Source organism: Balaenoptera borealis (assembly GCF_965194805.1).
Source record: "Balaenoptera borealis genome assembly, chromosome: 2".
Classification (NCBI taxonomy): domain Eukaryota; kingdom Metazoa; phylum Chordata; class Mammalia; order Artiodactyla; family Balaenopteridae; genus Balaenoptera; species Balaenoptera borealis.
Genome location: NC_138867.1, coordinates 185226209 through 185294292, shown reverse-complemented (window position 1 = coordinate 185294292; position 68084 = coordinate 185226209). Strand labels below are relative to the sequence as shown.

General features: G+C 57.4%; 3 protein-coding genes and 1 long non-coding RNA gene across 10 annotated transcripts in view; all 4 read right to left on the bottom strand.

Annotated features, from left to right (window-relative positions):
- Window positions 1–3501, bottom strand: part of LOC309624210 — a 6996-nt gene extending 3495 nt beyond the window's left edge. Inside the window, exon 1 of the long non-coding RNA XR_014241815.1 lies at window positions 1–3501. This exon is cut by the window's left edge and continues 86 nt beyond it. This is a non-coding gene — a long non-coding RNA (uncharacterized lncRNA).
- A 10780-nt stretch (window positions 3502–14281) lies between these two features.
- On the bottom strand, window positions 14282–20552 carry C2CD4C (C2 calcium dependent domain containing 4C). The gene is made up of 2 exons (XM_082379875.1): window positions 20203–20552; window positions 14282–19601 (listed from the first exon to the last, which is right to left on the bottom strand). The coding sequence occupies exon 2, from the start codon at window positions 19562–19564 to the stop codon at window positions 18302–18304; it is 1263 nt and encodes a 420-aa protein (XP_082236001.1). The 5' UTR covers window positions 19565–19601; window positions 20203–20552; the 3' UTR covers window positions 14282–18301.
- Window positions 20553–25391: 4839 nt separating this feature from the next.
- SHC2 (SHC adaptor protein 2) lies at window positions 25392–55188 on the bottom strand. Of its 7 annotated transcripts, none has more exons than XM_082379870.1 (13): window positions 54663–55168; window positions 40319–40389; window positions 38554–38614; window positions 38312–38431; window positions 37747–37800; window positions 37567–37618; window positions 37353–37479; window positions 35911–36067; window positions 35205–35262; window positions 32305–32448; window positions 30145–30497; window positions 27322–27455; window positions 25392–26101 (listed from the first exon to the last, which is right to left on the bottom strand). In XM_082379870.1, the coding sequence occupies exons 1-12, from the start codon at window positions 55134–55136 to the stop codon at window positions 27327–27329; spliced, it is 1800 nt and encodes a 599-aa protein (XP_082235996.1). In that variant the 5' UTR covers window positions 55137–55168; the 3' UTR covers window positions 25392–26101; window positions 27322–27326. The 7 variants fall into 7 exon arrangements, 6 of the variants coding, with proteins under 6 accessions (XP_082235996.1, XP_082235999.1, XP_082236000.1 ...); XM_082379873.1 differs by having other exon boundaries at window positions 30145–30455; window positions 54663–55163; XM_082379874.1 differs by adding an exon at window positions 42089–42202 and having other exon boundaries at window positions 37353–37618; window positions 37747–37836; window positions 54663–54774.
- A 2075-nt stretch (window positions 55189–57263) lies between these two features.
- CIMAP1D (CIMAP1 family member D) overlaps window positions 57264–68084 on the bottom strand; it is a 13119-nt gene continuing 2298 nt past the window's right edge. Inside the window, exons 1-6 of the mRNA XM_082379876.1 lie at window positions 68005–68084; window positions 67248–67714; window positions 63277–67105; window positions 62263–62412; window positions 59586–59699; window positions 57264–58269 (exon numbers count right to left, since the gene is read on the bottom strand). The exon at window positions 68005–68084 is cut by the window's right edge and continues 2298 nt beyond it. Coding sequence (XP_082236002.1) covers window positions 57785–58269; window positions 59586–59699; window positions 62263–62412; window positions 63277–63403 — 876 coding nt within the window. The 5' untranslated portion in view covers window positions 63404–67105; window positions 67248–67714; window positions 68005–68084 and the 3' untranslated portion in view covers window positions 57264–57784. The remainder of the gene's footprint in view (window positions 58270–59585; window positions 59700–62262; window positions 62413–63276; window positions 67106–67247; window positions 67715–68004) is intronic.

Genomic DNA, 68084 nt, shown 5'->3' with positions numbered 1-68084 from the left:
TTGGGACACATCGAGTCGTTGGGACGAGGAACAGCGACTTGATCTGGAGAAGACAGTGGACTTGCGTCCCAAAGAACCACCTTCCCTGAGAGAGCGCGCAGGATTCTTCCGTACTGAAAGGGGCGGGACTAAAGCCAAGCACTTCCTGGTTCCCGTCAGCCTCCGGAGGGGAGGTGTTGATGTCTTCCTCCTGCAGCGCTCTCAGGTGGGCCTGGTCAGGAGGTTTCCTGGGAGCTGAACAGAGGTGTTTTAGTGTCATGCTCATTACCTGGGAGGCAGGGTTCCCGGAGATGGGCCATTGTGTTTAATTTAAGCTGATAGGCAACATCCCGGGAGGGACTAGCTTGTAATAGAATACAAGGTTTCTTCCCTATTACACCAATCTGTGCACTTACCCTTCCCTTGATTTTCATGTGAATGAGTTCTCCAAGAGGCACCTTACATTTCACCTCCTCCAAGAAGCCTTCCCTGACCACCCATCTGAAGTAGAGCTTCCTTGTTTTCCTACCTAAATCTACGGGAATTTTGTTGCTGTTGCATAGCTTTTATCACGATCTCACGTATTGCATTTTTAACATATCTGTTGTCTTGTTAGCCCATTAGAATACGGGCTCTGCTGCAGCGGGAAGGTGCCTGGACTCCCGGGACCTGGAACAGAGCTCCGCGGGCGCAGGGAGGAGGCTGCAGTACCAGTGGTGGACACAAGATGCCGCTGCTCTCAAGGGCATGTTGGTCCCTCCGCCGGGGCGTTAATATTGGACCAAGGTCTTCGCGCAGCATCTCCTTAAAGCCCCGCCAGCACCCCCGCCCCCGCGCCCCCTGCAAACACACACAGTCCCTCCTGCGAGGTGGATTTTATCATCATCATCCCCGTTTCGCTTTCACCCAGGAGGAAACAGGCTCAAAGAGGCAGTCATTGCCCAAGATTGCACAGGACTCGTACCCACAGCATACAGTGCTAAGCTGCCTGCGGTGGTGCCTCCAGCTGGGGCTGCATCTGCAAACTTCAGTGGTGATGGGAAATGCCCTTGACCAAAGATCAAGGATGCACTGGGCCTTCCTGAGTCTAAATTATTCTCCCTGGAGACCAGCCACAACTCTTCCCTCACTCAGCAGCCTTCCGTGGCTCCCACCTTCTACAAGAATGTTTCCCAAAGCAAGGACACACGGATTGGTGTCTTCAAGGTGCCATTAAGTGGGATACAGTCCCACGATAAATAACATCAAATAAGGGGATGAGACATTACTCCCCTCTCCCTTCTACAGTCCTTCTGGGAATCTCAAGGAGAAAGTCTCAGCAAAAGTTTAACCTCCCCCAGTTTTGTTCATCCCTTTTAACCAAGGGAGAGCAGACCCAAGCCCGGGGCAGGTCGTGAAAGCTAGAATTTAATAACCTCATTTTGTTCTCATTGGTGTTTGTTTGCACACCTCATTTCTGGTTGTCCTGTAGTTGTTTTGAAATAATCACAAACTTCCTAGAAAAGTTGCAAGAGTTTCCTGAGAATTCCCAGGGACCTTCACCCAGACCCGCCAGCTGTGACATTTTGCAGGTAGCTTCATCTTCTGTCTGCACTCCTGCACGTTTGAGGACAAGCTGCAGGCAGCACACCCCTTTACCCCTAAATACCCCAGTGTGTTTCTAAGAACAAGGATGTTCCCTTCTGTCACCTCAGCATGATTGTCAAAAATCAGAAAAAAGTAGCACTGATACAATACCTTATCTAATCAAGAATTCTTGTTCAGATTTCACAGGTTGTCCCAGTAACGTCCTTTACAGCTTTTTTTTTTTTTTTCCTGGCCCGGGAGCCAGTCCCAGTGCAGCAGGATGTTTGTCTCCTTTGTCTCCTCTAATCTAACAACGCTTCACTCTGTCTTTCATGACCTGAATGATTTTGAGGAGTTCTGGTCAGTTATTTTATAGGCGGTCCTTCATCCTGGGCTTCTTTCATATTGTCTCATGATCACTGAGAGGTTGTATGTGTTGGCAGGAATCCTGCAGCTGTGGTGCTGTGCCCTCCTGGGAAGGTGGTGTCCAGAGCACAGGTGTCCCGTTGCTGGTGACGTGACCTCCATCCTCTGACTCAGGGCGTCACTCCGTGCTTCTCCACAGTCAAGTAAAGGCGTTCCCCTTGAAATTAATAAGTCATCTTGAGGGAGCTACTTTGATACCAGGCAAACCCTCTGTTTTCCCTCATCAAATTTCATCCACTAGTTTTTACACCTTCTTTCTTTTTTTTTTTTTTTTTTAATGTTTTCCTTTCTTTATGGCAAGTTGTATTGGTTTTCCATTTACAGAGACAATACACCTCTTTTTGCTCACATGTATTCAGTTAAAAGAAATGGGTCAATGTTCTGATTTGAAGAAATACGTCAGGCCATAAGAGTACAGGTGAATACGGCCAAAATGGTGACAGGGATTCAGAATTCAAAGGCTGTGTGTTCCCCTCTCCCGACATTCCTCCTGCTCAGTGGCGACATCTCTCCCCAGACGTGGGCCTCCCGGCAGCAGTTCCCTTGCTGGGTTTGGAGATTTGAGCTGCGTGAGGGGAGTGATGGGTCCCCGCTGGGGCCCGGCGTCCCCACAGAGCCTGGCACTTGGTGGCATTGTATGAGCCTCCTGCGGCTGCTGTAAAAAATCGCCCCAAATGTAGTGGTTTCAAACCAGACACATTTATTCTCTTACAGGTCTGGGGTCAGAAGTCTGCCTTGGGTCTCACTGGGCTAAAGCCAAGGTGTGGGCAGTGTTGGTTCCCTCAGGAGGATGCAGGGGAGAATCCGTTCCCATAGATCTGAGAAGTGAAATGGGGTGAGCAGACAACTCAGAGATTAGCCGCATTGAGAAGTACGACCACGGGGAGTGGTGTTGAAAGGGCTGGAGCAGGGGCCGCATGGTGGGACCTGGAGCCGCAGGGTGACACCATCTAAAGCAAGGAGAAAGGGAGAGGGAGAAGCTGAAGGAAAATCTGAGCTACATTAAAACCCTCAACGCTTTGGCATGTGGCAAGATTGCATTTTGCTGTAATAATTAAATTCATCTACCACCGTGGCATCTTTTACAAAACTTTATGACCGCGGGAGATGGACGGCACAAAGGCCCCAGTTCTTAACCCTTCCCTGTCCCCATGCCCTGTCACATGACTTTGGGGTCTTTCTCTAAAGCACAATACAATTCTCCAGCCCAGGACGAGCTCTGACAAACAGAATGAGGTGGAAGGGACAGCCCTGCCTGGTGTGTTTCCTTTGCCATCGCCGTGGAAATGTGTCTGGTGAGGCTGCTGGAGGATGAGACGAGGACCACGGCGAGGCAGGCGGCCGGCCAGGCCCAGGCATGTGGCCCGGGCCCAGCCCAGACCGGCCCAGCCCAGGTGACGCTGAGTCGTGGGTGCCCGTTCTGAAGGCAACACCCTAGGGAGGGGGGCTGTTTGCCTCACGCAGTTTTGTGACAGAAGCCAAGGGACCCGCTGCCCTTCCCACCTCTGGGTGGTTCGACCGTGCAATGTCCATCACCTCGGGCAAAGGATGAGCCAGAGGAAGCAGAAATGAGGCTTCAGGGTCCCAAACCCTCTGTCTCTGGATTTCAAAGTGCGCTCCAGTTCCTATGGAGACGTAGGGAGGGAAAATCATAAGACCAGCAAAGCTCCCTGCATGCCCCCCTCCACTGAGACTAAATTAGTTCCTCCTGAGTCGGAAGGTCCATAAGCTAGGCGAGAGTCCACCCTGGGGGCCCTGGGAAAGGCAGCCCGGCCCACCTACCCGCACTCAGGCAGTGAAGACGACAGGGGGACCCGGCGAGGCTGGGGGGTCTGAGGGTGGCCCAGACGGTGACCGGCATCTGAGAAGAGCCCAAGGAGGTGGCGTGGGGCCTCTGCATCTGCGGCGTGTTTTATTCACACATAATAGCGTCTCCACTCAGCACTGTGGACATTGGATCATCCTCTGTGGGACCATCCTGGGCCCTGTGGGTGTTGAACAGCATCCCTGGCCCCCACCCCCTCAATGCCAGGAGCACACCCCCCCCCCAGTCGTGACGACCACAGATGTCCCCAGACACGGCCCAGCCTCCCCTGGGGGCAGGACCACCCCCGAGAGAGAATGACTGATGTGTAGGTGAGGCTCGGTATGGTTATGTCCACGTGGCAGGACAGGAGGATGGGATGCTTGCCATCTGCTCTTGCCTCAAATAGCAAACGTCCTCCACTCATATTTAAGAAACTTCGTCCTTCCTGAAAACGATACTGCTCTTGGCCTTGACTTCTCTGGCCCTGATGAGAAGAGTCTCTTTTTCTCCCACAGTGGAAGACCCCAGAAAGGAGGTTTGGCTGAGGGTCTAGGCAGAGAGCTCAAACCAGGGCCCACAGATCCCTTGCACACCAGCTGGTGACGGGGTGAGATGCATGCTTCCTGAGCATCTGGAAAGGGTGCTGGCATCGGCAGGGAGAAAGCCAGGCCTCAGCAGACAACATTTGGAGTCTGGTTTCATGGGTGCAGGCACGACCCAGAAGGTGCTGGCTTATTAAAATAGAAGCTTGTTTCTTCCCACAGACATCTGGGTGTGTGCAGTCCATGCCCAGCTCGAGATGAGGCTGTGCCCCTCCCTCTTGGTACTTTTTCTACTTTTTAGTGTTGAAGAGCATCTCTCCTAAGTGTGCAGCTTGACGAACTTTCACAACAGGCCACACCCAAGTGACAGCCCCCAGGACCCCCTCGAACCCCCTCCATCTCTTCCCTCTTTCCTACTCCCCTCCCCACCCTCCACTCACATCTCATTGGTGGAACTTAGTCACATGGCCACACCTGGCTGCAAGGGCAGCTGGGAAATGTAGTCTTTTTGAGACACACACCTAGATGGGTTTGAGCAATGAGGCAACCTGTTCTCTCCTCCAAAAAGAGGCTCCTGGACTGCTCCCAGCAGGACTCCCTCCTCATAGCCTCCCAGCTCTGCTGCTCTGTGGTTCCCTTGGCTCTGCCTCCTTTTGCATTGTATTCATCATCAGATGGCACCAGGGCTGCGGCTGCTCCAGACATCTTATCATGAAGCTGCAGTGGCCACAGGCAGAAAGGGACCATTTTTCCGGGCCTCCCTCTTAGGAGCAAGGAAACTTTCTGTGGTCAGCAGAATAACACCCCCCAAAAATGTCCACGTCCAAGTCCCCAGAGCCTGTGACTATGTCATGTTGCACGACAAGGGGGAATCAAGGTTGCAGATGGAATTAAGCTTCTAATCGTCTGGCTTTGAAGTGGGGAGGTTATCCTGGATTATCTTCGTGGGCCCAGAGTAATCACAAGGGCCCTTCTAAGTGGAAGAAGGAGGCAGAAGAGAGAGAACCGGAGAGAGGGCAGCAGGAGGGATCAGTCCATGTCGCTGGGGGGGTCACAAACTGAGGAATGTGGTGGCTCCACAAGCTGGCCCCCCCACCTCCCTCACATCTCATTGGCCAGAAGGGGGTCACACGTCCACACACAAGCCAATCCCCAGCAAAGGGGTGGGGCACCATGAGGATTCATGCCAGCACCCAGGCAGGGTAGGGAGTGGGCATCAAACAGTAGCCAGGCTCCTCCACAAGGAAGCAAGAGTCTGGCAGTCAGTGTCTGCCCCGGGAGCATGAGGGGTTGGCACGAGGGGGGGACATCGTGTGCACGGGGCAATAGCAGGGGACCTGCAGGGCCAGGGACAGCTCGGAGATGCCCAATGTGAACGCCTGCCCACCGCCTTGCCCAGCAATGCCTAACCTCTAAAGCCCATGCCACCAGGAATTTAGGCTCTCCTTGTCCTACTGAATTGTGTCTCCCCAAAAAGACATGTTCAAGTCTTAACACCGCCCAGTGATCTGAGAGGACCAAGAGGAAGCTCGCTCTGTGTGGTCCCCAAGGCTCTATAAACTCTGACCCCAGGGCCAGTACCATCTCCAAGCTTGGGGAAGGGGGTGCTCTCCCCTTTCCCTCTCCGCCAAGGCTGGCTCCCTAGGAGGTCCAGCCCAGGCTCCTCTAAGCTGTCACCTGCTGACCTGGCTGCCAGCATCAGCTGCCATGGCAACCTGCTCGGGTACCAAGGCCCTCCCCAGTGGGGCATCATTGGAGCAGCTGGTGACATTTGAATACGGACAGTGGGCTGGATACGAGTATTGTATCGATGTGAAATTTCCCCATCTTGAGAACTGCACCGGGTTATAAAAGAGAATCCTGGGTTTTAGAAAATATACAGTGATGTGTTTATGGATGAAGGGGCAACACAGTTCTAACGTAGTCGTAAGTGGTTCAGAAAAATGTGTATAAATATCTATATATGCATATAGGTAATAGATGTAGACACAGGTACAGATAGTTACGGACACAGAATGTGACAAATCAAATGGGGCAAAATGCAACCAATTGGTGAATCTGGGCAGAGTCTATAGGAGTTTCTGGCACTAATCTTGAAATTTTCTGTAAGTTTGAAATTATATCAAAATTAAATGTTATGAAAACAATATCCAAAATGCAGCATTCTGGACCCCCAGAGACTTGACTCTGCAGGTCTAGGTGGGCTCAGAATCCGATTTAACCGGCAGCCAAGGACCAGAAGGGTCGTGGTTGAATTGTGTCACCCAAACCGACAGGTTCAAATCCCAACTCCCAGCTCCTGTGAATGGGACCTAATTTGAAAACAGGGAGTTTAACCATAAACAAAACGAAAAGACAACCTATGGACTGGGAGTAAATAGTTGCAAATGATGCGACAGATGAAGGCTTAATTTGCAAAATATACAAACAGCTCATACAACTCAATAACAAAAAAACAAACAACCCAATAGAAAAATGGGCAGAAGACCTAAATAGACATTTCTCTGAAGAAGACATACAGGTGGCCAATAGGCACATGAAAAGATGCTCCATATGGCTAATTATTAGAGAAATGCAAATTGAAACCACAATGAGGTACCACCTCACACCGGTCAGAATGGCCATCATTAAAAAGTCTACAAAGGATGTGAGGCCGATGTGGCCAGCTAGGCGGGTATCCCCTTCCGCTCCATGTGTGTCCCTCCGAAAGCTGTGAGCCCGGTGGAAGAGGACGACCTTCCCCGATAGAGGAGGACAGTTCTTCGGTCAAGGGTATACAAGTAGCTGCGCTCCCCTGCTAGAACCTCCAAACAAGCTCTCAAGGTCCATTTTGTAGGAGAATGTAGGGTAGTCAAGTTTCCAAGACTCCAGACACATGCAAATGAAGCACTGCATGTGGCAGTCTGCCTTTCAGAAAAAAAAAAAAAGTCTACAAATAACAAATGCTGGAGAGGGTGTGAAGAAAAGGGAACCCTCCTACACTGTTGGTGGGAATGTAAATTGGTGCAGCCACTATGAAGAACAGTATGGAGGGTCCTCAAAAAACTAAAAATAGAGTTACTATATGATCCCATAATCCCACTCCTGGGCATACATCCAGAGAAAACCAAATTTCAAATAGACCCATGCAGCCCAATATTCACATCAGCACTATTTACAATAGCCAAACCCTGGAAACAACCTAAATGTCCATCGACAGAGGAATGGATAAGGAAGATGTGGTATATATACACAATGGAATATTACTCAGTCGTGAAAAGGAATGAAATAATGCCATTTGCAGCAACATGGATGGACCTAGAGATTATCATACTAAGTGAAGTAAGTCAGAAAGAGAAAGACAAATACCATATGATATCACTTATATGTGGAATTTAAAATATGACACAAATGAACTTATCTATGAGACAGAAATAGACTCACAGACATAGAGAACAGACGTGTGGTTGCCAAGGGGGAGGGAATGTGGGAGAGAGAAGGACTGGGAGTTTGGGATTAGCAGATGCAAACTATTATATATAGGATGGATAAACAAGGTCCTCCCGTATAGCACAGGGAACTATATTCAATATCCTGTGATAAGCCATAATAGAAAAGAATACGAAAAAGAATATTTAAAAAATAGGGAGTTTGATGGGGACTTCTCTGGTGGTCCAGTAGCTAAGACTCCGCGCTCCCAATGCAGGGGGCCTGGGTTCAATCCTTGGTCAGGAAACTGAGCTCCCACAAGCTGAGAGACGTGGCCAGGAAAAAAAAAAAAAAAAAAAAAGACAGAAATGTGGACACAGACACCCAGAGGAGAAGGTCGTGGAGGACAGAGGTGGGATTGGGATGATGTGTCCACAAGCCAAGGAACCCCAAGAATGCCAGCACCACCAGAATCTGGGAGAGAGCCTGGAACAGAACCCAGAGCGCCAGGAAGGAACCAGCCCGGCTGACACCTTGATCTTGGACATGTGACCTCCAAAACGTGAGAGTGAGTTTCTGTTATTTGAGCCCCCAGTGTGTGGTCATCTGGCACGGCAGCCCAAGAGATGAGCGCAGAGGGCATCTTGGGCAGGAAGGCGGTGCCGGGGGTCCCTCACCCCGTTGGGGGCACTGGATCCGTATCCAGACACTTCCAGGAAGAGCTGGCCACGGGCCTGGATGTCAGATATTCATCCACATACACCTTCAGCATACATTGGGCACCTACTCTGCGCATACCTGTATGTACAAAGTGCTAGGAGGGGAGAAAACCAGTAGGGGTGTGAGGTGGCATGGGGGGCTGGTTCAGTAAGGCGATATCAGGAAGCCCCACCAGGAAGGGATGCTTGAACAAAGTCTGACGGAGCTGAGGGGGCGGTTTTGTGGTGTGGAGGGGCGGTGCCTGGCCGGGGCACAGCCAGGTAAAGGCCCAGCAAAGGGCAGGGATGCTGGCGTGCGGAGGCCATCGGAGTGGAGTGAGGGGGCAGCGGGAGGCCGGAGGAGAACCCCTGCCCTGGGGCTGTGGCTCTACAGGGCCGCCGGCCCCCTGCACGGCCTGACCCACCCTTCTGCCCTCACCTCCTGCCCCTCCCCCTAGCTCCCTCCGCTCCAACCAGCCCAGGTCTCTCCCCGCCGTGCTGGGCACAGGGCTGTCCCAGGCTCCCCCCCAAGCCCCTGCCAGGTGCGCCCTCGCCCCGTGTCTCCACAGGGCCCTCATCGCAGAAAGGCCTTCCCTGGCCATCCATCTAACAGGTCCCTCTTCTCCCCCCACTTCTTTATTTTCTCCCTAGCGCCCCCGGAGGGCCAGGCTGCCCCTCTGCGGTTTGTCCCCGCCTGGAACAGCGCCTGCCCCCGCCCACAGGCAGCCCGCCCCGCGACAGGCTCCTGGATCAAGGGTCTGGGAAGGCTTCCCCGGCGGCGGCGGCGGCGTCAAGGGCGGACGCGTGAAGGACCACGAGGGCCGGGGGGCCCCCACAGATGGGCTGCGCGTGCCGGTGTAATTTTAGGTTTCCTCGCCCATGGCCCGCCCTTATTATTGTGCAATTAAAGCACTCGAGGCAGCCGATCAGGCAGTAAAAAATAGCGCATCCCTGTCAGCCACAGAGGTGGGGGGCGGGGTGTGCTGCGGTCTCCGAAGGCGGGAGGAGGCCTGGCCCCGCCCCCTGCTCGCTGACTTCTCCAAGAAGTGCAGCATCGTGGCATCTGGGTGGTCACTCGCCGGGTCGTGAGTTCAGCAGATACTTGTGGGGCACCTGTGCCCAACAGGCCTGGACAGATGGCAGGGGGACAGCCTGGCCCTCCTGGGGGGCTAGGAAGAAAATAAAGAGGGGCGGAAGATGGGGGCGTACATCTTAGATGGTTGGCCAGGGAAGGCCTTTCTGCGGTGAGGGCCCTGTGGAGACCCGGGGCGAGGGCGCACCTGGCCGGGGGGTTGCGGGGGTTTGGTGGGGGCGGCCGTGGGACAGCCCTGTGCCCGGCAGGTGGGAGGGACCGCGGGGAGGCCCGTGGCGGTTGGAACGGAATGAGCGAGGGGAGAGGGAGGAGGTGAGGGCAGGAGGGGACGGGGTGGGTCAGGCCGTGCAGGGCCTTGGGGCGCGGAGGGCTCGGCTCTCACCCGGAGGGACGCGGGACCCCCCAGGGCGGCGGGCAGAGCAGGGACGCGCCCCGCTCGCTGCTCACATGCGCCCTCTGGCGGCTTCGGGGAGAACAGGCCGTGGGTGGCGTCGGGAGACGGGGCGGAGGGGACGGCGGAGGTCCGGGAGGGCTGGCGGGGGCTGGCGGGGGCTGGCGGGGACTGGGGAGGGATGGTGGAGAAGGAGGATAGGAGGGGACGGTGGGAGAATGGGGGGGATGGGGGAGGAAAATGGAAAGGGCTGATGGGGTGGATGTGGGAGCAACAGTTGGGGTTAGGGTGGGGAGGTATGGGGGTTATGATGGTGCCATGGTGGGCGTGGATAGTGGGGCCTGACTTGGGCAGGGGCCGAAGAGGGGGCAAGAAATGGGCAGGTTCTGGGAAATGCTTTTTTCATGTCCTTTCTAATGAAATATAGCTTATATGCGGTAAATGTAAGTACATCAAGTTCAGTGAACTTTTTTAAAAATTGAAGTCACATAAAATAAAACCATTCTAACGTGAACAATTCGGTGTCATTTAGTACAGACACAACGTGCAACCATCACCTCTAACTCCAGAACATTCCATCTCCCTGAAAAGAAGCCCCGTCCTCATTAGCAATCACTCCCCATAACCCTCCCCAGCCCCTGACAACCACGAATCCACTCTCTGTGTCTGTGGATCTGCCTGTTCTGGACGTTTCCCATCAATGGAATCACACCCTGTGTGTCCTGTGTCTGGCTTCTCTCACTGAGCATCGTGTTGTCAAGGTCCATCCATGTGGTAGCGAGTGTCAGGGCTTCTGTCCTTTTCCCGGCTGAGTGATGTTCCCGTGTGTAGAGGGACACATTTTGTTTATCCATCATCTGTTGATGGACATTTGGGCTGTTTCCACCTTTTGGCTGCTGTGAATAATGCTGTTATGAACATTGATGCACAAGTTTTGGTTTGAGGAACAGTTTTCAATTCTTCTGAGTATATCTAGGCATGGAATTGCGGGTCATATGGTAATTTTATGTGTATCTTTTTGAGGAAATGCCAGTCTGTTTTCCGTAGCAGCTGCACAATCTCACATTCCCTGGGCAGCTGGAAGGTTCTAATTTCTCTACATCCTCTCCAACCCTGCTTATCTTCCGTTTTCCTGATCACAGCCATCTTTTGGGTGTGAAGTGGTATTGCTGTGGTTTTGATTTTCATTTCCCTGACGACTAATGATGTTGAGCATCTTTTTATGGGGTATTAGCCATTTGTGTATCCTCTTTGGAGAAGTGTCAATTTGGGTCATTTGCCCATTTTTTAATTGAGTCATGTGTCTTTTTGTTGTTGAGTTGTAGGAATTTTGTAAATGTATTCTGGATGCTTGGCCCTTATGAGCCTAGTGAACATTTATAAATAAACTCACCGAGCAACTGTCACCCAGATGAAAATGCCGACAGTGAGAGCTCCCCAGAGACCATCCTCACCTCTCCTGGCCACTACCCCCAGGTGGCCTGACTTCTGTCTCCAAAGACTCATGTTGCCTGTTCTTGAACTTCTTACCTGGGGAATTGCACAGAGTGTCCTTCACTGGACAACATTCAGTGCTGAGGTCCACCCGGCTGTCACATGCAGTGGTCCCCTCTCTGCAGGGTCGATTCTGGGTATTTGGAAGGCAGAGCTGGGTTTGCTAGCGGGCAGGACTGAATGGGGCCGAGAGAGAGAGGATCTCGCGGATCCCCCACCACACAGCCCTCACATCCAAGCCAGCACATCCCGGACGCTGTGCATCCTTGGTCTCTGTCAAATGTGTCCTGTCCACCTCTGCCCAGCCCAGTCCCAACGCCCTCCCACCTCCTCTGGAATCAGCAGCAGCCCCAGCCCGGTCTCCTTGCTACCCAACAGTGCCCCTTCCTCCCAGATGCTGCAGGGTCTAAAACATTAACCAGAGCCCCTCGCTCCCCGAGGCTCCCCATTGTCCTCAAGACAAAGTCCACCCTCCCTGCTGGGTCCAGCCTCCAACTACCAGCCTCCTCCATGTTCCCGGGGGTTAAGAACTTCCTGACCTCGGATCCACGCAGCTCTTCTTCTCCCACTCTGTGTCCTGCGCCTCCTCCTCCAAGAAGCAGGTAGGGGTTCTGGCGACAGACCCCAAAACACGTGTGAAACAACCATTTTGTGGATTCCGAGGGTCAGGAAGAGGTCGGGGATGCTGGCTGGAGACTGGAAGGCAGGCCAGGCACGCGCTTGAAGACTCGACGGTGCCGTCAGCCCAGCCCCCAGAGTCGAGCTTAGCAGCCGCTTTTGCACGTGGGGATACTGAAGCTCAGGGAGGGGAGGGGCTTGCCCAGGAGTCTCCATAGGGAGCGTGGGGAGCCAGGGGGGCAACCAGGATCCTAGGTGCCTCCCCGACTTCAAGGAACAAGGAAGGAGTTTCTGTGGCTTGGCTGTGGGAGCTGAGGAAATGTTGGGGGGCAGAGTGGGCTGTGGGGGGCTGGGCACCTCTGGCTGAGAAGCAGGGGTGACTGAGCATAAGTCAGGTGGCTGCAGGAGGGGGGCTTTCTGCGTCACCATAGCAACACAGGCCCTGAGCTCCTAGGAAGGGCTTGGGGCGGGGGTGGGGAGTTAGCCAAGCTGGAAGGTCAGAGGGCACAGTCTCCACTTCTGACACCAACTGCAAGTTCGGGGGGTCCTCCAAACCACCCTCGGGTTTGATCATTCTCTGGAAGGGATTCGCACACCTCACTGAAGGCACCTGAGAAGCTGCACAGGTTACCAAGGGAGGAGCGTGGCGGGGGGGGGGGGGGGGTCTCGCCATCACCATCATCCACTTATGCCCTTCCCGGCACCACGGGTCCCACACGGGGGGCCAGTGCCAGTGTGATGCCTGCATCGCCCACCAGCTGACCTCAATCTCCAGGCTCACTGATGCCATCACCCAAGGCCACCCTAAAACGCAAGGTTGGTCTTCCTGGCATGGCCAGTCCAGTCAGGCGGGACACGGATCACCTCGCAGACCCCTCTGGGCAAGGCTAAAGCCTCTACCGCCCGAGGGCATGAGGCAGAGCCTCACCGCCCAGCCCTGGGCCGGGCCCGCGGTGCCCCTGGACCAGGTTTGGGCGCCGTGCCTGTGCTGCGTCTGCCCTCGTCTCCGCCCCCACCACCACCAGGGGCAGGAGACAGGGTTCTGGAGTGGCAACCGCGTCACAGAGAGGACGGTGACTTGTCAGGATTCAAACCCAGGCGGCGTGGTCCAGGCGGGCCGGGGGCCTCTCACGGGGAGGAGGAGACTTCCAGTAGTGGGAAGGCAGCCTGGGCGGGGTTGAGGGCTCGGGGTCTGCACCCGGCGCTGCTTCGAATTGCGTCCTGTACAGGGTGGGGGGGGGGGGCGGGTAAACTGAGGCCCCAGAGCCAGGCCAGCTTGTGCGCAGTGGAGCCGGGACTCCGGCCTCGGCCAGGCGGCTCCGCGGGGGAGGGGTGCCCATCCCGGGTCCGCTCCCCACGCCGCGGCTCCTTTTTATTGAAGTCATTTTTCTCCTCGCGTCAGCAGAGCCGGCTGCGGGCAGCCCCTCCCTCCCACCCGCGGAGGAGCTGAGAAGAAAACAAAGGCTTAATTGAATCCCACACTGGGGTGGGGGAGGGGGGGGAGAGGCCCTCGGCACTCGGAGGCCAGGGGAGCCCGGGCCTCAGTGGGTCTGACGGGGCCTGTAATTAAAATCCTGATGTGATTACATTAATATCATCGCTGCCCTGCGCCTGCGGCCGCGCCTGGACCCATCACAGCGACCGCGTGGGGAGCCTGAGACCCAGACAAGCCACGTGACTTGCCCAAGAACACAGGGCGAGTGAAAAATCGGGGGCTTGAATTCCGCCGTGGAACGCTCCCCTCGCTTGTCATGGTTCAGATTCCCAGACCCCAGACATGGGGTGCCAGTGAGGGGGGCGCACCAGGCCGGGGGAGGTGCATGCACAACGCAAGCTGCCGGGCCCTGGGAACCATGGAAGGTTTCAGAGCAGCAGGTGAAGGCAGGGGGCAGACTAGGGTGGGCAGTGCATCAGGGCTGTGGTGGGGTGGGATGGAGGCCTCCTGCAGGCTGGATTCCCAAGCCCCCTGGAATGTCTCTGCTGCCCCAGCGCTCCTTCCCTGTTTCAGATTCTGCTCCTTCTGCAAAGCCTTTCTTGATGAATGCCCTTATGGAAGCTCACCCCCTCACTCCAGGGCCACCTTCTCCAGCTCTGTGGGATATACAAATCCCAGGCCTTCCCCATGCTGCCTTCCTTCTCTGCTCCGCTTTCCCGTGTCAGACTGGGGCACCCTAGGTCAGTGCTGTTTCTCCTTCTTCAGACTGGAGATGCTGTATCAGTGATCTTTGGCTACAAATGAAAAAAAAAAGTCAAACTGGCTTAAGCAAAGAAGGGAATTTATTGGCCCTCTGAACTGAAATGGTGAAATGGACTTCAGGCATAGCTGGATCCAGGTGCCCACCATGTTGCCAGGCATTTGACTCCTCATCTTTTGCTCTTCTGTCTCCTGTACTGGTCCCACTCTGAGAAAGGGGCATGGTTTTGCGATCTTCACCAAATCAGGTGCCTACTGCTAGTGGTGGACCTGGATGACCACAGCCCCCCCTGAGAGTAGGAAGATGTTGGATGGTAGCCGGGCTGGAAGGAGAGAGTGCTGACACCACCTTCATTTGCACCCTGGGCTGAGCCCTGGGATGCTCCAGGTGCAACAACAGACTATTCTGATAGGATCAATATTACAAGGCCGAGTATGACACTAACAAGGAATATAAAAGGGGTGTCTGACCTCACTGGGGTGGGGGCTGCCCTGGGGAAGAGGCAGTGGTTTGAGACCTCAAGGTAGAGGGAGAGGACGTGGGAGAGGGGGTTCCCAGAGGGGAACCAGCATGGAGAGGGGAGGGAGGGGGTCTTCTTGAGTCCATTTATGTCTTTGGGGGCATCCTTTTGGGGGCTGCACAGGGCAGGCACAGCGCAAGCGCACATGAACAAACACATGTACGTGTGCACAGCCACACGTTACACAGCAACATTTGTGCACACACGGTTACATACATGCACAGGGTGCACACACAGAAACATGTGCACAATCCACACATGTGCGAGCACACACGTGCACTCACGTGTTTATGCCCACACTGTCACACATGTGCAAACACGGCTGCACTCTCACACTCACGTGGCTACACTAACATTCACACACACGTGCATACGGCCTACAGCACAGTTACACATGTGCACAGAGGCGCGTGGATGTGTGCATGCACACATACATCACACACACACGCGCACACACCGGTTGCCCATCCATGAGTGGCTGGTGGGGAAGAGGCAAGAAGGCACCCGGTTGCCCTGGCAACACATCCTGGAACCCGACCAGGCCTGGTTAGTGCAGCTCATCTGGCGGGCTGTCAGCAGGTGGGGGCTGCTCAGGACCCCAACCCGCACAAAGTTGGTGAGGGAACAGCTGGTCTGATTCCACACCCTGGGGCTCAGTTTCCCCACCTGTCAAATGGAGCAAACGCAGCCCACACCAGCTGCAACTCCCACGCTCGCGAAGGCTGCGCAGTCCCGGGCTGCACAGACGCCCTCCTGTCCCTGGGCACTGCCTGACCCCCAGGCTTCCGTGATGGGAGGCCTGCCCCCCAGCCCGGGTCCCTGAGTGAAAGGACGCCACTTCCCAGGGGACAGGGGAAGGCAGGGTCGGACCCAAGCTAGAAAGAGCGGGCAGTTCCTTAAGAGGGAGCAAGGGGGGAGGGCTGGGACCCTTGCCCTCCACTGCCAGCTCCCCTGTTCCCCAGTAACCTTGCAGGAACCCAGAGACAGGGTCAGGCCACGGCTTTCCACAGATTCACACACCGTCAGGAGCCTCCCTGGGGCCCAGCGCAGTGTTGGGGCTGGAGATGGCCTTTCATTGAGATAAACCTGCCGGCCCTGGGGTTGGAGACAGACACGACCCCAGACAGCCTGGGAGCTGAGATGGGACAGGGAACACACAGCAGAGAGGGCCAGGAAGGCTTCCTCTACGAGGTGCCATCTCAGCTAGAGCCTGAGAGCAGGGAAGTTGAGGGGCAGGAGGCATTCCAAGCAGAGAGAACAAGCTGTGCGAAGGCACAGATGTGAATGGCCCAGAGCCGGCTCCCATGCCCCCAACCCACTGCCCCTGGCAGGGGGTCTCCAGGGTGTGTGACAAGGGTGGGGGCTGCCCTCCTGTCTGACTGCAGGGGCTGAGGCAGACCAGACGGGAGCGAGGGGCAGGTCAGCGGCGGCGCTCCCGCTTTGGCAGCCGATGGCATCTGAGGGGGTCCCCCTCGACGACGGCCCTGCACGTCCAGTCTCTGTCCCCAGAAGGTCAGAGCGCGGAAGGGGCCGATCCTGGCATGGCTCTCCCCAGTGGCTGCAGTGAGGGCGCGGATTCATATCCTGGCTCTGGGCTAGGCTGCCTCGAGACGGTGACTGATAGACTGGGTCTCCGCACCTATGAGGTGGGATGCTGGCGGCCCTGGCGGGGCGAGAGCAGCGCTCTCACGCAGACCTGCGGGATGAACGTCACATGTCCTCGTAACAGGGCCTGGGGGTCCCCACCCAGCTGCAGTCTCGCTTCCCTGCCTCCACCCCAAGCAGGAGAGGCCCAGAGGCTCTAAAAGGCTGGGGAGGGCTTCACTCATCCTGAAGGCTCCCGCCACCCTCCCTGGAATTCAAGACAAAACTCCTCTCTTGTTATTAAACAGCAAAGCCAGCAGATCTCCACCCCCGCATCCCTGAAACACCTTTATTGCACTAAAAACAGCAGTTATAAACAAACACTTGGGGGAGGATGTCTTAAAGATGTACCCACAGTCAATTTCAAACACAGATGTCAAAGAGTGCAGGGGCCTATAAAATGGGGGCCCCCAGAAGGAAAGCAGGGGATGTGAGCAGTCAGGGTCAGAGCAGGGGGCTGAAAGTCTGAGCATCTCACTCCATGCAGGGCTGTCTGCCTCCTCCACCCACAGGCCTGGCCCGGTGGTCCCCCGGAGCAGAGGGCCTAAGGGAGCAGGCCCAGGACAGAGGCTGGAGGGGGCACAGCAAGGGACCCCAGTGCCAAGGGCTTTCGTCCTCAGCCTCAAGGGTGCACAGGTATGTCTCACCACATGTGCAGAAGGGAACACATGCTCCTCCCCACCCCCCCGGGGCTCTGGAGGGAAACATGCTCCTTCACCCCTCCCCCAGGATGATCTGGAGACCCAGAGCCAGGAGGGACAACGTTTGGACTGGGAGGGGCACCCCAGGATCCCCACAGACTGGCCGCGTCCATCCTCGCCCAGCAGGCAGCCCAGGAGAGGCGAAGGGTCAGAGCTGGCCTTGCCTGGCCCCTGCTTCAAACTGTATCATTTCTGTTTCGTTGAGCAGGAAACCTCCACAAAAATCATTCAAGGACCCACATACTGACACAATTAAACCCATGCAGCTGTCTTAGCAGCACGAAAAGCCACAACCAGGGTCTCCCCAGCCTCCCCTTTGTCCCACCCACCCTAACCAAAACCTATGTACACGAGTGGAGTAAAAGTCAAGGCCATCAGTCACTGGGCATCACTTCCTGGGTAATGCACAGGAGGGGGCAGGGGCAGCAGCCCCCAACCGCAGAGGCCAGGGAGGAACGGGGGGGCCCCCAGGCTGGCGCTGCTCTCTGGGCACGTTCTGAGCAACCCCTCCAGGGGAGGGAAGTTCCCGACGCCCAGCAGGGCCGCAGGGGCCCGAGCAGAGAAGGCAATGGAGGAAAACAGCTGACAGGAGGGCTGTCTCGCTCGAGGGGCAGGAGGGGAGCAATTGCCCCCATTTTCATCTTCTGGGACTTCCTCCACGGCTGCCTGTCTTTGCCAAGCAGTGGCTCTCAGACGTGGATCTCGCCTCCGGAGCCTGGGAGGACCGAGGACTGCCCAGAGCCAGCCCACCCCAGGAGGGGATTCTCCCACAGCCCCGAGTGGCACCGTGGGCAGAACTTGGGCCTGGCCCTGATCTCTGGGGGGGTGAGGGGGGGCATCTGGCGGGCCGGGGGCAGGAGGACACTCATGCAGCAGAGGAGAAGATATGACTGGGCCTCTGGACCAGCGGCCTCCGAGTCTGTGATCGGCCTTAGCTGCCTCCTGGCCCAGGTTCCAGAACTCCGGAAGGGGTGAGGCAGGGGCATGGAACTTGGGGCACAGGGGGACTCAGCCCTGCAAGCTGACCCTTTCTTTTACCCGGCAGCCCCCTCTCTTCTCCTCTGGAAAAATTAACCCCTGGAAAACAGCATGACCCAGGACACCCCCAACATGGGCTGCAGCATCAGGGCCGGGCCCAGCCTGAGCGGAAACCACCTCCCCTGCCGGATCCGGGTGGGGGTGGGGTCTCCTCTGCCGGCGGGAGGGGGCGTGGAGGCCTTTACAAGAAGGGAAGCAGAGAGGTCAGGGGCAGCTCCTTCTCCCCGAGCAGGGTGTCCCGCTTGAGGCTGCTGCCCTTGTTCACCACCTTGATCCTGAGCGCCAGCTTCCGCACGCTGGCCGGCCCCAGGCCGTCGAAGAAGAAGTCCTCGTTGAAGACGGGGTGGCGGCTGTTCTTGACGATGGTGCTGCGCTGCTTCTGCAGCTTGCCGGGCACCAAGCACAGGCCCACACAGCAGTTGATGCTGCGGGCGTCGCACAGCCGGTCGTAGAGGCCCTCGGCCGCCAGCAGGCGCACGCGCAGGCGGGCCTGGGCCGCCTCATACTCCGCCAGCAGCCGCACGCTGCCCCGCGGGCCCATGCGCACAGCGTGCTCCGCGCGGGGCGCCGCGCCGGGCTCGGGGCCGGGCTGCGGGGTGCTCCTGCGGGCAAGGCGGCGCCGGGCCCCAGGGCTGGTGTCCGGCGTGCTGTCGTCGGCCGACAGGGAGCCGTGGCGGCCCACCGAGTGCTTCAGCTGGCTCACCTTGGCCTGGCTGTCCTGGGCGAAGCCTTTGAGCAGCGACACGGAGCGCGAGAGCAGGGGGGACCCGAACGGCGAGGACTCGGCCGAGGACCCCGTGTCGCTCTCCCCGCCACTGACGCAGCGGCCGGGGCTCATGAGGGCACCGCCGGCCTCCCTGGGCGCCCCATCGCCCCCGTTGGTCTTGACGCCCCCCCGACGGCGCCGGGTGCCCGGGGAGCCCACCTGGGCCAGAGCCCCGTGCTCGCTGTGGAACAGAGACTCCTTGCGCCGTGTGTGGGGGCTCTCGGCCAGTGTGGCGAAGCCATAGGACGTCTGGGCCTTGGGCACCGAAGGCAGCGACATGGCCCCCTGGGCCTGGGGGTCGGCGTTGGTGGCGGCCTCCTCGGCGGTCCAGTCCTCCGCGCTCTCGATCTGGATCACATGCCTGGTGGCCGCCTTCAGCAGGCTCTTGCTCTCGGCGGCCAGCTTGGCGGGCAGCCGGGGGCTCCGGGGGGAGCGGCGGGGCGCGGCAGAGGCCAGGTTCTGCTCCGAGGTCGAGGGCCCCAGCTCAGCCTGAGCCTCCGGCTCCGTGGGGCCGGCGGGCAGCTTGGGGGGGATGAAGAAGTCCGGGATCTTGTCGGGCGTGAGCACGTTGCTGTATAGGGGCCCCTTGGCGGCCCTGTCCCCACCCTCGCCCCCCGTAGCTCCATTCTCCCCTGACCCACGAAGCCGCTCCAAGAACCACAAGTTGGTTTTCTTCATCGGGGCGGAGGCAGGAGCCTGGAGGGATCTGCGGAGCCTGGGAAGAGAAGCGGGGGTCGGGAGCTGCAGGCACCCCTGCACGCGGGGGCTGGAAGAGGGGTTCCCGGCACCCGTTGTGGGGAGCCCTGCAGGGGGCCAGCGGCGTCAGAAGGCGCTGAGGCCCAGGACAGCGGCGGGGTGGGCTCGCCCCTCCTCGCCCCTCCTCTCCCCTCCCCGGAGGAATCGCGCTTAACTTCCAAGTGCTGAAGCCCGGCCCGGGAGGTGGGGGCGGCGCTGACTCTCGGGAAGCTCCCAGGGGACTGCGGCTCCACTCTCGCCCCCACCCCCGTTCTGAGGCTCTCAAAGCGCTTTCTAAAGGGGTCCGCACTCAGTCCAGGGGGAAGACACCCCAGGGCGTACGGTGGACCCCGGGGTGTCCCAGCTCCGCCCCCCCAAGCTCCCACCCACCTGTGGCTTCTCCCGGGCCGAGGGTCCGGGCATCCGGGGTGAGGGAAGGGAGAGGAGGTGAGTCTGGGGGCTGGCAGCGCGGCGAACCGACCCCTCCCCTCCTCCCCCCCACCCCGCCCCGCGGGACTCGACTGGGGGTGGGGGTGGGGTCCTAGCAGCCCCCGCGGAGCGTGGCGGGGCCCCGAACTCACCTGCCCGGGGACGGTGGCCGAGGCTGGCTGGCCCGCGGACACGCCGGGGTCTCGGCGCGAAGGCTAGGGGCGCGGGGACGCGGGCGCAGCCTCGGTCGGGCGGCAGCGGCAGCGCAGTCGGACTCATTCACCGGCGGCGGCGGCGGCGGGAAACCGCCCAGCTGGCCGCCGCGCCGCCGTATTCCTCCTAGTACGGCCGCCGTCCTCCCCCGCCTCGCTTGCCCCGGGGAACGGGCGGGCGGTCTGCGCAGCCCCCGGCGGGCAGAACCGAGGAGCCTCGCCGGGACTCGGGGACTGAGGGGGTGGGGGGAAGGAGGAAGGTGGTGGCGGTTTGCTGACGCCCCTAGAAACCCCAGGCCCCTGCCTCAGTTCGTCTGCGGGCCATTTCCCGACTTACGCTGACGAGTAAAAGAACAGCAATAATAATAACGGCAGCTGAATTTATTACTCAGCACTTTCTCAGTTCCAGGTTCTTAGCGTCCTCCCCCCAACTCATTCCACAAAAACCGGTGGGTACGTCCTATGGCTGTCTCCAGTTTGCACATGAGGAAGGTGAAGGTTTCTTTCTAGAAACAAGGAGCTAGCCGCTGAGACGCGGCTCAGTGCAGACACCCGAGAAGCCGGCCAGGGCGCTGCTCCTTCATGGAGAGATGTTTATCGAGCACCTACCGGACGCTGGGGACATGGCTGTGACTGGCCTGCAGCTGCCAGCTTTGTGATGCGTCCTGGTCGGAAGGACGCCAATGCAGAAATACACAGGTAAATACTAACCGTAGGTTTGGTGGCTCCCATGACAAAATGTAACAGGAAAAATGTGATTCGGGGAGAAAGGAGAGAGTACCCCCCTGCAGTTCACAGATGGATAAACCAGCAAGGGTAAGACCAGGAGACTCAGGCCTGGCAGCTCTGAGACCACAGCGTGTCTTGGGATTCCACCCTCCACCCTTGTGATCTGCTGGCCCCAACCCCTATCTTCCTCACTCTTTCCTCCCTCCCAGCCTCAGTTTCCTCTTCTGGAATCCAAGGCCGAGTGACCAGTCCCAAGTCCAGCAAGATAATGTATTGCCAAGACTGATGCAGAGAAGGGGATGCCTAGACCTTATTTAATTATCATATTCCAGGAGCCTCCTCTCTTCCAGAAATGTCCCCGAGCGGCGTCGTGGCTGGAGCTGGGATGGGGGCTCGTCTGGAGTGACTGCTTGTTCAACAGCAGAAGGGGGGATGGGGGGCAGACTGAGCTGGAGCTGTACAGAGGCCCCTCCAACGCTTCCACTTGACCTTGCAGTGAGGTGGGGCTTAGAGTCCCATTGTCCAGATGGGGAAAGTGAGGCTCCCTCAAGAGGCCTTTCTCAACTTTGCTCACCCAACAAACATTGAGCCCCCCTTTGTTCTGGGGGCAACACTGGCGTGGCCACACAGTCTGACAAAGGAGGCAGATACCAATGAATGCATCACTTCACTGCCGCCTCCAGGAAGCCTGCCCTGCCTGCCCCGCATCACAGCCCAACAGAACCCTAACTTCAGCTCGCATGAAAAATACCCTCGAGCAATTACTCGGTTGATGTCAGTCACCCCTGCTGGGCCTGGAGTGCCAGTAGGAAGGGTGACCCTAGAACAATGCTCTTCCCTGCAGGGGCCTCGAGCCACCGCCCAGGATGGCGAGGTGACCGGCTCAGGCGTCCTGATGACAGGCTGGCCTGGGTACTGGGGCTTCGCTCCCCACACACCCTTGCCTCGCTGGGAGCGGGGTCTTCCTCCCAGCTGGGTTGGGGGAGGAGGGCAGTGAGTTTATTCTGTGCCGGTCTCTGCGCTGAGTAGCTCAGGACGCTAGTCTGGAGCCTTGTATCCGGGTTCAAATCCTGGTGCCAACTATTCCTGCTGTGTGACTTCCGGCAAGCGTCCAAATCTCTGTGCCTCTGTGTCCTCAGCAGTCCATGGGCATAACACCTGCCCCTGAATTGCAGCGTCAGAGTGAAGATTCCACAGGGTGAGGTACTATTTGCAAAACGCTTAGTACGGGGCCCAGAAACGTGTGAGTTAAGTGTTGGTTCCGCGGTGCTGCTACCGGCGAGCAAGGGGACTCAGTGGGGGAGGAGCCCCAGGACCTGACCCCACCATGGCCCCGCTCAGCCGGAAGCCCCACTCCTATCTCCACCCCATCACATTTGGGGAAACTGAGGCACGGCAGGGGGGTGGGGGAAGGCACCTGGGGAAGGTCCCGAAGGTCTGCCCTGTGGGGCTGGGGACCTCACCCTGGGAGGGGCCCTTCCAGCTGGTCAGCTCAGCTCCGAGCCCAGCTCCATGTCCCTTTCTGTAAACAGGAACCTCTCCCGGTCCACAGAACCCTCGGCTGATGGGCGTGGCAGCCCCCCCAGGACTCCCCCCTCAGCAGCAGCCTTCTTGGAATCAGAGATGGGGAGACTGCAGGCTGCAGGCTGAAGCTGGAGAGAGGGCGCCTCTGCCCTGAGACCTCCACCTCATGCTGGGTGGCCTTTACCCTCAACACCCTGCCAGGGACCCACTGAATGCGGAGGGGGATGTGGCAGACCTAAGGGGGGCTGGGAGGAAGCACCAGGACGTGGCTTGAAAGAGATCTGAGCTCCCGTCCAGAGGGGCCACCTGGTGCCCATTTGGCTCCGGGCAGCGGCCTCCCCTCTGAGTTCTGCCTCCTTCCCTAGAAAAGGGAGCGCAGGCCTGTCTGCAAGCTCCCAGGAGGGTCCCGGGCCCAACAAGGCACAGGGTAGCCCGCGTCTGGGGAGGGCCATCATCCCCAGTTTACAGAGCAGGACACTGAGGCACAAGGGGGGCCCAAGCCACAGGGCACCCAGTTCAGAGAAGGGAAGCTACTCGCCAAGGCGGCACGGTGGAGTTTGAACCCCTGTCTCTACTGCCTCCCTCCCCAAGTCTCCCTGAGGGTAAAGCTGGGGCAAGCAGCGTTTGTTGACTGAATAACTGAAGGTAGAATGGGGCAGGAGCCAGCTGTGCGGGACCCAGGCGCCCAGCCCCCGTCACCGTGGGGCACCCCAGGCCTGGCTTTCCCGACTCAGGGAGCAGGATGAGGGAGGTGATGGGGTTGGAATCCAGGCTCTGCCACCTCCCAGTGGTGTGGCCTTGGCAGTGACCTCATTCCTCAGAGCCTCTGTTTCCTCATCTGTAAAGTGGGGAGAAGTTCAGGACTCCAAGTCTGTGCAGTTCTTAGCACATGCCCGGGGTGGGGTGCTAGATAGAGACTGAAGGGAAGCCTGGGCCTCAGAGGACCCAGAGCTAGGAATGAATGGCCTACAAATCTCCAGAATCTGACACTCCCCACCCCCACCCCCCACCCAGTCCTTTCTGCCCGCCACCTCCTAGTCCCATCCTGTCCCCCACAGCTTAATTCCCACTTGGGAGTCTTATCACCTCTGTGCTCAAAAGGCCCCAAGCGGCTCTCTCTGGCACCAAGCTTTGCCCAGCTGTGCCCCTCACTCCACCGCCCCTCTGATCTCCCTTCCAGCCGCTCTGGCCATCCTTCTGTCTCCTGAAGAAGCTGTGCTCCACACACCCAGGGCCTTTGCACACACCATCCCTTCCGCCCAGATCTCTCTCCTCCTCTCTCGGGGCCTCCCTGCTCATCCTCCGGATCATTCCCACAGAGAAACCCTCCTGGATTTCCTGGGGCCCCTAAGCTCCAGGGCACTTTCCTTCCCATGGTTGTCATCATACACTTAGCAGTGACCTGCTGATTAATGTCATTTGACAAACTCCACAAGAGCGGGTCTGTCTTGGTCACGTTGCATCCCCATTACCCACCAGGGGTCCTGGCAGGTGGACAAGAGGAGGTCATGAAGGCAGATTAAAGGATATTAGGATGGGGGTGTGGATGGATGGACAAATGAATGGTGAATGGGAAGTTAGATGGAAGGATGTGTGATGGATAGGTGGGTAGACTGATGGACGATGGATGGACAGATGGATGGGTGGGTGAGTGGATGGATGGATGGGTAGATGGATGGGTGGGTGGGTAGGTGAGTGGGTGGATGGATGGATGGATGGATGGGTGGATGGATGAATGGGTGGGTGGGTAGGTGAGTGGGTGGATGGATGGATGGATGGGTGGGTGGATGGATGAATGGGTGGGTGGGTGGGTGGATAGGTGGATGGATGGGTGGGTGGGTGGATGGATGAATGGGTGGGGTGGGTGGGTGGATGGGTGGATGGATGGATGGATGGGTGGGTGGGTGGATGGATGGATGGGTGGATGGATGAATGGGTGGGTGGGTGGATGGGTGGATGGATGGACGGATGGGTGGGTGGATGGATGGATGGATTGGTGGCTCTGTCTCCAGGTCTCTGAAGTAAGAGACATGGCATCAGAGTCCCCTTCTGGCTCTGCCTTTTTATGGCTTCCCCCCTAGTTACAGGCAGACTAGAGTGGCTTTCACTGCCCACACCCTTACCAGGTCCCCCCACAGCCTGGGACAGAGCCTGCTGACAGCAGAGAAAGCACAACCCCTCCCCAGAGCCAGATCCTGGGTAGGGGTGTGGCCCAGCCTGGCAGGGATGTGGTGAGGCTTGGGGTGCCTCCTTGGGAGGGATGCCTCCGTGTTTGTGGGAGGAGTTGAAGGAGGGTCCTGGGGAGAGATGGGGGTCTCCCTGGGAAGTGGAAATCATGTGAGGGAAGGTCAGGAGAAGAGAGTCGGGTGCCAGAGCAGGGAGCTGGGCATGCGGGAGAAGTAGGTGCTTTGAGGTCGATAAAGGGGCCTGAGAGAGAACTGGGGTCTTCTCAGGAAAATGAGGACGAGAGACGTTGGGAGACCGAGAAGTCAGGCCATTTTTCGGGACAGGTTAGGAGCTATTTGGAGAAGAAAACAAAGAGCTTTTTGCCAGATATCTGGGGGTATCTCGAAGGACAGAAGTTTGTGGCATTTGGGAGATAGAGTGTTTCCAAAGAGAAGCTGGGGGTATGTTTAACAGAGGAGCTGGAGTGTGCTTTATCTCAGGATAAGATTGAGGTTCTGGGAAGTGTCAGGGGATTCGGCCCCCCCACACCCCCTCCCCCCAACAGGGGCACAGCCAGGGCCTGGCTCCCTCTTCCTCCGGCCCCCGGGGAGGCCAAATCCGGTGCTGCCTTGGCTTCGCCCCCAGGAGACTGAACCCAGACCCCCACCCTGAGAGGGCCTTCTAAGGCACAGGAGGGCTCACGCTCCCCGTGGTCATTCCCAGGTTTAATTACAAACAGAGTCCAAGTGTCCAGTGCAGGTTGACAGCTGGGAGGGCGGGGGCCTCACAACCACCCCCACCAGGGTCAGTTGTCTTGGGGTTGCCTGGATACCCCCCATCATCCCAAGGCTGCCCCCCACTTCAACATCAGCATTTGCCCTGGCCTGAGGGCCCAAAGCACCTCGATTCTCCCCCCAAAAGACAACTGTGCACTAATTTTTCAGGTGGAAAATCTGAGCCCGGCCAGGACAGCAATCCATCTCCATGCCAGGGAACTGGGGACCCGCTGGTTCCAGGGAGGTGAGCTGACGTCCAGCCGGGAAAGGAAACGGTGCCTCCTTGCCCCATCAGGAACCTGGGCCAGGGCTCCGAGATAGATGGCTGCTTTTTGATATATTTTCTTTAAAGGCGAGAAAAGGCTCTGTCTTTGGTATGTGTGCCCTCACTCCAGGTGAAGGCTGGCGGCAGGCAGAGGGCTCGGTGGGAGAAAGGGGTCGTGGGCCCCGTCTCCTGGCGGGGTTGACCCAGCCCAGCCCAGGGCTAGCTGGAGAAGGAAGATTCCAGAGACCCACGCGGAGGAAGGAGAGACAGCGGCGATTCCGGCCCGACCAGGGTCCAGAGAAAGGCTGAGGGCCCCTTAGGCCACAACAGGGCCATCCGGGGGGAGCGGGGACAGGAGCCACAGGCTGAGAACCACAACCTGGGGGAGAAAGAGAAGGCGAGGTCAAGGCTCAGCAGAGACAGCAACCGGAGACCCGGCTTCAGGTGTCAGAGACCTCAGTTACAAGGCAGCAAAGTGAGCCAGCGTCAAGCCTCAGGCTGAGGGCCAGGGTTCGAGTCCCAGCTCCTCCATGGTCTTGCTGTGTGACCTAGGGTAATCCCTTAACCTCTCTGTGCGGCTGCTCCTGCCCCAAAACGAGAACTCCACTAACAGTGCCTTTGTCAGCGGTGCATGGGAGTCAGTGAAGATGTGGAGAAGGGCCGAGCTCAGGGCCTGGACGCAACAGCTGCTGCGTTAGCAGCTGTTATTACTGCCATCGGTGTTGCTTCTCAGGTCACAAACAACTTAGGGAGCAGAAGGGAAGCAGGTCAGACCCTGGCATGTGCACACACATGGCCCCACGGTGCTGCAGATCGTTTCAGGTGTTCCACAGGCCACCCCCATCCCTGGAGCCCTGCCCCAGATTGGGAATCCTGTCTCTGCCTGCAGTGGTGGCCGAGGCCTGGCTGGGGGCAGGGAGCAGGCCAGCGCTGAGTGGGGAAGGAGGCAGGAAGAGACTGTTGTCATGGGGACGGGAGAGCAGCCCAACCTGGCCCAGAAGCGCCTCTCAGCCTTTGGGGAAATTCCACCACCCCCTTCCCTCTGCGAGCTGAGCCCCCGGCTCCCAGCTTCCCTGTATCCCCGGGTCCTGCCTCTGTCTGCTCCCCAAAGAGTGTGGCTGCCACCCAGGCCCGTCTGCGCTCCAGCTCGGCCGCATCCTCCCCTGCCTAGCCAGGCCCCCACCTCACCCCAGCCCCTCCACCCCCAACCAGAGAAGCCCTGGAATCACCCAGACCTGCCTGTCCCTCACCCACTCAAGACTTCCCGAGGCTCCAGAAGTGACAGGTACAGGTGGACTTTCTCACCCACCCACCTCGCCTCACACTCCAGCCCCGCCAGACCCACCTCCTCCGGGGGATTTTTACCCCCAGTTAAACACAGAGTTACCCTAAACAACTCAGGGCGTGACTGCTGATGGGGACAGGTTTCCTTTGGGGGTGATGGAATGTTCTGGAATTAGATGGAGGAAGGTGGCACAGCTCTGTGAAGACACTGAAACCCACTGAGTTGTGGGTGAATTATGTGGCATGTGCATCTCAGTGTTTAAGATGAGAAAAATCTGGTAAATGGGGGCTGGGAGCCCACGGGGCCAGACGCACCTGGCTCAGGGTTCCCGCTTGACGACACCACGCAGGTGGAGCTCGCTCTCGGCGGCCACGATGGGCTGCCCGTTCTGCAGGTGGTAGTCGATCAGGTGGCTGATGCTCTCGAAGAGCACGTCCTTCGTCCGCACCTGTGGGGCCACAGGCCTCAGCATCAGCACCATCGGGAGCTTGTCGGAGAGGCAAACTCTCGGGCCAGCCCCAGACCTGCTGATGGGAGGCTGCGTCTTCACGAGCCCTCCGACAGCTCGCACTCAAGGCTGAGAACCACTGGGTCAGAGACTTCAGCCACAGAATCAGCCTCAGGATTCCAGAACTACGTGTGGACACAGGCTCCAAAAACACCAGCACTCTGGGGCCACGCTTCCTGTAGCGGGTTGAATGGTGCCCCCCCAAAAAAGATATGTCCACATCTTAACCCCTGAAACCTGTGAATGGGCTCTTGTTTGGAAAAGGCCTCTTTGCAGATGTAATTAAGATGAGTTCACCTTGATGGATAAGGAAGATGTGGTACACAGGTACAACGGAATACTACTCAGCCATAAAATAGAATGAAATAACGCCACTTGCGGCAACGTGAATGAACCTAGAGATTATCATACTAAGTGGAGTAACTCAGAAAGAGAAAGACAAATATCATATGATAGCACTTATATGTGGAATCTAAAATATGATGCAAATTTTGTTTTACAAAACAAAAACAGACTCATAGACATAGAGAACAGGCTTGTGGTTGCCAAGGGGGAGCAGGGTGGGGGAAGGATGGATTGGGAGTTTGGGATTAGCAGATGCAAACTATTATATATAGAATGGATAACAAGATCCTACTGTATAGCACAGGGAACTATATTCAATATCCTGGGAAAACCATAATGGAAAAGAATATAGGAAAGAATATATATACATATGTATAACTGAGTCACTTTGCTGTGCAGCAGAAATTAATACAGCATTGTAAATCAACTATACCTCAATTAAAAAATTAATTTTAAAAAAGTAAAAAAGAAAAAAAAAAAAGAAGAAAAAAAAAAGTAAAAAAGGATGAGTTCATCTTGGATTACTCAAGTGGCCACAAATCCAGTGACCGGTGTCCTTCTAAGAAGCGAAAAACTTGGACACAGACACACAGGGAGGGGCCACGAGAAGACAGAGGCGGTGACTGGGGTGATGTGTCCACAAGCCAGAGAACAAGAATTTCCGGCAACCATGAGATGCTGAGGGGGAGGCCTGAACCCAATCCTCCCTCAGAGCCTCAGAAGGAACCAGCCCGGCCAACGCCTTGGTGTCAAACGTCTGTCCTCCAGTGCTGGGAGAGAATAAATCTCTGTGGTTTTAAGCTGCCCAGTTGGTGATCATTTGGGAGGGCAGCACTAGGAAATGAATACACGCCAGGAATCTTGTAGACATGGATCCGAAAATCAGAACCACCAAATCTAAAAGCCACCTGCATCTTAGAATGAGAAAATCTTAGCATCCTGCGTATAGACCTGGACGCAACACAGACCCGCTGGCCGCCAGCTGCTAGACATTCATGGGCGATGCCAGACTCGCTGGGCACAAATCACCCGGGGAGTGGGCTGGCAGTGCACATGCCTGGGCCCACGGCAAACCACCTATTTCCCAGGCACTGGGGACAGGACCTGGGAACCTGCATGTTAACCAAGTATGTGAGGAGGTTCTGAAGCTTCTATAGCGTCTCTCATCCTGGAGATCTGTTTACCCGAGAGGGAATTAGGCCTGGGGGAGGGCTGACAGCACGCCAGGCTGAGGTCACAGCTGTGAGCACTGCGATGAGACACGAGGGAGGAGGTGGCTCAGGGAACTGACAGAACAGGGGCTGGGAGTCGTGACCCCACCTGGGCCAGGCCACACAATCGCCACCCCAGTGTGCCCCGTATAGCGCACAGAGCACACGCAGCCCCCCAGGGTGGCGCCGAGGATTCAGCTGGAGGTGGTAAAAGCACTTGGTAAACTCTGAGAAGGCCCTTAACACCCCACACACCTTCTCACCAGGGAAACACCCTACAAAGCCCAAGACCCTTGGACAATGGAAAACCCTTCAAAACCCTAGCACTCCTTGTAAATTGGAAAATGCCTTGTAAACCCTAAGATGCTTTAGGAGCTACAGAATATGCCAAACCTCACTGACTCAAGGCAGCTGCAAGATGCATCACAATTTATGTACCACAAGGAGAGGAAAAAACCTCCGAGTTCAGTAATGATAAAAGTGATGCAATTGATGGTTTAAAAAAAAAAAATCAAGACTTTAGAGATGTCAAAATGAGAGGAAAGTGTGTACCAGAGGGTTGATGCAATTCCGTAACTTGAAGGCCCTGAAACTCCTTGTAAATGGAGACGTGCTTTGTGAACCCTCAGATACGTTAGAAATTGAAACGACCATATTTATCACTCAGAGACATCACTGTTTGCAAGATGCGTTAACGATGATAGAATGTGGGGGGGAAAAGTGCATCTTGCAAATGATGGAATATGGTACTTTGTAAGTCCTAAAAGGCCTTGACACTGGAAAAGGTTTTGTAACCCCTCTAAATGCTTTATAGACTGGGAAGTCCTTTGTAAAACCTAAAAGTCTTCTAAAACTGCAAAATACTTTGTAATTCTAAAATACCTGGTAAAGGGAAACAGAGTAAAGGGCTCTGTAATCTGAAAAATACTTCATTCAACCTAAAGGGCGCTTAAAAGGCGGGCGCCCTGGGCCTTGGGCTGAGGGGAGAGGCCAGGTCCCTTCCCTGCCCGGCCCGGCTCCACACCTGCCCCAGGCCCCCTCCCACCCCTGCCCCGCCCCCGCGCCCACCTTACCACGCCTTCGGGGTCCACGAGCAGCAGGTGCTTGGGCTGCCCTGCGTGCATGCCGGTGAGGACGTACTGCCCGGGGTTGGTGACGCTGTCCCGCACGAGGAAGTCCCCGTCCACTCGAAGCAGTTTCTCCGCCGCCCGACGGCTCATCTGGCCGTGGTACCAGGGCTCCTGCCGCAGCTGCTCCTCCGTGGGGGCGATGGGGGCCCGGCGGGTCGGCGGGCTGGGCCACTGGTCCTCCACGGGAAGGGGGGCTGCCGCCGGACCCGCGGCCACGGAGCACTCGTGCAGCCTCAGGGCATCCTCGAAGGGTCCTGTGGGCGAAGACCCTGCGGGAGGCGGGGGGCAGCTGCCTCCTGCGGGGAGGGAGGGGCCTGGGCTGGGGGGAACCTGCTCCTTCACCTTTTATTGGTTCTATTAGTAACGCAATATATTCTCTTGGATTTTCTAAGCATATGCAAAGAACGAGCACGTCTTTCTTTCCAATGTGCACACCTACTTCTTTTTCTTGTCTTGTTACACGGGCTTCCTTCCCAGTGTTTATGCCTCTTGTTTCAGCAGCTCGTCTGACCGCACTGGCCAGGACCTCCACTACATGCTCCACCTCGGTGGTAGGCAGCAGGCATCCCTTTCTTTTCCAAACTCTTAATGGAAAAGCTCCTGATGGTCTTCCTAAGTTTCCTAAGGCTCCCAGCAGGCACCAGTGTGACCCTGTGCAAGCCAGTCACCCTCTCTGAGATGTGGCCGCATAGCTCAAACACCCTGGAGTGCAGAGTCGCAGCCCTGACCCCTGCCCTGGTGTGTCTGTGCTCTGCCTCCACCCTCCTCCCACTTCTGGTCCCTCCGGATCACTCCTCCCTGACTCCTCCAGTGACCTAGGGGAAGCTGACCCAGCCTCCCGCTCCCAGGACATGTGACCAGTCCTGGCCAATCAGCATATTCATCTCGCACTCCTGGCCTAGTGATTGGCTGGGGGATGAGCACATGACCCAAGGAGGGCACATCAGAGGCAACCCCAGGATTTCTAATGGGCGCCTGGCAACAAGCATCACTTTCTCCACTGGGGTTGCTGGACCATCTGGCTGGTCACCCAAGGGGACAGCCTGCCTCAGAAGGAGTTCACACCCGGAGCACCTCCTTTCCCATCTGAAATTGCTGTGAGGAGCCAGCAGGGCCACAGCAGGTGCAGGTGTCATGTCACTACTGTAATGACAAGAAATCGAGTTGTCGGTGGGGTTAAGGAGGCTTTGCAAACTGTGAAGGAAGAGATTTCCAGGGCTTCTCTGGTGGCACAGTGGTTGAGAATCTGCCTGCCAATGCAGGGGACACGGGTTCGAGCCCTGGTTCGGGAAGATCCCACATGCCGCGGAGCAACTAAGCCCGTGCGCCACAACTACTGAGCCTGCGCTCTAGAGCCCGCGAGCCACAAGTACTGAAGCCCACGCGCCTAGAGCCCATGCTCCGCAACAAGAGAAGCCACCGCAATGAGAAGCCCGCGCACCGCAACGAAGAGTAGCCCCCGCTCGCCGCAACTAGAGAAAGCCCGCGCTCAGCAACGATGACCCAACTCAGCCAAAAATAAATAAACAAACAAATAAATAATATTGATGTTATGGGAAAGGAGGGTATTTTGGACCCAAACCTCCTCCATCAGGCTGAGCCCTCCCTCAGGCTGGGGCATCCCAGAGGGAAGAAGGAATGGGCTCCACCATCAGCTAGTCACTTTATCAAGATGTGGATTAGGCCTACTTCCTCAGACTGGGGGTCCCCCATTAGGCTGGGATTTCCATTTTAAGGGGCTTGGGCCTCCTCCCTCAGACCATGGAGTCACATGAAGAGGGAACTTAAACTCCCTCATCAGACTGGGGAGACCCAGAGATAGGGAGCTAGGCCTCCCCCCCACCCTGCAGACTGAGGCATCCCACAGAGAAGAGACGCCTGAATGCCCCTCATCACACTCTTCCCCCATAGAGAGGGAGCTGGGTTACCCTCAAGAGACTGGAGGGTCCCACCGAGGAGGGAGTACCATAGGAAGCACGCCTCCCCACCCCAACCCTATAACCTGGGGAGAAGTCCCAAGGGGAGGACGCAGGGCATCTCCCATCAGGCCACGGGCGGCTCGGGGCCCGGCCTCCTCCAACAGGCTGGCTTGCCCCCACTTACTCATGTCGAACAGATCCTTCTTGGGGCTGTCCTCAGGCTGCAGGGGCTCCGGGCCGTCCAGACCCTGCGTGTTGACGTACAGGTGGTCCTCGTAGTCTCGCGGGCCCCGGGCGTCTGCCTGCACGTAGCCATCCCCGGGCGGGGCTGGGGTTGGGGAGCCGGAGGGGCGTGGGGTCAGCCGGGGGAGCCCAAGGACAAGGGCCCTGGAGGGCAGCCCCACCCACACCTGTCTCCCTCCAGGAAGGAAGCCCCGCCCTTTTGCACAGCAGGGTCAGGAGTGAAAAACCCGCATAAAAGCCCAGCCCGGCTCGGGGGCTGGGCGGACGCGGAGGTCCAAGGGGAGCCGCGCCCCCAGCCGCCCCCACACACACCCACGCCCGTCTGCCAGGCAGGAAAGCGGCCTAGGGGGCCAGAGCTTCCCAGTTTCAAGGGAAGGCAGGAACGCCAATGTTTATGTTAAATCTCCGCGTTTAAAAAATAATAACAAAAATAAAATAAAATAATAATAATAACAATAAAATTCTGCTCTCCCTGTAATTATGTTACCAACATGATACACGGTCAGGTCATTTGTTTGCTTGCGTTCTATTTTAGGCTTTCCTTTCTTTTCTCAGTTTTGTTTTTGAATGTGTAAAGCATTTACATGGTTCAAAAGCCACAACTCCATGAAAAGGTACCCTTGGTGGAGTTTCTCCCCGGGTCCCTCAGCACCTGGGTCCAGATCTGCTGGATCCTCACCAGTTTGCCTCTGCCCTGTTCCCAAGGCCTCACCACCGTGTATTATCAGACTGTTGGATTTTCGCTGACCCGATAGGTGAGATATGGCATCCTGGGGGAACTTAATTTCCATTTCTCTTATTCTGAGCAAGGTTTAGCATCTTTTCCTAGGTTCAAAGGACACGTGTGTATTTTTTTTTCCCCAGAACTGTCAATCCATTTCTAAACGTCTCCATTTTTAATCGTTGGCAGGGAAATAATGATCTTTGAATACACTGTGGCCAAATGCAGCCCAAGGGCCTGCAGCCGTGATCTCTGCTTTATGCCAATTATATCCTTAACCCTCACAGACACCTGGGCTCATACATTGGCTCCACCCTCTGTGGGCATGAGCAAGTAAGGTCACCTCTCAGCGCCTGAGTCTCCTCCCCTGCAAAATGGAGAGAATGGGAGTAGCTTCTTCACAAGTAGGGGTGAAGATGAAACCCTCTGGCTATGATTCAATATGTGTGCTGATGCTGCTCCAGCCCTGGGTGGTTGATGGGGGCTGAGGGGCCTCAGCCCAGGCTTCCCAGTCTGCACAGAGGAGGCACAGATTCTCCCGGCCTCTTATAATCAAGGTGAAGTATGAAGGAAGAAACCTGGGTCGCAGGAGTCCAAAGAGAGAAAATTCCTGGGCATTGGAGCTGGGGCATTGACATATTGGTAGGAGTTCTTGGCCAGAGACTTGGGAAAGGCATGATAAGAAGCATGATAAGGCATGATAACATCATGTGCAAAGGCTCAGGGGTAGGAAATGCTAGTGAGCCCTGGGAGTCAGGCCTGAGCAGCCCATGTCCCAGAGAAATAGCTGACCAGGGCCAGATGACGGCTGGGCACCTGCTGGGCACCCAATGCCACACGTTTTCTTTAACCACAAGCACCGGGAGCCAGTAGGGTTCTGATGCTCGGCAGTGAAATGCCCAGATTGTTTGGGAAGATCTAAAAAAAAAGGCCCAACACATGTCAGCACGGCTGTGAGGGAACAGGCAGCCACAGCAGGGCTGGTGGGCAAACACACTTCCCGGCCACATCGGGGAGCCATTTGGCAGCTTCCGTACTGTGGCTGACGTGTGCACTCCATCCACAGCTCAGCATCCGTGGGAGGGACACACGGGGGGGGCCCAAGGGGTCTGCCACCCATCAAGAGGGGGCCACGTCAATAAGCAACTCCAAGGACAGGGGACTAGCATGCAGCCGTTCAGAAGAGCACATGGACGCAGCCAGAGCCCCAGAGAGACCGAAGGTGTCCGCAGCCTGCCTCGGGGTCCTGACTTCTTTGGGGGCCTGTTGGTAATAAAGGCTGAAAGGAGACACAAAAGTGCCAGGGGGGTGAGGTTGCAACCTCGGAGCTGGGGCAAAGGGGATTTTAGCTTTCTCTGTCACTGTAAATGTTGTATAACGTTAACATTTAAATGGCTGAAACTCTACCATTTTGTTAAAAGCTCATGATACCTGGTGGGAATGTAAATAGAAAAGGGCAGCTGTGTGATTTCTATCACATGGAACAGCGGCCACTGTCCCGGGCACGGATTCTACGGAGGCCCTTGAACAGAGCTGAGTGGTGGAGACGCTGTCGTGGTGAACACCTGGAAAGTGCCCAAATGTCTGAGCAAGGACGGTCCTTCACGTGGCAGGGACTATGCCGTGGTGAAAAAAGAAGCGGGGTGACTGCCGTGCCCTGATGTGGGGAGGATTCCAAGCTGGGTTGTTACGAGGGGAAAGCAAGGTGGAGGGGTAGATAGCACGCCACTGTCTAAAAACCAGGGAAAGCCATGTATGTCTGAGTTGACTTGAATGTGCATGCAAAATTCTGGAAAAACCATGGAAACTACTAACAGCGGCTACCTGATTAGGGAGGTGGATAAAACAAATGGGGCAGGGGGACTGACTTTTCACTGGATGCCTTTTTATACGCTGGTGCTTTGAACCACGAGATGCAGTATCTATGCCCAAAATACAAGGAAACTGGTCTGCACAGAAAAACAAAAAGCAGACGCTGTCAAATCTCTAAGAGCGCGGGGAGTGAATACAATCTCGCCAGTGAAAGTGGAGTGACCCAAAGAGTGGCAGCAGTGTGAGGGGCGGTGGGGACCCAGGGGGAGGGCCGGGCCCCCCACAGTCCAGAGAGCAGCCGACCGTACCTGAGGGGCCCACGTCCCACTGCGGGCCTCGGGCGTCTCTTCGAGCAGGAGATGCTCCCTGAAAAAGAGAGCAAGGGGTCCTCCGGCAGTGTGCAAGCCCAGACCCCAATCTCCCACGGCAACCCTCCTGATTGGCCTGTAGCACCCCCTCTTTACAGCACAGCACCCCAGTCTCCCACGCCAACCCTCCTGTAAGCCAGATTCGAAGCTCAGCTCTGAACCCATCCCCCGCTCCCTGGCCTCAGTCTGCCCGCGTGCCCACCACACACCTCTGCTGCAGCCTCAGGGGCCGTCCCCACTTGGAACGCCTGCCCCGGCACATGCTGTCTCTTGCACCTTGATGTCTTTCCCTGCACTGCTCTCCTGGGCAACGCCTATTGACCCGTCAGGGCCCAGCCCAAACCCTGCCCTCAGGGACATCCTGCTGACCAGGGGTGGTCAGTCTCCCTGGTGTACGTTCTCATTATCCTCCTTGGAAGCCCTGATTCAATCACTGCTGTACCCACTTCCTCAATGTCTGCGATGGGAATCCCGTCTGCAGTGTCAAGAATAGGGCCGAGCAGATCTGGGCAGTCTGGGGAGGGAGGAAGGAGGCGGGGGCGGCGCAAGAGACCCTCCTCTAGGATCACGGAGAACAGAGCAGGAGGAGGAGCTGGGGGTCAGGCCCCCCTGGGACGCCCTCCCCACGAGGTCCGCAGAGGCTGACCTGGCCAAGGGCCCCGAGGGCACAGGGCTGCTGCGCGGGGGTGAGCCTGGAGTCCACCAGCCCGCCCAGGGGCGGCTCCTTCCCGGGAGTGCGGTTGTAGTAGTTGTGTTCTGTCTCGTCCTCGTCCCCCCAGGCCGAATCCTCCTGCCCGGTCAGCCTGCGGACACAGAGCCAGCGGGAGCACAGGCCCCACCCAGCACGTGACGGGGGAGGGGGGCGGCTCCCGACAGGGTGCCCAGGACTCCAGGCTGAGCTTTGCAAAGTGCGGCGGGCAAGCCAGGCCCAGGGACCCTGACCGCCCCCCATCAGCTGAGCGGTGGCACCAGGAACTGTTGCTGATGGAGGGCCTGGGTGCCCCTTTCTGTCCATCAGAGGGGATTCTGCACGAGTCTCAGCGCTCTGGCTGAACCAAGCAGGGCCTCAGAAAAGCTGGTCTCCGCCCCCTTTGCCCACGCCAGTCCCACCAGAGAGCCAGGGCACAGCGCCAGGCTTGCACCCAGAACCCGGAAGCCACGGCTTAGGGTGGCGACACCCCTCAGCATTGAAAACGCCCTCGGCCTCTGGCCCTGGATGGCGCCTTCGAAATCTATGCCGTGGAGGCTCCTCCAGGCAAGTGTGGTTCCTAAGAGCAAAAGAGGGGAAGCCGCTGACTGCCACTCAGTCAGGGAGGGACGGCAGGTCGCAGTGGGGGCCCCAGAGGAGGGCCCTGCAGCCGGGGGAGGAGAGGGGCTGAGGCCGCCCCAGCATGCGTGTGCGAGGGGCGTGCAAGCCCGTGTCCAGCAGTGCATGTGCGAGGGGCGTGCAAGCCCGTGTCCAGCTGTGCAGGCCGGCCCCTCATCGGTGCATATCGGACTTCTAACAAATTCATTTATTCACTACCTATTCTAGCCAATTCCTCTCCGTCCAGATATTTAAATAGCCGACCGCAGGCCACTGCCTGTCTCTGCCAGCCCAGGAGCTAAGGATGGTTTCTACACTTTTACGCCACAGAACTGTTAAATGGCTAAGAAAACATCCGAAGAACACCATCTGATGACATGTGAAAGTCAGATGAAATTCAGAGTTTGGGGTGTCCATAAATAAAGTTCTGCTGGCACACAGCCCACCGCCGATTGCTCACACATCCTCCTTGGCTGCCGTCCGCCACGATGGCTGAGACGGCAGGGCGTGCAGTCTGGCCCTTTGCAGAAGAGCCAGCCACCCCCGTGCAGACTTACGATGACAGTATGACGGCCACCACCCGCCAACCAGTTCCCTGAGCCCTCACCTCAGCCGGGAGTGGGGATGTTTTTATCCCAGTTTTACAGATGCGGAAATGGGGTCCTGGTGGCCGAGCCGTGGGCCACGAGGGGCACAGAGCAGGGAGGGGACAAGGATCCAAGCCCGGGGAGGAGGGGCAGGACCGGCAGAGGTGCGGGAGGACGGGGCGGGCAGGCCGGTACCTTCCCGGGGGGACGACAACCCTGGGGGGGCTGTGCAGGTACTGTTTGAAGCGCAGCTCGAAGGCTTGGCCCACGGTGCTGATGACGCTCTGGGCGAGGCCCTCGCAGCACTCCAGGATGTGGCAGGCTGGGGGTCGTGGTGCAGCATCAGCGGGGCCTCGGCTGGCTGACGCGCTCCAGCCCGAGGGCCCCACCCGCCCCCACCGGGCCTCACCTCTCTGGTTGATGGGGTCCTTGGCCACGTAGGCCACATAATCCGCCATGTCCTGGGGAGAGAGGGCAGCGGATGGCGGAGTCCCAGCAACGCGGGGGGTGGGACCGATGGGCACAGGCAGGGGGTCTCGGGGCTGGGGGGACAGAGGGGCCAGGAGTCCACCCCCAGTCCCGGCCTTACCGTGTCACCACCCGACGCAAAGGAGATGGACTGCATGTGGTGGTTGGCGATGATCTGGCCGAAGAGAGACCACCAGTCACGGGGCTGCCGCTTCAGGGTCGGGGGAGGAGACGGGGCTCGGGCCAGTCACTAGACCAAGGCCACAGGGGGGCCGGAAGGACAGGGGCGAGGGGATGGAGCCATCCCCTCGACAGGACGCCAGGATGACCGAGAGCCCCCCTGGACGGGCAGCCCCGCAGCCAGGGCAGGACGCAGAGACCCACGGCCACGCGGACAAACCCGCCCCGCACTGGCGGACACTCTCACACGTGCACACGTGGGCGCCAGGCTCAGACACGTCACCACGCCCCCGACACAGACACACAGACACACGTGCTCAAATCCACACGTGCCCCGGTGCGCAGTTCACACCAACACCTGCACGTCACCCAAGGGCCCGCGCCCAGCGCGCCTCCAGGCTTCACCTAGGTGAGTCCACAGACCCTGCCCTGGGCGGGGTGGGCGGAGGCTGGGGGTGGGGGGGCGGGACGGGCGGAGGCTGGGGGGCGGGGCGGGCGGCGCTCACCTGGCGCGTGGCGGGAACGGAGAGGTTGAGGCCGTCGATGGAGATGCTGACAGCGACGCTCATGCCCGCGAAGCGCAGGTTGCTCTTGCCCAGGATGGAGGCCAGTGCCTTGTTGGGGGCCTGCGGGGGGCACAGGGCACCAGGAAGGTGGGCCCGCAGCGGGGCTCCGGCTGGGGCAGGCCCCGGCGTGGCCATGTGCCCCCCGCTCGCCCCCACCCGGAGGCCATGGGCCCCTCACCCACCTTCTTCTTCCAGGAGCCCCGGATGCCAGGCACGGCCTCATGGAGCCGGTTGATGGCTTCCCTGTGTGGGCGGAGGGGGGAGGGGGCTTAGAGAGCTTGGAGTGGAGGCAGCAGGAGCTCAGAGAAGGGTGGGGGTCAGAGGGCGATGGGCTGAGGAAGGGGTGCAGTGGATCCTGAGCGGGGAGGGGCTCAGAGGAGGGAGGGATGCTGGGGCACCTGGAAGCCTGGACCAGGGGCTCCGGGCTCCCAGCCGCCCACCCCGTGTGCCCCGCAGGTGCCCCTGCCCTCAGCTCTCCCCCTCCAGCTCTTTCTTTCTCAGTGACCAGCGGACCTCTGAGCCACAGCCCACTTGACAGATCTGGGGGTCAGATTTGGGGTTGCTGACACAGCCCTTCAGCCTGAACCCCAAGTTCTGTGTGGCCACAGGCTGGCCAAGATCCCCATCTGTGGCGTAAGAGGATGACCTCTGCTCTGGGCCCCCAGGCACAATGGCAGAACCAACCCCCCCAAACAGAATGGGAGAGATTTCCATGAAATGGGTCATGCCTGCGGAGGGGCTGGAACTTTTACAGGATCCTGAGGGTCAGATGGACACACAGCAGGCTGTCAGCAATGTCGGTGCCGTGAGGGGAACCAAGCCCTCACCCCGCAGGTGGGAAGGTAAAATGGAGCAGCAGCTCCTCGAAATGTGAAGCAGTCCCACCCGCAGGCGCACAGCCTGAAGAACCGAAAACACACGTCCACGCAAAGCCACAGCAGCTCAACTCGCGACAGCCCGCAAGGCAGACGCCACCCGAACGGCCATCAGCTGAAGATGGATAAACACAATGCGGTCCCTCCACACACGGGAACATCACTCAGCCCTGAAAAGGGGTGAAGCCCTGACACTCGCTACAGTGTGGATGGACCCTGAGGACACGACGCTCAGTGAGAGAAGCCAGACACAGAAGGACACACAGGGTGTGATTCCATTGATGGGAAACGTCCAGAACAGGCAAATCCACAGACACAGAGAGTGGGTTCCTGGTTGTCAGGGGATGGGGGGTGGGGTAAGGTGACTGCTAATGGGGATGCGGCTTCCTTTCAGGGTGATGCAATGTTCTGGAATTAGATCGTGGTGATGGTTGCATAACTTCGAAAACAGCAAAATACATCGAATTGTACACTTTGATTGGGTGAATTGTTTGATATGTGAATTATATCTCAAAAGAGTTTTTTAATGTCTCTGGTGAATGCACTAAGTCAGTTTTCAACATGCAAAACAATGTGGGCCCCTCCTGCCTCAGCCCTGGTTGTACCCTTGACTCTATATGACTCAGGTCCAGGCAGCTCAGAGAATCATGACATCACCATGCCTTCTCTGCACCAAAAAGAAGCCGGGACGGTGGACATGCCCTGGCCGCCTTGGACGGGCTCCCAGCCCCTTGCAGCCCTGCCCTGAGCCTCAACCGGGAGCCAGCAGCACCGCCCCCCCGGGTGCCAGGACATGCTGGGGCGTCCTCAACACCCCTCGTGGGACCCACACACTCTCTGAGGGATGGGCTGTCGTCTCCAGGTTATGGAGATCATCTGGGGCCTGGAGAGCGTGGGTGACCGGCAGGCGGGGACAGAGCTGGGACTGTGCCCCACCCCAGATCACTCTGACCCTGCGGAGCACTGCTCCCCAATCCGGGAAGGGGGAGGGAATTGTCGCCAAGTCCATCACCCTCAACTCCCAGCACAGAGCTACACACCAGACCCCCCCACCCCCGCAGCCGTGCCTCACCTGGTGACCTGGGTGCGAGTGCTGAAGTCCAGGGAGCGCATTGAGCGGAGGACTTCGATGCAGCCCATGTACTGAGGGGAGAGAGCACAGGGTCAGCGCGGCCCAGCAGAGCCCAGCTGGGGACTGACCGTGGAACCCAAGCCTTCCCTCCAGCGAGCCTTCCCCTCCCGCCACCCTGGGCTCCAGCCCCCGCCTCTGTCCTTAGGAGGCCCAGCCTGGTTGGCACAGGGCCTTTGCACCAGCCAGCCCCAGCCGTCCCTTCCCCCATCTATTTGCGGACTGGTTCCCTCCCCAGCTCCAGGCTCCCGGTCACCTCCTCAGAGCCGCCCTCCCTGACTGTAAGTGAGTTGCTCCCTGGAAGCGGTGGATTCCTCCAGGCTCAGTCCTGGCTGCTCATTTCACCGTCTGCTGTTCATTCTCTTTCTGCTCCACTAGAACGTCAGCCCGGGAGGACTGGATGGTGGTGACCCTGTTCACTTCTGCGTCCCCAAGGCCCAGGACAGGGCCTGCGAGCAGGCGGGACGGAGGATGTCTGGCCCGCGAAGCCCAAAGCTTTGACTGTCTGACCTTTTCCAGGGAGAGTGTGCCCACCCCTGCCCAGATCACCATTTCCACGGAAGGTAATTCGGTAATTCAGAATCTCCAAGAGACGGTGCTGAGGGACAGAGAAGGTAGGAACAGCTGGGGCGGGGGGGCGGGGGGGCAGGGTGGCCAGACGATGGCCACCAGCACCCTCCAACGTGCTATCTGCACTGCTGGGAGGGGACCTGGGACAGCCATGTGCAGCGTCTGTCATATGATCCCATTGATGGGAAACGTCCAGGACAGGAAAATCCACAGGGACAGAGAGTGGGTTCGTGGTTGTCAGGGGCTGGGGAGAGGGGTGGGGGGTGACAGCTAATGGGGACGGGGTTTTTTTTGGGTTGATGGAATGTTCTGGAACTAGATAGATTTGGTGGTTGCACAACCTTGTGAATGTACTAAATACCATTGTACTGTGATTTAAAACGGTTAATGGGGGACTTCCCTGGTGGCGCAGTGGTTGGGAATCCATCTACCAATGCAGGGGGCACGGGTTCGAGCCCTGGTCCGGGAAGATCCCACATGCCGCGGAGCAACTAAGCCCGTGTGCCACAACTACTGAGCCTGCGCTCTAGAGCCTGCGAGCCACAACTACTGAAGCCCGCGCACCTAGAGCCCATGCTCTGCAACAAGAGAAGCCACCGCAATGAGAAGCCCGCGCACCGCAGCGGGGAGTGACCCCAGCTCACCGCAACTGGGTAAGGCCCGCGTGCAGCAACAAAGACCCAATGCAGCCAAAAATAAATTTTAAAAACAAAATTAAAAAAAGGTTAATGGTAGGGACTTCCCTGGTGGTCCAGTGGTAAAGAATCTGCCTTCCAATTCAGGGGACGCGGGTTCGATCCCTGGTTGGGGAACTAAGATCCCACATGCCGCGGGGCAACTACGCCTGTGCACCACAACTACTGAGCCTGCGCACCTCAACGAGAGAGCCCGCGTGCTGCAAACTACAGAGCCCACGCGCCCTGGAGCCCGCGAGCCACAACTACAGAAAGAAAAAAACCCGACAGGCCACAACTAGAGAGAAGCCGGGGCGCCGCAACAAAAGATCCCGTGTGCCGCAACTAAGACCTGACGCAGTCAAAAAAAAAAGAAATAAAGAAAGAAAGTAAATAAATAATGGTTAATGGTTAACTTAGTTATGTGAATTTTACTTCAATTTTTTAAAATATTTATTTATTTACTTACTTATTTGGCTGCTCCGGGTCTTAGTCGCGGCACACAGGATCTTTTAGTTGCAGCATGTGGGATCTTTTTTTCTTTAGTTGCGGCATGCAGGATCTTCACTGCAGCATGCAGGATCTTTAGTTTTGGAATGCGGGGTCTTTAGTTGCGGCATGCATGTGGGATCTAGTTCCCTGACCAGGGATCGAACCCAGGCCCCCCGCACTGGGAGCGTGGAGTTGTAGCCACTGTGCCACGGGGAAGTCCCCTCGGCTTTTAAAAAATGATACACGCACACATGCTTTGACCTTGAAACTCCATTTTGAGGACTTTATCCCACAGACACACCAGTCTGCGGGCTCCCTATGTGTGCGCAGGTGGCTGTTGGGAGACATACTCCACCTTCCCCCCAGGGCTCCGGCCCCCACCCCCGCAGGAGTGGCGCTGGGGCAGGTGTGTGGGTATTTACTGCCACCACAGCCCGGTGCGGAGTATGCCTTCCTAAGCTGGCCCCAGGGTGCCCTGCCCCCCCGCCGCCTGCCCCTCCCTTCCTGCGGGGCTTGCAGCACTGAAGGAATAAGCAAGAAATTGCAGACACCCCAAAACTCGACACGTCTAGGGTTGTGAGGTCCAACCCAGGACGCCAGTTAGGTTGGAATTTCCCATAAACGATTAATATTTTCTCGGCGTTAAGTATGTCCCAAATAATGCACAAAACATGCTTATGCTGACAATTGTTCGTGTTCATGGGAACTTTAAATTTAACTGGGCAGCCTGTATCTTTGCTAAACCTAAACAAATCGCGGTACTGGGAATGGAAGAGTCTGCAGTTGTAAAAAGAGCAAGGCGCCGACTAGGAGGCACAGTGCCTTTTGTGTGGACAAGGGGGCCAAGGAGGAGCACACGTGTACACAGCACGTGTGGACAGTGTGTGTGTGTGTGTGTGTGTGTGTGCGCGCGCGCGCGCATGCACGTGTGGGTGACAAGCTCTAGCAGGACACAGCAGCTGCTTCTACAGATGCCGTTGGCTGACTGTAAAAGTGGCCACCAGCTCCTCCCCTCCCCCATCCAGGCCCTGGGTTGGCCATGATGCCAGCAGCACACGGACAGGCACAGGCCCCCGTCACTGGAGCTTGCTCCCCTGCTGCTCTTGGGACCCTGCGATCCTGCCGGGGTAGCCTGCCTGATGACGAGACACATGGCCCACCCCCATCTCCCCAGGTGACATGGAGCCAATCGCCATGTGAAGGAGGAGACCATTCAGCCCCAGCCGACCCACAGCACCACAGGAAATAAAAAGTGTTTGTTGTTTTCATGCACTAGGTTGTGCGATGGTTTGTTACACAGCAGAATTTACCTAGACAGGAAATAAAAAGTGTTTGTTGTTTTCATGCACTAGGTTGTGCAATGGTTTGTTACACAGCAGAATTTACCTAGACAGGAAATAAAAAGTGTTTGTTGTTTTCATGCACTAGGTTGTGCGATGGTTTGTTAACACAGCAGAAGTTACCTAGACAGTGACCAGGGGAAGAGAGAGAGCAAGCCAAGTGAAGATCCAGGCAAAGGGAACAGCAAGTACAGGCCAGAAGTGGGAACAAGCTTGGAGAGACCAAAGACTCACTCCAGTGTGGCTGGAGCAGAGAACCAAGGAGCAATGAGAGATGAGAGGATGTGGGACCCTGGAGCTGTGATGAGGGGTTGGGTTTCATTGTGAGCAACTTGGGGGGCCGTGGGACAGCTTTAAGCAGGGAGGTGAACTGATGTGTCTCACCTTCATTGGATGGATGATAGACGATGTGTGGATGGGTGATGGACGGATGGATGGATTGATGATGGATGATGGATGATGAATGATGGATGGATGATGGACGATGGATGGATGGAGGATGGATGAATGATGGATGATGGATGATGGATTATGAATGGATGATGGATGATGGATGGATGGAGGATGGATGAATGATGGATGATGGATGATGGATTATGAATGGATGATGGACGATGGATGGATGGAGGATGGATGAATGATGGATGATGGACGATGGATAGATGGAGGATGGATGAATGATGGATGATGGATGATGGATTATGAATGGATGATGGACGATGGATGGATGGAGGATGGATGAATGATGGATGATGGATGATGGATTATGAATGGATGATGGATGATGGATGGATGGAGGATGGATGAATGATGGATGATGGATGATGGATTATGAATGGATGATGGACGATGGATGGATGGAGGATGGATGAATGATGGATGATGGACGATGGATAGATGGAGGATGGATGAATGATGGATGATGGATGATGGATTATGAATGGATGATGGACGATGGATAGATGGAGGATGGATGAATGATGGATGATGGACGATGGATAGATGGAGGATGGATGAATGATGGATAGATGGATGATGGATTATGAATGGATGATGGACGATGGATGGATGGAGGATGGATGAATGATGGATGATGGACGATGGATAGATGGAGGATGGATGAATGATGGATGATGGATGATGGATTATGAATGGATGATGGACGATGGATAGATGGAGGATGGATGAATGATGGATGATGGACGATGGATAGATGGAGGATGGATGAATGATGGATGATGGATGATGAATGATGGATGGATGATGGACGATGGATGGATGGAGGATGGATGAATGATGGATGATGGATGATGGATTATGAATGGATGATGGACAATGGATGGATGGAGGATGGATGAATGATGGATGATGGACGATGGATAGATGGAGGATGGATGAATGATGGATGATGGATGATGGATTATGAATGGATGATGGACGATGGATGGATGGAGGATGGATGAATGATGGATGATGGATGATGGATTATGAATGGATGATGGACGATGGATAGATGGAGGATGGATGAATGATGGATGATGGACGATGGATAGATGGAGGATGGATGAATGATGGATAGATGGATGATGGATTATGAATGGATGATGGACGATGGATGGATGGAGGATGGATGAATGATGGATGATGGACGATGGATAGATGGAGGATGGATGAATGATGGATGATGGATGATGGATTATGAATGGATGATGGACGATGGATAGATGGAGGATGGATGAATGATGGATGATGGACGATGGATAGATGGAGGATGGATGAATGATGGATAGATGGATGATGGATTATGAATGGATGATGGACGATGGATGGATGGAGGATGGATGAATGATGGATGATGGATGATGGATTATGAATGGATGATGGACGATGGATGGATGGAGGATGGATGAATGATGGATGACAGATTATGAATGGATGATGGATGATGGATGGATGGATGGATTGATGATGGATGATGGATGGATGATGGATGGAGGATGGATGAATGATGGATGGATGACAGATGATGGAAGGATGATGGATGATGGAAGTCTCCGAAGGCCAGCTGTGGTGTGTGGGTGGCGGCCCACGGAGGGTCTGTCCACATGCCCAGCCTCACAGCCTGTGAGAGGGACCTTAGTGGAAGGGAACCTCTGCAGATACAACCAGGTTAAGGATGTCAAGGTCAGATGGTCCTGGATTTAGGATTGGCCCTAAATCCAATGCCACACGTCCTCACAGGAGAAAGGCAGAGGGGGGCTGAGAGACAGGCACGCAGGGAGAAGGCATGTGGAGCTGGAGGCAGGGCTGCGGCCCCAGAAGCTTGGGAGACAGACTCTCCTTCAGAGCCTCAGAAGGAACCAGCCTGCCAACACCTTGATTTTGGACTTCTGGCCTCCAGAACCGGGAGAGAATACATTTCTGTAGTTTTAACTGTCGAGTTTGTGGTCATTTGTTACAGCTGCCCTGGGGAGACCGACAGAGAAGGACGGGAGGGGACCCCAAACGGTGGATTTGCAGCCCACCTTCCCCTTTGCCAACGCAGAAACAGAGGCAACCCAGAGCCCGCCCTAGGATGTAAGGGGAAAACTGAGTTACAAGTGGGGAAACTGAGGCCCAGAGCAGGAAAGGGACCCAGGCAAGTTCACACAGCACACCAGGGCAGACACAGGACGAGCACCCAGCTCACCAAACTCCCCGCAGGACGCGCCACCCCTCACGGTGCCATAGGCCCTGTACCATTACTACTTAGTGTTTTCATTTTAAATAAACTCCATTTATAAACATAACTGAGTTTATTTCTGAAGGCAACTGTTGGAAACAACCCCAAAGTCCATAAACTGGTGAATGGATAAACAAAATGTCATCCATCCACACACTGGAACATTACTTGGCCATGAAAAGGAGAGAAGCCCCGCCACTCGCTACCACGTGGATGGACCCTGAGAACACCACGCTCAGTGAGAGAAGCCAGACACAGAAGGACACACAGGGTGTGATTCCATTGATGGGAAATGTCCAGAACAGGCCAATCCACAGACACAGGGAATGGGTTCCTGGTTGTCAGGGGACAGGGAGGGGGTGGAGAGTGACTGTTCATGGGGATGGGGCTTCCTCTTGGGTCATGAGAATGTTCTGGAACTAGATCATAATGAGCGTTTCACAAATCTGCAAGTGCACTAAGAACCACTAAATTGTACAGCTTAAATGAGTAAGTTTTATGACACTGAATTACATCTCAGTTTTTAAAAAATGTGCAAAAACCAAGAGGAGAAAGCAAAAAACAGAAAAAGAAAAGAAAATGTGCATGAGTGGGAATTCCCTGGCGTTCCAGTGGTTAGGACTCCGAGCTCTCATGGCCGAGGGCCCGGGTTCAACCCCAGGTCGGGGGAACTAAAATCCCACAGGCCGCATGGTGCGACCAAAAAAGAAAGAAAAAATGTGCATGAAGAAAAGAGGAAACTGCATATGGCTACCATAAAACCTGGGTTTGATGCCTAGCATTGTTTCCTAATAACCATTAAAATAAACATATAATTATCAAAATGAAAAGTGTCCATCCGGGCAGAATTGTCCATTTTTGCTAAGCCGAGTTAGTGAACGTTTATGGGGCACCAGGCTGCTTGCAGAGTGTCAGAGTCCCCTCCCCAGATGCAGTCGGGGAACAGACACACGGGGCTCTGGGCGGAGGGGCCCGGATGGTGGGGACTCGGGGGGGGGGGGCCAGCGAGGGGGCCCCGGGCGGCAGTGGACTGCTGTGCACGCTTGAACACACCTATGTTACCCTTCCCTTTTAAAGGTCTGACCAAAAACAAGTACATCCCCACAGGTATGTATTGATTAAAACGGAAACAAATGGGGCCTTTACCAGGGAGAAACGTCACCTTAACTGAGTGCGTTAGTCTCCTGGGGGGCGGCCTCGAACAACAGAGCCTCCGTGTCTCCCAGTCCTGGGGGTCTGACGCCCAGCATCCAGGTGAGGCAGGGCTGCGCCCCAGCTGGAGGCCCAAGGGAGGCCCTTCCTGCCTCTTCCAGCTACTGGGCTTGCAGACACACCCCTCCGGCCCCTTCCTCTGTGGGCACGCGGCCTCTCCCTGTGTGTCTGTGTCCAGATTTCCCTCTTCTGAGAAGGACATCAGTCACCCTAGATCTACGGCCCATCCTGCTCTAGGAGGACCTCACCTTAACCTGATTGCACCAGCGAAGACCCTATTTCCAAATGAAGTCACATTCTGAGGCCCGGCGGACATGAATCTGGGGGGACGCCACTCTCCCCTGTACATCAAGCGATCAAAGTTTCCAGCAGCCGCGTCGGGATGCACGGGCACCCCTGCCTCCTGACCAGACGCACAGAGGGTGGCAGAGCTGGCCTCCATGCTCCCTGCCAAAAACGCACAAGGTGAGCCCGTCGCGAGCACCGTGAGCCCAGCTGAGGGCCGACACAAACTCAGGGGCAGCCTGCAAAATCGTGGGGTGCACTCCTCCAAAATCTGGGGAGCCCTGCACTGATGCTGGTCCTGGGTCCCCAAGGACTTCAGAGCATCTTCCTGGGCGTTCGCGTTTGTGAAAAGCCCTTAACATTCACCACGACTCCAACCTAACACCATTTTACACAGAACTCAAAGCATCTAGGGCACTTTTGGCTTGTTTTCTTTTCTACTGTGGCAAAATACACGTAACATTAAATTTAACATTTTAACCATCTGTAAGTGCACAATTCAGTGGCACTAAGCACCTTCACACTGTCGTGCAACCATCCCCACCATCCATCTCTAGAACTTTCCCATCTCCCCAAACTGAAACTCTGTCCCCATGAAACGCTGACTCCCCACCCCTCCCCCAGCCCCTGGCCCCCACCACCTACTTCCTGTCTCTGTGGATGTGACTCCCCCAGGGACCCCCTGTGCGTGGAATCACACAGTATCTGTCCTGTGTCTGGCTTCTCTCACTGAGCATCACATCCTCAAGTTTCATCCATGGTGTAGCAGGTGTCAGAACCTCCTTCCTTTTTAAGGCTGAATGATATTCCACTGTGTGGCTGGATCACGTTTTATTCATTCATCCATCAGTGGACACTTGGATTGTTTCTGGCTTTTGGCTGTTGTGAATAGTGTTGCTATGAACATGGGTGTGCAAATATCTGAGTTCTTGCTCAATTCCCATAAGAGAAAAATACTTATCTCCTCCCTAGATGCACACACACACACACACACACACACACACACACACACACTCACTCAACCTCACCCATATAGCCAGTCATGTACTTATAAACCTCCTGCTCTTTCGGGTGTATACCAAGAAGTAGAATTTCTGGATCACATAGTAATTCTATGCTTAACATTTTGGTATGGTTTTAATACACATCGAATTTAATGAAACTATCTTGTATATTGACAGAAGGCTTCATTTAGTGTCGTTCAGGCTTTACCAAGAGTTGTCTGCTATTTTGAAAATCACATGGCCTGCAGCAACTCTAATGGTGGTACTGGAGCTGCCAGAGTAACCCTAGAGCTGTTTGTAGCTGTTGTGTGAACGGTGGCTTCTGTCTCTGTCGCTGGGCGCCTAGAGAAGCTTACGCGTTTACACACTGAAACATATTCTACGTTATTGTGAATTGCTGCCTCTGTGTTTCTCCTTTTTATTGCTGTTTTATTGCCTCATATTGATTTGGGGGGGGAAATAAATGTGCAGGTAGGTGTTATATATATGATGTTCATTTCAGGGTGGAGGTTACAAAACACTAGTTATAAATGAGCAGTGGTTAATTCAACAGCATTGCAAGCAGTTGGCTTAAGCTGGTGGTTCTCAAACATGAGTGGGTGTTGGAATCAGCCAGCAGGCTTGTAAAACATTGTTCACCAGGCCCACCCCAGAGTTTCTGACTCAGCAGGTCTGGGGTGGAGCCCAAGAATGTGCATTTATAACAAGTTCCCCGATGTCTGGGCACCACACTCTCCTCAGCACTGGTTCAAGCCAATTTGGTGGCCCACCTCCCCTGCCATGAATGGAGTTTGACATCTCCGGCCAGTGAGGTGTGGGGAGAAGAACGAAAGGGATGGCCTTTTCTTCCAGTGGACATGGTTGGATCTGCATGCGATACCTGGTGCTGTGGCCGCTCTTTTGTGACCATGAGGACAGCTAAACTGGCATGCTGAAGACAGCAGTGGAAAAGATGGAAAGACCTGGGGCTTCAGGGATATGGTCAAGTTATTGAATTAATCCACGCTAGAGCCATCCTATCCCTTGCCTTCAAGGAATCAGCTGCATTTGCAGCTAAAAACACCTGAGCCCAGCTAACCTCCCAAGGTTCCCCACACACCACCACCTATGAGACCAGCCTTCAGGAAAGACTGGGCGGTGGAGACAGCCAGGCCTGGGCCCCTGGGGCAGCTCTCGGTCTCTCTGTGCCCCATTCAAAGCCTTCCTCGTGAGAAACTCGAGAGAGCGCACGGTGAGGGCACCTCGAAAAGCAGAAAGGGCTTGTTAGTAGAATTTTCGTAAAAGTGTAATAGGGAAGAAACCTTGTATTCTATTACAAACTAATCACTGCGGGGATGTTGCCTAAAAGCTTAAATTAAACACAATGGCCCATCGCCGGGGAATCCTGCCTCCAGCAGGAGGAAGAAATTAACACCTGCCCTCCGGAGGCTGACGGGAACTAGGAAGTGCTTGGCTTTAGTCCCGCCTCTTTCAGTATGAAAGAATCCTGCACGCTCTCTCAGGGAAGATGGCTCTTTGCGACGCAAGTCCACTGTCTTCTCCAGATCAAGTCGCTATTCCTTGCCCCAACGACTCGGCTCTCGATTTATTGGCCTGTCCTGCATAGAGCAGTACAAGCTTGGACTCGGTAACAAAAGGAGAAGTGCCCGGCGTGGAAACAGCCCCGATGGAAGGAAACGGGATGGATCCACAGACGGGGCAAGTATCCATCTAGACCAGAGCCGTCCAACAGGGAGACGGAGTGCCAGACGACCACTTGAACTTAGCTTAAAATGAAGCAAAATTAAAGTTGAGTTCTTCAGCTGCACCAGCCCCATTCGAGTCCTCGTGGCCACACGTGGCTACCAATGGGACAACAAGGATCTGGAACATTCCACGTCGCAGAGAGATCCTCTGGGCAGCACTGGTCTAGGATAATCCCACGGGCAGTTTAGGGAACGTCACAGGACACAGTCTGGGGCTTTCTGGAAAAGGCATCCTTATTCACAGAAGGACCTGGCAGGAAGAGGGCTCTTTTCTGGAGGGTGAGGGGACAGAGGAACTGATCTGAGAAAGGGACGGCATGGCAAGGGTGCTGCATGTGTTTCTGGGGACGGCTGTGACAAAGCCCCACAAGCTGGGCGTCTCAAAACAGCAGAAGTTTCTTGTCTCCCAGTCCTGGAGGCCAGACACCTCTCACCCAGGTGTCGCAGGGCCGGGTCCTCCCGGAGCCTCCAGGGGAGGCTCCTTCCCGCACCTTCCGACCTCCGCTGTAGCCGCCCTCCGGCCTCCCTGGCCTCGAGCTGCCTGGCCAGCGTCTGCACGCGTGTCTTCAGAGGGCTTTCTCTCAAGGCCACCAGTCACTAGGTCCAGGGCCACCCTAATGCAGGAGGACCTCTTCTTACCTAATGACATCTGCAAAGACCCTATTTCCAAATCAGGTTGGGGACACTATTCACCCCAACACAGATGAAAAGAACATGAATCCATGACAAGGTCACCAAGCTGTGAAATTAACCAACCCCAGAGCCGCCACCCGCCCGGGGCTGCTTCTCACGTGAGATGATCAATGTCCTCGTGGGTCTAAACTGCTCTGAGTCAGGACTGCAGCGATGCCGCTAAAGGCACCGCAGCTGCTACCACCCTTGCCGGGCTCCTTGACGTGGCTGTGCCTCCGTTTCCTCCCCTAGAAACCAGGTAGGAAAGCTCAGGGTTGGAGGCTCCACACTAGTGTCTAGAAACCCAGGTGCCCTGATTGCATCACTGCTCGCTGAGTCTCCCTTTTCTTGTCTCAAAACAGGGACCATTACAGGGTTTTGTGAGGGTTCTGTGACATCAGGTAGGTGAGTCGGCTGCTGTATTAGTTTCCTCTTGCTGCTGTAACAAATTACCACAAATTTAACATAAATGTATTCCCTTACAGTTCTAGAGGTCAGGAGTCCACAGGAGTCTCACGGGGCTAAATCCAGGCGTGGGCAGGGCCGGTCCTTCCAGAGGCTCCAGGGGAGCAGCGGTTCCCGCCTTTTCCAGCTTCTAAAGGCGCCGCATCCCTGGCTCGCGGCCCCTCCTCCATCCTCACAGCCAGCAGCGCAGCATCTCCCATCTCGCTCTGCCTCTGACCCTCCCACCTCCCTCTTATAAGGACTCTGGGATGACGCTGGGCCCCCCGGGGAATCGAGGGTCATCCCCATCTCAGGGGCCTTAACTTAATCCCTCCTGCAAAGTCCTCTCTGCCTTGTGAGGTGACACATCCTCGGGGCCCGGGACCAGGACGGGGACGATTTTGGGGCCGTTAGTCTGCCATCCACCCTGGTAGTTGCCAGGTGGCAGCGAGTTCAGGCTCTGAAAGGAGCCTCAGCTCTGGGTCTGGTCCTGGATTCTCACCATGTAACCGCCCTAACCTCTCTGTGCCTCAGTTTCCCCACCTTACATACGTGGGAACAGCACATCCCCTCCTGAGGACCCAGGGTCGGACCTGCCCGTCCCTGCCTAATTTGGGATACGGCTGCTCCTGCCTTGACTTCACACTTCTCTGTGAACCGGGAGGGGACTGCGTGGCTCTCAGGACACCTGGTGGATGCGGGTGCAGGGAGACAAGCGGCTCCCAGGGGAAGAGCAGGGCACTGAGGCTGGTTCAGGCCCCGGGGGGCCGCGCCTCTCCAGGCAGCCAGAGTCAGGGCACCACACCCATCAGCCAGCGACTCCTGCCGGCTTGTCTCCAACACGGATGCTGTGGCCCCTTTCTCCCCGCCCCCACGCTGCCCTGGTCCATCGCATCTCTGCTCACCCGACTGCTCCCCAGCCTCCTCCTAGGTGTCTCTGCTGCCCTTCCAGCCCCACCTCCAGCCCGTTTCCACAGGAAAGATCCTTTCAGCTCCAACGCTGCCCTGAGACCCTGCCTAGAACCATCCAAAGCCCAGCTCCTCCCCACAGCCCCCAAATCTTATTCCTGCTCTTCTCTCCCTCCATCAGCCCCACCACGCGGGTCTCCGGCGGCTCCGCGAATGTGCCCGCTGAGCCCCTGCCTCGCACTCTCTCTCCCCCATCGTTTCACGTCTGGGGCCGCCGTGGCTTCAGGTCTCAGCTTAAATGTCATCTCCTGAGAGGCGCCTCGCCCACCAGCCCGGCTAAAAGCAGCCACCAGTCTCTTGCTCTGACATCACTTGATTGTAATTTCCGCACAGCATCTACCAGTGTCTGCCATTTCCCTGTTTGTCTCTTATTTATTTACTGTCAACCTCTCCCTCTAGAAATCTGAGCCCCGTAAGAGCAGGGATCAGATCTTTCCCATTTCCTACCATACCATCAGCACCTGGCAGGGCGAGGCATGCAGTAAATATTTGCTGCATCGATGAAAACGTCAAGATCATTGGAATAATCCAACAGCCTACACCTCAACAACGCCGAGTATCTGAATTCTGAACACTCCTAATCCCCGTGGCCATGGCCGGTGGGCAGACACAGCTCGCCCCTGAGGGGATGTGGTGTGAAGCCCAAGGCATCACCCACAAAACATCTCACTACAAAATCAGTCTTGAATCCAGTGAAGCTGAGATTCAGCAAAAGAAGGGGCCACAGCCAAGTCAGAAGACGCCAGGAGAGAACAGACAGACCCAGAGTTTGGGGCAACCTGAGGCCCGGCATGTCTAACAGGCTTCCGGGATGCAGTGGACCCTGCCTGGACCACACATGGACGGAAGTCAGGGCCACTGGGGGCCGCCACAACAAAGCACCACAAACCGGAGGCTTAAAACAACAGAAATCTAACCCTGACCCTACAGTTCTGGAGGCTGGAAGTTGGGAATCAAGGTGTGACAGGGCCCTGCTCCCTGGGGGCGAGGGGCTCAGGGCAGGGCCCTTCCCGCCTCTTCCAGTGTCTGGTGGTGGTGAGCGGCCACCCTCAGTGTCCCTTGGCTTGTGGACGCATCGCTCCATTTCTCTCCCTATTGTCACGTGGGCCCTCCCGGTGCGTTTGTGTCCAAATCTCCCTCTTCTTACGCAATAGGGCCGCCCTAATCCAGTGTGATCTCATCTTAACTTGATTATGTCGACAAAGATTCTATTTCCAAATAAAAACCATATTCACAGGTTCCGAAGGTCATGAATCTGGGGGAGATACTATTCAACGCAGTACGGGGTTGGGGGCGAGAGGGGAGAGGTTGTAAAAGAACCAAAGACAAAACAACCAACGGCAAAGACACAGACCTCCAGGATCCTGGCCCCAAAAACCAGACTGAGGCGCTGTGAATACTGCCGGACCCTGGATATGACAATGAACTGTGGATGGGCAGGGGCCTGGCGGGCCGGGGGTCCGTGCGGAAGCATTTCACGGAGCGTCTTCCCCCCCGGGCCGCTTGCCCCCTGATGGTTCATCAAAAACTACACACAGGGGCAGACAGGCTGAGCGGGGAGCGTGCAACGTTCACAGGCGTGGGTGCAAGTACGGGCCGGCCTTCGGCCCACGTTTCTGTACGTCCGAAAGGTTCATAATAAAACCAGGACAAATAAAGACCCGTTCCCTTACGGCACCTTCCAAGTTCCCGGAGTCTCACATCTCGAATCCTGGGGCCTAGCGGGGCCCGGCCTTTCTGCGCCCCACCTCAGGCCAAGGTCTCCGATTCTGTTGTCTGGGAAGGAGGTTTCAGTGGGGGGTCTGGGTAGCAGGACGCCCCCACCCGCGTCATCCCCCCCCCCAGACTCTGGCCGACGGAACGGGGGGCTCCGCTTAACCCGCGCATGCGTGCCCCCCTCCCACCAGCCGCCCTCTCCCCGCCCCTCCCCACGTGACGCCGTGGGAACCTGGACCCCAGCGCCTCCCGGGTGGGGGCGGCCCGCTGAGCGCGGGCGGCGATGGGGGTCTAGGGTGATGGGGAGAGAAGGAGGGACGGAAAGCGACCTGGCTCTCGGGGTCCAGAGTGTCCAAGAGAAAGAAGTGGGGGATGGGAGCCCCTGTGCCCAGGCTGGGGCTCCGGGGAGGATGGGATCTCAGGGTCGCGCCGGCCCACTCACCCGAACGATGTAGGAGACCCCGGGCCCCAGGACCCTGGCGTCCGGATGTAGCCAGCCGTGCGCCGGCTTGTGGATGAAGCTGCCTTTGCGGATCCACTCGTCGGCGGCGGCGTCCGGCGGCCCGGCCGCCCCCCGCGCGCCCCGCGACCCCCGCGCCCCGGCGGCCCGGCAGCGGCTGAGCGCAGGCAGGGGGCAGGGCGCGGCGCAGCGCGGCTCGCAGGCGCCCAGGACCGCCGCCGCCAGCGCCGGGACGCCGGCCGAGCCGGCCGGCTCGGGCTCGGACTCGGCCTCCCCCGCCGCCCCCGCGCCCCCCGCCGCCCGCGCCGCCGCCGGGCCCCGGCCCAGGAAGCCGGCTGGGCCCGCGAACTTCCACTGCGGCATGCGCGGCAGCAGCGCGCAGAAGGTGGTGGGCGCCTCAGGCTCCGGGGGTGCGGGGGGCGCGGGGGCCGCCCGCCCGCCCGGACCCTGCGTCATGGCCGCGGCCGCCCGACCGAGCCCGACCGGGCGCTGAGCCTGGCGCGGAGGAGGCCCTCCCGCTCCCTCCCGCTCGCTCCCCGCCCCCGGCCCGGTGATGTCATCCGTCCGGCCCAGCGCGCAGCCGCGGGGGGCTGCGCCCCTGGGACCCCCGGCCCTCGGCGCCCGGCGGGGAGGCTGGGGAAACTGAGGCCCGCCGAGGGCACGAGCGCTGACTCGGGTCCGGCAGCCAGGGAGGGAGCGAAGTTTCGAACCCAGGGCCGGGGCAGCGACCCCTCACTTCGCCCCCCACCCGTCGCCCGAGTTCCTAGAAGCACAGAGGCGGGAGAGACTTATAAATCACCTCCTTTCTTCCCTTTTCGCCGTGGGGAAACTGAGGTATGGAGAGGGGCGGAGGCGCGGTCAAGGAAGGAGAGCGCCCCAGACCCTAAGTTCAGCCCCTCCGTTCCCACTGTTCCTGCCGGAAGTACTTGAAAATCAGGCCCTGCTTTATTTCCTGACAGGGGACCTGAGGCTCCGAGAGGGGAAGGGGTGTGCGCCCGAGGACACGCAGTGCAGACTCGGGACCTGCGCTGCCTTGCCCTGGGCCTCACTTTCCCCGGCTGTAAGCCAGGGGCGCGGGCCGGAGGGTCACGGCTCCTCCTCCATTTCTGGGGGGCCCCGTCCGGCATCAGCTCAACTGAACTCCAGGGCCTGAGCCCCCCAGGCCTGCCGGCTAGTCCGTCCGCCAAGGCCTCAAGGGTTGCCGCCTCTGCACCGGGGAGCGGACTGTCTCGGTCACCCCAGGACCCAGCCTCCCTGCCCGGAGCTGGCAGATCCCCTCCCCTCCCCTCCCCCTCCAACCCCGCCCCAGGCAGGGCCGGCTGCCGGGAAACAAAGGGAGGGGCCGGGGCCGGGGCAGGTGGGGATGGAAGGGAAGGAGGGGCGAGGCCGCTAGGGGCCGGATCGATAAATCAGAGCGGTGAGATCACCGCGCGGCCGCCTCCCGCGGGCCGGGGAGGAGGCGGCGATGGGGGCTGGCGGGAGGGGCGCGCGCGGCCGTGATTGGCCGGCGGGCTGGGCCGGGGGCTGTGATGCCCGAAGCCCGAGCCTCTCGCCTAGGGAGCCATTGTAAGGCTGCGGTCCGCGAGGAGAGGGCGCGGAGAGCGTGGCCATGGGTCGGGGGTGGGGGGGGGACGTTTGGCGGGGTCTGGAGCCGCCACCTGGACTCTGTGCGCTCTGTGTCTCTGTTGTGGACTACAAACTTGTGGGCTGTGTGAGGGTTGGGTTGTGTGTATATTGTGTGCGGATGTGACTGTGTGTGTGTCCAGGTGTGGGGGACGGGGAGAGGGAGACAGAGGAGGGAGTCTGGGTTCCCACCCAGGTGTGTGTTTAGGGGGTCCTGGTATGTGTCCACCTAGTTGGGTGAAGGGTGTGTGTTCAAGTTTGGCACCCCAGGCTGGGGGGAGAGGGACAGAGCAGGAGAGAGCTGACCCCCACCCCAGGAACCCTCTGGGTCCTGCCTACTATGCCCCGCCCCACCCCCGCTACGGGTCTTCTCCAGGGAGTCAAGGTGCAGTCTGTCCCTCCCAAGCTCCTGGGTTAGGGTCTTTCTGGGCTGGGGTTTATAACGTGTCATCCCATGGAGGGCTCGGTTATAGGACTCCATCCACGTGTTTCCTTCCCGTCCCTGGGAGAGAGCGGCAGGAACAGAGCCCAAAGGGCAGGATTTACATCCTGGCATCAGAAGGACACACACTCTCAGTGCCCTCAGACAAGTGTCCAATCTCCCTGAAGCCCTGTTTCCCCTTGGTGAACATGACCTGCCTCCTGAGTCACTGTGAGATGATCTTATCAATATCTGGAACACGGTAGGAACCTACTGATGGCAAATGTTAGACTCCATCAAATTCCTATGCATCCTTCAAAGCCCAGCTTCAGTGTCCCTTCTTCCAAGAAGCCTACCTGGCTAGCTCCCCCCCCACTCAAAGCCCAGGCCCCACCTCTCGCTTCCTCTACCCCTGGATCCCGTCTCTGGTCCCATCCAGATCCCCAGGGGCTGCAGAGTTGGGGGTCTGGATCTCGAGAGCAGTGTTTGGGTTTCCCTCCTGTGACATGAACAGACAACGCGTGTGTGTTGCGGACAGCTCCTGGTGCCACGGGGATTTATTGGCAAGCAGCTAGAGGGCGGGGCGGGGCAGCAAGGCTGTTTCCAGCCTGATTCGGGGCTTGATTCAGTGCTTCCATGAGTAGCAGGAATGAGCCCAAGTTTGGCAGAAACCCAAGCTGTGCTGGGGACCCAGGCCCTAGTGGGCAGACGCTGAGTTCTAGGACACAGGAAGCCGTGCCTCCAGCCAGCAGCTCGAGAGGACCAGAGTGTCCCTTTTTCCACCTGGCCTGGCCTGGCCTGGCCTGATGTGACCCGGAGAGAAGAAACTGGGACGCTGGAAGGAGGCTCTCCCTGTCGGGACCACGGGGTCACAGCCCCCGGGACTGGAGAAAGCAGGTGGCCTAGAAGGACCTCAGACAGTTCAGAGAACAGGAAGAAAGGAGGCACCTTCCCCCCACCCTGGCTTCTCCTAGGCACACCCACCACCTGCCCACACCCCACTTCACAGCATGGGAAACTGAGGCTCAGCCCAGGCCAGGCGTCCTGTCCCCCGAGGGCATCAGGGTGCAGTGTCCGCGGCCATGGTGGTGGCCCGTTTGGAGTGGCGGATGCCCATGGTGAATGCCGGGGCCCTGGCCTTGGTCATGGTGACCTGCTCGGGGCTGTGGGTGCCGGGGCCAGGCGTCTCATCCGGGGGGCGTGGGGCTCGGGGCCGCCCCAGCATGGTGAAGGCCGGCCGGCGCTGACGGTAGGCGTTGGGGTCCGGGCTATCATACTGGCCTGGACCCGGTATCTCAGTGGGGTCCTGCGGGGGTCGGGCGGGGGGCGTGCGGCCTGCCGCCGTGTAGCTTGGGCTGCTGGGCTTAGTGAAGATCTGGGAGCCCCAGAGGGAAGGCAGGGTGTAGGTGTTGGGGGCAGGGGCTGAGGTGTCCAGGGGCCGCAGGCGGAAGCGGGAGCCCAGGGTGAAAGCGGGGGGGGTCCGCTGGCGCATGGGGGCCACCTTCTCTGGGCTGTAGGCCCCAGGGCCGGGCGTCACCTCCAGATCTGTAAGAATGGGGCAGGAAGGTTGGCAATGGACAGGGTCCTCACCTCCTCAAGGACCTGGCGTGGCTCCCCACCGCCACATGCGTCGTGGAGCTCACAGAGCCCAACCTCCCTCTGTTCTCTTTCAAGCCTCTGGCCTTTGCCCAAGCTCAGCCCTCTGCCAGGAATGCCTCCCATTCCCCATTCCCACCTCCCAGGAGCTGCTTTTCCTCCTTCAAGACAGTGCCAAAGGCCCCTTCTCCCTGCTGCCTTCCCCACACCCTCCTAAGCAGAGCCCTCACAGCCCTTCCTGAGATCCCCCTGGGGTGGGTCTCTCCGCCTCTCCAGACATGGCCACACTGAGGTGAGATGGTCCCCACCTGGATCTAACCACACCAGGCTGGGGTCTCACAAAAAGCAAGGACGTGTTAAATCTACTTCAGCTCTCAGCAATTGGCTTAGTACATGTTGGAGTGGATGGGTGAGTAGAAGGATGGGTAGCGAGTGGGTGGATGAGGAGTGAATGAGTAGATGATGGATTCAGGGAGTTGTAGATGGATTGACAGATTGTGGATGGATGGGTGTGTGGGTGGGTGGGTAGATGGATGAGTGGATCATGCATGGATGGGTGGATGGGTGGATGGGTGGGTGTGTGGGTGGGTGGATGGATGAGTGGATCGTGGATGGATGGATGGGTGGATGGGTGGGTGTGTGGATGGGTGGGTGGGTGGATGGGTGGATGGGTGGGTGTGTAGATGGATGAGTGGATCGTGGATGGATGGGTGGATGGGTGGATGGGTGGGTGGGTGGATGGATGAGTGGATCGTGGGTGGATGGGTGGGTGGGTGGGTGCGTGGATGGGTGGGTGGATTAGATGATGAATAGGTGGATGGGTGGGTAGGTTGGTGAGTAGATAGATGGGCAAATGTATGAATGGATGGATTGACAAGTAGCTGTGTGGTAGGTCAAAGATGAAAGGGTGGTTGGATGGGAGATGCGCTCTAGGTGAGAGGGAGCTGTCTGGAGGCCGCTAAGGGAATGGCTGCATTTGCCACAGTCTCCACTGCACCCTATTGTCTCCTGATGCCGAGGATGAGCTCCAGCTGCCCTTGTGGCACCACATGTGCCCAGGATCACATCACCCTGGGCCACTTCACCCATTCAGGTTCTCTCAGGGCCCCTGACCCCTCTTCTGAGTCCACTGGATTTTGTCATTCCAAAGACACTGAAGGTCTAAGAACTTGGGGGTGGGAGGGGAGATGAGTACGGAGGCATGAGATTCGCTGAGACCCTGAAGGGGCAGGGTCCTGGTAGGGCAGCACAGGTCAGATACTCACCCCGAGACTTGCCCCGGCCCTGCATGGAGTAGGCAGGGGTGCAGCTGCGGCCAAAGCGGGTGACTTTCGGGTCCAGGAAGTAGACCGGCCCGGGGCTGGTCTCCTGTGGAGATGCTGGGGAGAGGAGCCCAGGGTCCTAAGGGCGCCGCCAATGGCCCCCCCGCCTACTCGGTGCCCTGCTGAACCCTGAGGCACTCCCACCCCCCGAGGCCCCTGGCCCCATCCTGGAGGGCAGGGACTCAGCCCACCGACGTATGGTTACCCTGACCTGGGGGCCCTGGGTCTTGACCGTCTGTGTCCCTGCAATCAAAGCTGTCCCGTTTGCTGTGCCCCACCCCTGACCTGTCCTCTGCCAGGGGCTAGGGGACCAGCTCCTGGACCATTAGAATTCTGTGTAGAGTGAGAGAACCAAGCCCGAGTAAGGGTCCGAGGAGAGCCCTTCCAGAGCCTGGGCTTGCCTGCAGGTGGCCAGCCTGAGGGAGGGGCTTGTGTCGGGCTCTGAGAGCCAGGTCCTGGGGAAGCTCTCCGCCCAGGTCAGCCTCCTCTTCGCACTAGCAGGATGTGAAGATGGACGTTGAGATGATCCACGGAAGGGGGTGGTCCAGTGCCTGGCACTTAATAATTGGCACGGGACTTCCGTGGTGGTCCAGTGGCTAAGACTCCACGCTCCCAATGCAGGGGGCCCGGGTTCCATCCTTGGTCAGGGAACTAGATCCCGCACGCCGCAACTAAAGGATCCCGCATGCCACAACAGAGATCCCAAGTGCTGCAACTAAGACCCGGCACAGAGAAATAAGTAATAAATAAATAAATAAATAAATAGATTTTTTTAAAAAGAAAGTGGAAAACATGCACCGATTTAAAAAAAAAAAATTGGGACTTCCCTGGTGGTGCAGTGGTTAAGAATCCACCTGCCAATGCAGGGGACATGGATTCAGTCCCTGGTCTGGGAAGATCCCACATGCCACAGAGCCACTAAGCCCATGTGCCATAACTACTCAGCCTGCGCTCTAGAGCCTGCGAGCCACAACTACTGAGCCCTTGTGCCACAACTACTGAAGCCTGTGCACCTAGAGCACGTGCTCTGCAACAAGAGGAGCCACTGCAGTGAGAAGCCCGTGCACCGCAATGAAGAGTAGCCCCCGCTCGCTGCAACTAGAGAAAGCCCGCGCACAGCAACGAAGACCCAACGCGTTCAAAAAAAAAAAAAAAATTGGGGCCAGTTACTATGATTGCCATTGTTACTGTCTATAAGCCCACTCCAGGATAAATGACATGCATCTAAGTGTAGTAGGTCTGACAAGGATCAACTGGTTTAAGTACTATGCGTATGTGTGCACACATGACACGGTACACACACATGAAGCATGCTCATGACAAATGAGCACAGTCCAACTCATGGCATTTCCCACCTCGCCGCCTTTGCCTATGCTGCAAACTCTGCCTGGAGTCCCCTTCTTCTCCAGGGGATTCCACCAAACTCCTACTCATCCTACAAAGCCCAGATCCCATGCCTCCACCTCCAAGAAGTCTTCCCTGGGCACTCAGCAAAGTCTACAGTAACCACCATTACCCCCGACTCCCCAGTCTATTTGTCCCTCTGTCCCAGGATGGGTCCTGTGACTGGGATTAGAACCTGGCAACCCTGGTTGCTCTGGGCCATAGGCTCGGTTCTTGATCCTTCCTAGTGACAGATGTGGTGCTGATTCCCTCGTTTGCCTTCTGGGGCCACTCGCAGCTTCCTGAGTTTTCTCTCACTTTGGTTTGGGATCGTTGCTGATTCTGAAGTCTGAGAAGAGGCTGCTGGTGCCGCACCTCCCAACAAGCCTCTGTCCACATGAAGCAAAGTCCCCACAGAGCAAGGACCCTTCCAGCCCCCAGCCCAGCCCACTCGGGACCCCGAGCGCTCTAGAAAGTGGGTGAAGGAGCGTGTGGGCAACGCCATGAAGGCACAGGCTTGCGGGTACACAGCAGTGACACTATCCACACAATGGGCCGCTGGCTGTGGCTGGGGCCCCGTGTCCGCCCCATCACTGCATCCAATGCTCACTCACACCCTGTTGCACCCCTTCTGGCCAGGAGGAAAGTGGACATCACAGAGGCGGGGTTGCCCATGGACCAGGCCAGCCCCACAGCCTGCTGTCTCACCAACATTTCCTGTCCAAACACGAAGGATTCTCCTTCCACCCTCCCCGCGCCCCGTGGGACATCACGGCCCAGGAGCCCCCATCCCGCTGACCAAGGACCTGAGGCGGCACTCACACCCACAGCCCTTCTTTGTGGAGCTCTGACTGGAGACCAGGCACTGCTGTAGCCACTTTGAAGGCATCCAATTCTCACTTAATGAACATCTCCAGACATCCAAGGTGTATTTAATCCTGACCGCAACTCGGTAAGGACTGTACCGTCATTGTTTACAGACGGGGAAACAGACACAGCTTGCCCAAGTCAAGCAGCAAGGAATTTGCAAATGCCCTGCAAAACCACACATTACTCCCCTTCCATAAGGAAACAAGGGACCAGAGAGGCACAGCAGCTTCCCTGAGGTCACACAGCGGGGGTTACTTTGCACACTGTCCCGGCTTCCTGCCTGACTGAATGAGAGCTTGGATCTAAGGGGGTGAGGAAATACTCTGGGTGGGAGATTGGAGGCCCACCTCTCCCACACCGGCCTTACCCTCGCTGGGCCTCCGGAAGAGCGAGTAGGCGGGACCAGCCACCCTGGTGCAGTCGTGGTTGATGTAGCCGACGGTGGACGGCAGGGCGTACAAGCCTGGCCCGGAGCCTGCGACCAAAGCCTGAGGGTCACGGCCTGGGGCCATGCACCCTGAGAGATGAGGGGAGACAGGGGACCAGCCCCTGAGCCTCCACCTGGCCTCCCAGCCAGTCTCCACGGCAGGGGTGCGGGAGTAGGAGCTGCCGGGGGTGGTGGGGGGAGTGGCAGGGGCTTTGTGAGTCACAGGAGTTACAGGAGGGAGGGGCTGCAGGGCTGGGGCACCCTGGCACCACTGAGGCCCAGACTCAGAGATACACAATCACAGGTGAGGAAACTGAGGGCCAGACGCAGAGATACACTGTCGCAGGTGGGAAACTGAGGCCCAGACGCAGAGATACACTGTCACAGGTGGGAAACTGACCCCTGGACACAGAGATACACTGTCACAGTTGCAACGTTTGGTGGCCTCTGCAAGAATGTCAGTGCTACATAGGCCACGGAATCTGACTCCAGCGGCTTTGCTACAGATGGAGAAACTGTGGCAGGGCCGAGGCGGAGCCGAGATTCCAGGGTCAGTGTCAGAGTCAGGGAGGCTCAGCTCCCCCACGGACCGCTGCACAGGCTCCCAGGTTCTGCTGCACTCTCTGAGACAGTTATCGCCAGTGAATACACTGCAAAGGCTTCTTGCTTGTTTCTCCTCGTGTCCGTCCCCCCACGGGACCTCTGCTGCTCTCTTGACCACTGTACCCTCAGCGCCGGGAAAGGTGCCTGGCCTTTAAGACACTCAACTCACGAGCCCACAGGAACGCCACGTTCATACCCATACTGCGGGAAGGAAAACTGAGGTTTGGGGAAGCGCAGGGGCTTAGAGACTCCCTCCTCCAGCCAGGCTCCCACACATTCCAGACACCCCAGCGGGGCGGGGGCATTGGAGCAGGGAAGGGTCCCACCACCACGGCCCCCTCGCCCACCTACCTTTCTCCAAGGGGACTACCCCGCAGGACCTCCTCAGACCAGTCTCCGGGATCTGGCACTCGGTGGCCCGCCGGCCCAGGGCCACCGGGGTCAGCCGTGGAGCAGGGTCACAGGGGAGGGTCCCCATGGTGGGCAGGGGCCGGTCCGGGGATCCTGGTGTCAGCTCCTTGGCCACGCAGCTCTGGGCTACAGGTGCCGGCACCTTCCCCGATCCTGGCGGCTTCTGCGGGGTTCGCAGAGCCCCGGGCAACCACACCCTCCAGACGGCACAGACGGCCCCTTGTCTGTCGGCAGGGAGTCTGGGGCCCTGGCCCGAGCAGGCTGGCCAGCGGTCACTGGCCTGGAAGTGGGGCCAGGATCGAGTGTCGGCCAGGCAGCTGGATGGTCCAGGAAAGAATCCGGTGTCAGCAGAGCCGGTCCCCCGGGAGCCAGCTGAGCTGGGCAGCCCAGGCCAGAGCAGGCCCTGGGGAGCCGGAGCTGCAAACAGGACACCCACAGCCTGGTGGCAGGAGGGACAGGTGAGGTCATGGGCGGCCTGGCCCCATTTCTACAGCTAGGGAAACTGAGGCACGGTCCAAGGTCGCCACTCTGGGAGCTGCTTCCTCCCCTCCTTCCTTCATCCAGGAAGGACTTATTGGGCACCTACTATGTACTAGTTTCTGTTTGGGTTGGTGGGACATGATGGGAACAGGCAGACGAGGAGTTGATGTTTTCGGGAGGGGAGAGAGGAAATAAGCAATAAATGTATAAATGAGCACACCATATGTTAGAAGGTTAAATGTTCTGCAAACATACAGCAGAGCAGGGAGTCGGGGACAGCGGTGCAGGGGCAGGATGAGAGGTCACTGCAGTGAGAAGGTGAGGGAACATAATTTCAGGATAGGGAAGGGCTGTGCCAAGGCCCCGGGCAGGAGCTAGGACGGCAAGGAGGCGGCAGTGGTCCTCCAGGACAGGCCCCTGCCTTCCGGAAGCCAACAGGGATTTACTCCATCCCAATGCAGGGTTTATTTCCTTGACTGCACCGAAGGCTACCACGGTGTCAGTCTCCAAGGTGGGGCTCGAAGAAACCTGGCTGAACAGAATTCACATTCCTGTCTCTTCCTGGCATCCTGCTTTGTTGTTGTGTTGTCAGCCCCTTTTGCACTGCAATGTGTTACCAGTTGTATTGAGTTACAATTCACATACCATACAATTCATTCCACAATGTACTTTTCATGCATTCTGTAATTTTTCAACTTTTTCATCAAAAAGTCATAGTCTGTGTCAAAGGTCATAAAACTTATATTAGAAAAGAAGATCTTAAAATCAGTGACCTAGAAAACTGTAGAAAGAATTAACAAAGCCCCCCCACCACCACCAAAAAAGCTGGCTCTTTAAAATCATCAACAAATTTGATAAGGCTCCAGCTGGACTGATCAAGAAACCAGTGAGGTGAACCAGTCACAACACTGGGAACAGAGGACCAGCAGCAGTGCAGACCCGCAGGCTCAAGGGGTAACGCGGTCTGTGTGAAGCCAGAAAAAGACCTTTTGCTGAGCAGGAGCTGAGGCGCTTTCTGCGCCGGCATCATCGTGTTTAATTAACCCAGCATCTCGTAAGAGGTACTTATGCTGACCCCTCTGTGGTCACAGGTGGGGAGATGAGGCTCGAGGAGGGAGAGTGACAGGCACAGGACTCTTGACTCAGGTTTTAGAGCAAAGCTTAGGGTCAAGGGCTTCTCCCGGGTTCTAATTCTCACTCAGCTTTCTGGGAGTGCTGAAATCCTCTGGATTCCCGTCGCCCTAAGGACAAAATCCAAGCCCTCCCTGTCACACAAGGCCCCGCACGGTCTCAACCCCACTTCCATCTGCCCCGGACTCCTACTCCTCAGCCCTGGTCCACACCCCTGCGGCCACATCAGCCGGCTTCCTGCTCCTTGGGTGGGAACCTCGGGGCCTTTACTTGCCCACCCTCCCCCTGGGATGCACGTTCTGCAGATCAGCCCACAGCCAGCTCCATCCTCATTCACCTGTGGGCCCCAACACTGGACAAGCTACGTGCTTCTTTCCAGAAGCGCACAAACTCCAGAGCCATGGACAGAAGTGGGCACTGAGGAGGGATATGGGGGATAAATACCCCACCTCCCTCTCCTTCTGCCTGTTAGCGCCTCCCACTGACCCACACCGGCCAGACTTGCAGGAGCCCAGGGACACCCCACTGAGGTCAGCCTCCGGGGCCCAGGGCAGGCAGAGGAAGGACCCCAGCCCTCCCCATGCCTGGGGCCCCCAGCCCAGGCTCCATCAGCCAGCCCTGGAGTGAAGACAGCTAGAGACACTGGTTCCAGTCAGGATTCGGCCCCCACTGTTTCCTCTCTGTGTTACAGCCCCAGAGATGAGACCCTACATTCAGATTCCATTTCCCCTCTGTGCCCTAGGAAAGAACCAAGGGCTAATACGGAGTGCGGGGTGGGAGGGACAGACTAGACCAGCAGCCTGAGCTGGGAAGGGTGCTCTGGGGACCTCCAGGCCCAGCCCCCTCCCCGCCTGAACTCGGCACCCCCCAGCCTGCCGGCCCCCCCAATACTGGCTCACTTGTCTCTGCAACTCCAGCCCAGAAATCTTCACTCCACCAGGTGAGCTGAGATGCCAATTAGCTCAAAGCAGATGCAAACAGCCGTGTTTTAATCCGAACTGACACAGGGGCAGCAGAGGGCAAATCAAAGAACTAGTAAAAGGAAGCCTAGCTGGGCGTGAGAGCAGGGCACAGGCCCAGCCACGAGGCCGAGGTGCGGGCAGTGTCTGGGCGAGACTGCAGAGCCGAGCCAACGCCTGGGTACAGCCGGTGCTCCACAAATTTCAGCCCTTATCACAGTTACTACTTCAACCAGGATTCAGCTGTGCATCAGGCACTTTCAGGTACTGGGGAAACAGGGGTGAACAAAACCCATAAACTCCTTTCCTCCCCTTTTTATGGAGAGAGGCAGGCAAGTAAGTCTGCAGGTGTTAAAGGCAAGTAGCAAGGAGGGGCCGGAGGTGTGGGGAGTGCAGTTGGGGAAGCCTCACTGAGCAGGTGTCACTGGAGGAGAGACCAGAGGGAGGTGAGGAGAGAGCGGGGGAGACCTGGGGAGAGGGCGCACCTGAGAGGGGCACCGCCGGAACAAAGGCCCTGGGACAGCATTGCGCCCGGCGTGTGGGAGGGACGGTGGGGAGGCCCGTGGCGGTTGGAGCGGAATGAGCGAGGGGGAGAGAGAGGAGGTGAGGACAGGAGGGGACGGGGTGGGTCGGGTGGTGCAGGACCCGGGGTCGCAGAGGGCTCAGCTCTCACCCAGAGGGACACGGGACCCCCCAGGGCGGCGGGCAGAGCAGGGACGCGGGCTCGCTGCTCACAGGCGCCCTCTGGCGGCTTCGGGGAGAACAGGCCGTGGGCGGCACTGGGAGCCGGGGCGGACGGGACAGCGGGGGTCTGGGAGGGGTGGGGTGGGGGAGATGCGGGGGAGGGATGTGGGGTGTCAGGGAGGATAGTGGGGAATTTCGGGCCGAGGAACTGTGGGGCCAGCTTAGCTGGGATGGAGCAGGAGGGAGCGAGAAGCAGGTGAGTTCTGGGTCTACTTTTTTTTTCTTTTTTTTTTTTTGTGGCCGCCTTGGGTCCTCTGTTGCTGCACCAGGGCTTTCTCTGGTTGCAGCGAGTGGAGGCTACTCTTTGTTGCGGTGCGCGGGCTTCTCATTGCGGTGGCTTCTCTTGTTGCAGAGCACAGGTTCTAGGCGCGAGGGCTTCAATAGTTGTGGTGCACGGGCTTAGTTGCTCCACAGCATGTGGGATCTTTCCGGACCAGGGCTCGAACCCGTGTCCCCTGAATTGGCAGGCAGATTCTTAACCACTGTGCCACCAGGGAAGCCCTGGGTCTACTTTAAAACTAGAACCAACAGGGTTTGCAGGCAGATTTGATGTAGGCAGGGAGGGAGCTACGAGCCTCCAGGATTTGGTCTGCTCACCTCAAAGAATGGAGCTGCAGGTAACGGGGAGGTAGCAGAGGCGGGAGGGGCAGCCTTTAGAAGATCATGAGTTCAGTCTTGGGACTGTGGGCTTGGGACTCCGTGGGACATGCACCTGGTCAGCCAGCTGTACAGGGTGGGTTGTTGGTTATCTATGGGCCCTGTGGGTTCAGAGACACCTTGGCTTTTACCCCGAGGGAGGTGGGAGCCCTGGAGGGTTTGAAGCAGAGGAGGCGAGTGGTCAGTATTAAGAGAAAGGGAGGTGTCAAGAATGGCTTTGACCTGAGTCTCCTGAAGGAAGTTGACCTCGACTGAGAAGAGGGGCCCAGTTGCTTTCCTTAGTTCTTTACTGTCCGATTCTGCCCTGCTCCTTCCTGACACACACACGCAGAGGAAGAGGCGGAGGCTGTGCGTGCCCTGTCCTGGGGTCCAGCACATCACCAGTCTAAAGCAGGCGCACAAATACCCTAAAAAGAAAGGGGTGAGGGGTTGTTGACACTGCTGCGCTGAGCCGAGGTCCCCCACCCGTCTCTAAAACCATCTGGGAGCTAAAAGTGAGTTTGCACCCCAGGAAGCTGGGTTACTGGATGGCCTGCTGTTCTGTCCCTGGCATGGGGGCGCCGCAGGCCAGGTGTTTGCGGGGACACCACCCCATGCGGTGCCAGCTTTCCCCCTGCCCTCCTGGCCTGAGATCTGTCACCTCCCACCTCCCAGGGCCCTCGCAATTGTCCCTTATTCGGGCCTGACTCAGACTCACGTGCCTCGGTGGCCGCCTGCCCCTTTGTTCCGGGGGCGGGGACTAACAAGGAAGACTTGTTCTTCCAGGGATCAGGACTC

Excerpts from the sequence above, each read along its gene's own strand:
- C2CD4C (XM_082379875.1), bottom strand. The coding sequence starts at position 19,564 with ATGAAGAAAACCAACTTGTGGTTCTTGGAGCGGCTTCGTGGGTCAGGG.
- SHC2 (XM_082379869.1), bottom strand. The coding sequence starts at position 55,136 with ATGACGCAGGGTCCGGGCGGGCGGGCGGCCCCCGCGCCCCCCGCACCC. Across the intron at positions 38,432-38,553 it reads GGGGCTCCTGGAAGAAGAAG|GCCCCCAACAAGGCACTGGC; the intron begins GTGGGTGAGGGG and ends TGCCCCCCGCAG. Across the intron at positions 37,619-37,746 it reads TTGCGTCGGGTGGTGACACG|GACATGGCGGATTATGTGGC; the intron begins GTAAGGCCGGGA and ends CTCTCTCCCCAG.